General features: G+C 43.7%; 1 protein-coding gene, 2 long non-coding RNA genes and 1 pseudogene across 8 annotated transcripts; 2 read left to right on the top strand and 2 right to left on the bottom strand.

The window, feature by feature from the left end:
- Positions 1 to 823, bottom strand: part of LOC148000879 (polypeptide N-acetylgalactosaminyltransferase 12 pseudogene) — a 3,962-nt pseudogene extending 3,139 nt beyond the window's left edge.
- A 7,673-nt stretch (positions 824 to 8,496) lies between these two features.
- LOC102554774 (disks large homolog 5-like) lies at positions 8,497 to 38,862 on the top strand. 4 transcript variants are annotated; one of them, NM_001433266.1, is given in 5 exon segments: positions 8,497 to 8,687; positions 9,430 to 9,592; positions 10,742 to 10,873; positions 11,538 to 11,714; positions 15,307 to 15,907. In NM_001433266.1, coding segments are annotated over 5 exon segments (708 nt in total). In that variant the 5' UTR covers positions 8,497 to 8,536; the 3' UTR covers positions 15,392 to 15,907.
- A 3,299-nt stretch (positions 38,863 to 42,161) lies between these two features.
- On the top strand, positions 42,162 to 46,644 carry Glrxl1 (glutaredoxin like 1). Of its 3 annotated transcripts, none has more exons than XR_015639107.1 (3): positions 42,162 to 42,295; positions 44,941 to 45,139; positions 45,278 to 46,644. It is a non-coding gene; the product is annotated as a glutaredoxin like 1 (long non-coding RNA). The 3 variants fall into 3 exon arrangements; XR_015639108.1 differs by having other exon boundaries at positions 42,177 to 42,295; positions 44,953 to 45,139; XR_015639109.1 differs by lacking the exons at positions 44,941 to 45,139; positions 45,278 to 46,644 and adding an exon at positions 43,077 to 43,260 and having other exon boundaries at positions 42,212 to 42,295.
- A 7,175-nt stretch (positions 46,645 to 53,819) lies between these two features.
- Positions 53,820 to 57,977, bottom strand: LOC134482087 (uncharacterized). Its single transcript, XR_015638250.1, has 2 exons — positions 57,823 to 57,977; positions 53,820 to 54,828 (listed from the first exon to the last, which is right to left on the bottom strand). It is a non-coding gene; the product is annotated as an uncharacterized LOC134482087 (long non-coding RNA).
- Between the last annotated feature and the right edge of the window lie 13,867 nt (positions 57,978 to 71,844).

Below are 71,844 nucleotides of genomic sequence, written 5' to 3' on the forward strand. Positions count from 1 at the left end.
TGTTTTATTTTGACAATTCAGGAAGAAACTGACCTCAGAAAGAGTGTTTGAGTTTGGCTGCTCTCCTATTACCCCAAGCCCCGTCCCTGGGGAGTAGATTCTCCCAGACCAGAGAGGTTTGGGCTAATGAGGAAGACCAGACATGAGCCCCATACTGCTGTTCCAGTGATAGAAACAATGTATCTAAGAGCTTCCTCCCCAGGACTAGCTTGCAAGCAAGAGGTGAGGATGGGTCAGAGGCCCCAGAGGAAGGGGCTTGCTGCTTTCTTGCCATTCTCCACCTTGGGCCCCAGTCCTCAGCTTCCAGTGGTCTGCAAACCTTCCAGAGAGTTGGGGTACTCTTGTCCATTTCCTGCCTTAGAGATGACCCAGGCAGAAGGTTCTCAGGCTATGTGACTGAAAGTAGGTTCTGTCAGAGATGCTCAATAAAAAGCTAAGAGGATTTCCTCAGGCATGAATGTGATCTGGCCACAAGTCTGGCTGGGCAAACTATTGATTACTAGGACCCAGGCCACCTGTGACAAGGCAGAGCAGTGCCCTGGAAAGGTTTCTGTGTCTCTATGTGGGGATGTCTACTTGTCCCTGTGGAGTGCTGGGTCTGGCTAGACCTGGAGGGCCTGGAGGGAACTGGGTGTTTTCCTATGATTCTGGTCCAGAGCCCTTCTCTGCAAACCACATCCCTCCTGCTCCTTCTCTTGACAAGGCTTCACCTCCTTGGCCCCTCAGGCCATTTCACAATCTTTGGTGCAAGAAAGGACCCCCTCCCCCCATCTTTGTCCCACCTTAACCTCCCTGCTTTGCCCCTACAGCTCCTACCCGTCATTTTCTGGATGCTCAGGCTGCCATGAGAGACATGGCAGGGGCGGAGTGCTGAGGGCAGATGTGAGCAGAGGAGGGTGAACAGGGGAGTTGCTGTGTCCCCTTCATGTTTGTTCTCTGCAAGCCGCTCCTTGGAGCCAGCCAACCAAGTGCAGGACTGGATACCTCAAAGTAGCCTCGAGTGATGCTGCAGATGACCCTCCATGGGGCACAGAGTAGGGGAATCTCTAAGATCTTGGGGTGGGGGTGGGGATACCAGGGCAGGGAAGTGAGGTTGGGAACCCAGCTGTCCTTTCAGGCAGCAGCATCACAAGGGGCTAGGTAAGAGATAATGGACCAGTACCTAAGGTCCCCACACTTGCTTTGCTGGGCTCTTTCTGTTTCCAGGTTTGGAAGCTTTTCACAAGAAGATAGTCCCCAGCGGCAGCACCTACCCCACGAGCATGGGGCAGGATGGCAGGGCAGAATGGCAGGGCAGGTTGAGCCCTAGCAATGTTGGGGTCATAGCAAAGAATCCAGGGATAGAGCACAGGGGAGGGCTCACTGGCCCTCCATCCCCTCTGCTAACATTGGTTTGGGATCCTCTCTCAGTTGTGACACATTTCTACCTCATTTTGCTGTATCTTGTACATCCTGTTTATCTCCTGTCTGATGATGCTCTGTAGTTATGGTCTGTCTGCCTCAGAAGAGACTGTATTTTAAAAGAAAATGTTGTGCAGTACTAAAGATTAAGAAAAAGAAATAGAAACACAGAGAAAGATACAAAGAATCAAGAAAACCAAGAACCGGTTCTTTGAAAACCTCAGTAAGATAGAGAAACCTTTAGACAAACTAATTCAAAGTCACAGCGATTGTATCCAAAGTAACACAATCTGTAATGAAAGGGGAAAAATACCAACAGAAAATGAGGAAACTAAAAAATCATGACTCACCAGAACTGGGAAATCTAGAAAAAATGTGAAATTATACACAGATACCATGTACAAAGTTAAGTCAAGTTCAGTTAAACTATGTAACCAGTTCCATAACATAAACTGTCGTCCTTTTAACCCTCCCAACAAAGTAGCCCTGTCCATAGGAGGCCTCTAAGTCTCTAATCTGGAGGGAGAGTGTACAAAACATTTTTGAGGCTTTACAGACAGATGATTTGGTTCCAATCATAGAACTTCTATATGTCTCCAAACATTTCCATCCATAGGATCATGAAAGAAATGTTAGTGCAAAGTGTGTGTAACCACTCACCGTAGTCATGCAATCCCTGTCCAAGCTAATGAACCCTGCAGCATCCGGCTGGCCCACAAGTCACCTCAGAGAAAGGAGGCTCACACATCTGCTGCATTGCAGGCTCACTGCTGGCTCTGAGTTATGAAAACAGAGTTAAGCAAAGGATAAAAGGCTAGAACTTATATGCGCAGATATAATTTGAAAATAATCTGGATATGATAAAAAAAGAAAAACGGCTTGTAAGTGGACATGCCAGGTGGTACGCAACTTAAATCCCGGCACTCAGGAGACATGAGCAGATGGATCTCTGTGGGTCTGAGGATAGCCCAGTCTACACTGCAGGTTCCAAGAAAGCTAGGGCTACCCGTTGAGACCCTGCCTCAAAAATACATAAATAAATACATACATACATACATACATACCTAATCTATAGGACTGAGGATGGGTCAACCAGTAAAGAATGTGCTTTGCTAGCATTAGGACCGGAGGTGGATTCGCAGAACTCATGTTGAAAACAACAAAAAACAAAATCAAAAACAAAAAGACAAAACCAAGAGAGGCAGTGAGTTCCCTAGGACTTTCTGGCCAGCAGTCTAGACTATGTGGCAAGTAAATTCTAAGCCAGCAGGAGACCATGTAGATGGCATCCCTAACGTGACACTCAAGGTTGTCCTCTCTCCTGCACACAAGTGCACCTGTGTGCGCACACACACACACACACACACACACACACACACACACACACACACACACACACTAATGAAAACAATACTAAAAAGAAGAGAAATTTTCTGAGCCTTTAACAAAATGTTTTGTCTCCTGTAGCAGGCAGGAGAGAGTGTACCAATGGGGAACGCAGGACACAGGACTGCAGCCAGCATCAGCAGGATGAAAAGGAGGCCAACACTGGGAGCTCAGCCCATGCAGCATGAGAGATGGAGGGGGAGGGGAGGGCCAGAGCAGCTTTACCAGTGAGGGGGTGAGGGGTGTGAACCAGCAGAGGAAGACCAGCCCAGGGGAGTTTAGGGAGACATCAACTGGAGCTCCCACTCCCCACCAGGACACTCATAGAGGTTTATCTCTCCTCCCAGGCACCCACCTTGGCTCCTTGGCAGACTCCACAAACTTCTTCCCAGAGAACAACAGGGTTTGATGAGCGATGTTAGGGTTACTCCCTACATCATTATTTTACCATATCATCACTACTACATTTCAGAGAGTGCAGTATAATTTGTTATTGCTCAAATTAATGTAACATAGATGCTAGAGAAAATACAATGAACTGAGCAAGCCTGTGTGGCCCTCTCTGTGCCAGTACCCAGGAGAGTGTTCCTCATCTTATTCCCCTTTTCAGGTAACTTTACATATCTCAGACTGAGGCCATCTCTATATAGGAAAAAACACAATGTTTTGTGCAGAAACCATCAACTGCAGAAGTCATAGTGTAAGTTCTGCTTACTATTTAGAAGAAACCGTGAAGAAGAATTTCGATCACATGGGCAATGGGTACAATTTCCTGAACGAAACACCAATGGATTATGCTCTATGATCAAGAATCAACAAACGGGATCTCATAAAACTGCAGAGTTTCTGTAAGGTAAAGGACACTGTGATTAGGACAAAATGGCAACCAACACATTAGGAAAAGATTCTTTACCAATTTATTTGATACAGGGCTCATATCCAAAATCTATAAAGAACTCAACTAGTTAGACTGCAGAGAGCCAAAGTACCCTATTAAAAATGGGGTACAAAGCTAAACAAAGAATTCCCAGCTGAGGAATATCGAATTCCTGAGAAGCACCTAAAGAAATGCTCAACATCTTTAGTCATCAGGGAAATGCAAATCAAAACAACCCTGAGTTCCACCTCACACCAGTCAGAATGGCTAAGACCAAAAACTCAGATGGCAACAGATGCTGGTGAGGATGTGGAGAAAGAGGACCACCCCTCCATTGTTGGTGGGATTCCAAACTGGTACAAGCATTCTGAAAATCAGTTTGGAGGTTCCTCAGAAAATTGGACATTGCAGTACCTGAGGACCCAGCTATATCACTCCTGGGCATATTCCCAAAAGATGCTCCAACATGCAAGAAGGACACGTGCTCCACTATGTTCACAGCAGCCTTATTTATAATAGCCAGAAGCTGGAAAGAACCCAGATGCCCTTCAACAGAGGAATAGATAAGGGAAATGTGGTACATCTACACAATGGACTACTACTCAGCTATCAAAAACGATGACTTCATGAAACTCATAGGCAAATGGATTGAACTAGAAAATATCATCCTGAGTGAGGTAACCCAATCCCAGGAAAACAAACATGGTATTCACTCACTGATAAGTGGGTATTAGCCCAAAAGCTTAAATTATACAAGCTACAATCCACAGACAACATGAATCTCAAGAAGAACAACCAAAGTGCACATGCTTCACTCTTTCTTAAATGGGGGAACAAAAGCATTCATAGGAGGGGGTATGGAAGCAAAGTTTGGAGCAGAGACTGCCTCACATTGGTATACAGCCCATATATATGACCACCAAAACTAGATAAGATTGATAAAGCTAAGAAGTACATGCTGACAGGAGTCAGATGTAGCTGTCTCCTGAGAGGCACAGCCAGAGCATGTCAAATAGAGGCCAACGCTAGCAGCAAACCATTGAGCTGAAAGCAGGATCCCCGTTGGGGAATTAGAGAAAAGATTCAAAGAGCTGAAGGGGCTTGCAACCCCATAAGAACAACAATGCCAACCAAGAGCTTTCAGGGATTAAGCCACTACCCAAAGACTGTACATGGACTGACCCAGGGCTCCAGCTGCATGTGTAGCAGAGGACAGCCTTGTTGGGCACCAGTGGAAGGAGAAGCCCTTGGTCCTGCCAAGGCTGGACCTTCCAGTTTAGGGGAATATGGGGGGAGGAAGGTGGGCAGACGGGTAGGGAAACCCTTAGAGAAGAATGGAAGGGGGATTCGATAGGGGACTTCTGTTTGGGGATCCAGGAAAGGGAATAACATTTGAAATGCACATAAAAAATATGCAATAAAAGACAAAAGGGAACTTGGCCTGCCTAGTGTACTGTGATTGCTGTAGCACCCTGTGAACCTACCTTTCTTTCAGCATTAACACATTTACCGTGTAAGGTCCGACACTTCAGTGAACATATGAGGACAGAATGACACCCAGCGTCCCGCTACTAAAATAAACCAAATAATAACCCTAACTTACTGAATACGTTTGGCGGTTGGTGTTTTCTGTAAAAAACTCTCTTTTTATCTTGCTATAAACACAAGTGTTGGGCCCTACCCTGGGGTGTTTCCCTTCCCCCTGGCTGAGCCTTTCAGCCTGCTGTGGCCAGAGGTTGTTGATGACCTTGGCAGCTGCTCTTGCCCTGTTTTGGGGTGGGGACTTTCAGGACGTTATTTCCTGGTTCCTGGTGGGGTCTTCCACCTGCTACTTTGAGACGCGTCTAGTACTTTACCACTGCTTTTGCCTCTTGTATGTAAGGAAATCTCAGTAAAGCCTGGACGGCTTTCTCGCAGGCCCACGACCGGTTCTAGTGTGGTAATGATGCAGGGGTCCCAAATGGAGGTTCCACTGGGATTGGAGAGGACAACTCAATGAGATCATGCCAGGAATCTGGCCGGTGAAAAAGGAGGGATATAGAGGGGAAAATAGGCCACAAAAGGCCTCAGTAATCAAGATCCAGAAGGACCACCAGAATTGAAATCATGTGCAACGAAAAATAAAGATTTGGGCTAGTGGTGAGTAAACCTTGTAAAAAGCGACAAGGTAATGATGATAAGATGTTTTTTGTGTATGTGTTCTTTTAGAGTTATGCTAAAAACTAAAGAAGTGATGTCAATTCTCATAGATGCTTTTAGTCTTTGGACCCTGACTAGAGACCGTTTATACCCTAGACAAGAGAGAAAATGGGTTTAAGAGAAAAACAGTCCTTCTGGACTCTCCACAGATGCTTTGGTGAAAGAAGGAAAATGAGCTTAAGCTTTTTTGGAGCTCTCCTGGGGACAGAAGGAGGGAGGCAGACGTCCTGGCTCCTTGCTGGCTCCTATTGGAGAAGTGCTTATCTCTGGTTCTGGGTCCTTTAAGTACGATATCTGGGACCTTTTGGTGGGACACCATCTAGCTCCTTCCCTCTATGTCTGTTGTCTGTCCTTGGTGCACCAAGCTGTCCACGGATGTCAATTTATGTCTGGGTTTTTGCTTCTCGTTGCTTGAATGTTTTGTGTTTCAGGTTTAAGAGAAAAAAAATGGTGAAAACTTTAAATGCTGGTTGATTCCCCCCTTGATTTAGTTTTAAGTCCTTTCAAGAAAGAAACAAATAAATAAAAAGAGTTTCAATTGACCTTTGGAGCCCTGCATCCTAGATAACTGGTTATCTCTGGTGTTAACTGTCATGCATGTCTCTGACTGAATCCGGCCTCAATGGAGGAATGTAGCTAGGAGCATAGGTCTGTCCACTGGGGAAGCTCCCCAGGGGGCTGGCTAAATGTCTACACTAGCTGGCCTTCAAGGTGCCAGCAGCTTCAAAGCTTCTATGGTAATGGAGCTGATGTCTGTTTCTCTTAGAAAAATCTTAGATTGTGATTACTGGATTCAACAGGTAATAAGGTGCTTCTTTTAAAAATGACAGCTACAAAAAGTAAGAATGGTGTTTGATCTAAATACTAAAGTTATGTGTAATCACTTCATTTTTTTCTGTTTGGTTTTAAATATATAATACGCTCTACATTTCTTGGCTATAGGTTACTGGCTTTTAGGTTATTGGGTATGGTTAAAAATTTGTAACATTGGTAACAGAAAGTTGGCTTAAAACTGGAGTCATTCTAGACAACAAGTGCCATGAGCCAACCCAGGGGAACAGGTCTAGATTGGGATACTATTTGAATATAACTCTTATCATGGAAACCGGACTTATAAAAGAATTTAGGGCAATGTCTCTTTGTTGGGGTATTAGAGCCTGCAGCATCGTTCGTTCATATGCAAGGCTTGGCCGTCATACTTTATAGCATGAGGAATGGACTTGGTGTTTTGGAGAGACTGGATTTTGGAGGATAGATAGTTTGGTGGAGGGTGAATGTTGCTTTCCAAAGTTATGGCTGTGCTCAGGTGTTATAAGGGAAACTTAAAGAGTGTGGTTAATGATTGCCAGTGTTACATTGGCTACAGTTTACAGTTCGATCACAGAGAGATGCAGGATTCTAACTCACACATATTTGTAATTAAGGAAAAATCAAATAGGTGGAGATTGTTATGAAGGGTTGATGAGGCTATGGAACTTATAAGAGCATTGCAGCCTGGTTGCTTACTGCAACTGCTATTTCAAGAAATACATATAGAATTATTATAGGGTTAAGAGATTGTTTTTATGCTGTTTCTTGCACTCTTGGGTTGTTGTGAAATATTTCATTTCTTGTGTTTCTTTGGGTTTTGTTTGACTTGCCCATACTTTTGTATGTCTTTTTGAAAGAAAAATGTATTCATTTTTATTTATTTTGGTGAATTGTTCTTTGGATGACTTTTGTCTGTGGTTCCTCTGAATGCAGTTCCCTCGGTGGCCAGATGAGGGCACCAGATACCGAGTTATAAATGATGGTTGAGCACCCTGTAGGTCCTCTGAGTGAAGCCAGCAGGTTGCCCAGGTCAAACTCCAGTTCTAGCTCCTGTGCACCATGATGTGCTACAGCTTCTCTGCTTCCTCCTGCTCTTCCTTGGCCAGCAGCACCTCTGCATTCTGCCCCTCCATGGCTCTCGCTGGGTCTCAGGTCCCTCACTTTTGGGGATTTTAACTTTTAAGAATGGACAGAAAGTTTACAGTTTGATGTTTGTCCTAGATGTGAGCACCTATGTTGCCAGAAAAAGCGAGGTTCCATTGCACAAAATGGGATTGTAAGACAGAGATTTCAGGAAAAAACATGGGTGAATATTTTGAAACCATTCCTCCTCCCAAGGCACAGTCCATGAAACAACATTCTCCAACTTGCATACATTTAAAGGTGTAGGAAAAGAAATATTGGCCTCTAGGGAACAGTGTAAACTGTGGGAATTGGATTATATGTCACACACATGGACCCTGGATCCTGGGTTTATACATTTCAGGAAGAAGAATATTCATCATCCAAGGTCTTTAGATTTTGGCTGTTAACAAAGATGTTCTGTCCATATCCAGGCTTTAACCAACTCTCCCTCTCCCCAGCAACTGAGTTGTAATGAAGCAGTGAGAACTCTGAAGTTGTGGAAGGAGAGTGTGCGAATGGTGTTCCCTGGCTCAAAAGTGATTCTCTGGAAAAGCCACTGCAGAAACTGGTCAATCTGGGTGGAGGTAGTCAGCAAGTAAGCTATGGCATTTCCCAGTAACATCACCGGTAGTGTCTTCCCTGGAAATTCTCTTGTATCCAGGAAACACTAGAATGTTCTGTGATGTCAGCAGTGTTGCGGTGACACCAACTGCCTGAGCCATTTCCCTTCATTTCCTAATGGGTTCCCGAGGAGGCATGTTCTCCAGGATCCTCAGTCTCTTTCGGAGGGACAATCATATCCGTGCAGAGACCAGACCAAGGCAGAGGGAGGCCAGCCTTCTATCACGTTGGAGAACAAGACGAATGGAAAGGTCCTTGAGGAGGTCACGTGAGTACTGGGCAGGGCAAGGGGAGCTTCCTGGAGGAGGTTGGCTTGAGCTGGTCCTTCCAGGAGTAGGACGTATGATTTAGAGCCTCAGTCTTCCTAAATGGCTGACCCAGACACAACAATTTCTGATCATTAGTTTGACAGAGAACCAAGAACTGTTATATGTCAAGGGGCTTTCCTTGGATCTCTTTAATGTCATGGGCAGTGTCAAAGAATACCAGAATGAGCGTCTGTAAGAATAACAAAGTGTCTCTCTCAGGATAGGCTGTGGAAGCACTTCATTCTCAGCTGTGTCCTGTAGATTACGTGGGTAATTGATGCCAAGAGGGATACTCTCCTGGTCATATATCATGGTCTCAGTTACTTTGTACTTGAACACACGTGACTAGGGATTCAAGATGTTAAACAGTTTGGACTCAAGGACTTACCTGCCTCACATCATACATTAGGTTAGAAGGTCCTCGAATTCTTCTTGTTTAGGCCAGCATTAGAATTTCAGTGCAGAAGAATGGCTGTAGGAGGTGTGGTCTATATCTATGATGGCATATGTCACCATATGTCTATGATGGTGGGGAACAGGGACTGAGCTGAGTTCAGCTTAAAGATAGCTTTCTTGCTCTGTCAGGGAGTCACTGTATCTGTAGAACTGTTCATCCTCAGACTTCTGTTTTAGACTAAGCATAGTTTTTCTTGACACTATATCCACATATATGCCTGTTTACTGGTGTTTATCTACCTACAGAGTCTGATCAGAAGGCATCATCCCAACCCTCCACGACACCTGTTGAGGAGGAGAGAATGAAGCGTTTGGAGAACCTCAAAATTGCCCTCCACAAGATGCAAAAGGAGAGAGATGAACTCAGGAGAATCCTGGCAGATTACCCAGGAAAGAATTTAAATGACAGGTAGTCACAGTACAAGTTCTGTTAAATCCACATTTCCTCACATCACAGTAGGCTACAACTCCAGGGTGGGCTCATGGTCAAAATCACTTTCCTGATTGCATCAGAATGTGAAGATCAGATGGGAATGAGATGGTGGCACAGGCTGTTTGATTCCTACAAACGTAAATCATAGCCTGTGGCCTGAGTCACAGTCTGGGAATAAGGGTAGTAGTGTGTGAGCTCTCATTGTGTGGTTTAAGTAGCCTGGACAGTTGTTGGGTTGTGGGAATTTCTAGGTGGTCTGATTATGACCAATCATTGTTGTAATTGACGTGGAGGTGCTTTGGGTTCAATAGGTCCTGTGAAGAGCTGGAGGGACCCAATCCCTCTTGCTGCCTCACGTGTGTGACTGCACTGTCAACAGGGTATCATTGCTTTTCTCTGATTTTATTGATTGTATTTTGAGATAATGCCACACTCTTGTATTTATTTGGCATTCTAATTGTATGAGAGAGAGAGAGAGAGAGAGAGAGAGAGAGAGAGAGAAAGTGTTTTGTGTGAGTTTGTGTGTGTGTATGCATGTGTGAGTGCGTTTGTGTGTATCATTTAAGATCTGGGTATTCTGTGTTCTGATTTGGCCTGAGAATTATCCTGTGTCAATTTTCATGGCATGATAATGATGTGGCTGACAGCCTCACTTTGAACAGTACAACATTTCACATCTGCTCAGGTGGACGCACATAGGAATCTCCTGGTGTGTGCTATAAATTCTTTTCCCTGTAAATACTGTTCATGTTCCTTTGGGTTTTCATGTAGCAATAGATTGTATGATTGAGAATTGTTACCTAAGAACAGGAGAATAGTCTTCATGGGTTTAAGTTGGAGCCTGGATGGTGGCACAGGACCCTCGAATGTTCTTGGCAAGCTAGTCTATTCCTTCAAACCCTGTCAGGGAGCTCAAGCAAATCAGCTCCCTGCTTTTGTTTCCTGGCACTGCTGTCCCTGTGTCCATAATAATAAACTGAATAAATACCAAATGCACACAGTACCAAGGACTAAGGGCGTGGCATGTCCTAGGCTAGAGTAGTTCAGGATTCAGTCTAAATTCATGTAATTCTTGATTCCTTCATTCATAATGTTATTTGATCCTTGGACCACGGCCTGGCACAGGAACAAGTTTGACTCTGAGATGCTCATGATGCAGCACGAGGAAGTGATGACCGACATGAAGAAAATGAGCGAGCAGATCAATACCGCTTTGGTCAAATGTAAAAACCTTACACTGGAAAATGACTGGTACTGGTGAGTAACTTACAAGGTTGTGACCCCAGCACTAGGCACAGCATGTGTCAGCCCATTCTTATCTTTGAAATAAAGTGAGGATCAGGCTTTATAGTGTTTGAAGCATACCAGGAAGCCTGTCTCTAAGGAAGGCTCTAGGATTTTTACCTCTTGTAGATAGTTTGAACAAATGGAAAGAGACTGTGAGATTCATCAGTCATTGTCCTTCCCAAATAGGGATCCTGTACATAAAAAATGTGTGCACAATGATGGAGTCATCAATCAATCCTGATGCTCTGGGGCTCTGATAGGACACACACACACACACACACACACACACACACACACACACACACACACACACACACACAGGACACATAGAAAAATTGGCCTCCAAGGGACATTCTAATAAAATGGACATATAAGCACACATAACGATTAAGTCCACTTCTAGGAAAAACTTGAATCAATGGTGTCAGGTTTTTGAGAAGTGCCCTGAGTCTTCTGGAATGTTGCTCTTTTCTCCATTTGACCTGTCTCTAGGTTATGCTCCATGGCTACTGTGGACGTGGACTATAATCTGGGGCTCTCTTCTGATCAGGACCCTAGAAGGAGGAATGGACTTGGAGAAGTGGGAGGAAGTTGGAGACTGGCTGGGATTCACCATTTTTTCTTTGTGTCTCAGCCGCAGCTTCTGCCTGCTCCTAACTGAGTGTTTTGAGCTGAAGAACAATGCCCAGAGAGCATGGAATGAGTACAAAGGGCTTCTAAGGGATCAGATTGCACTGGAAGAATCCATTAAGGAATCAACAAGGTTCTGTGGGGAAGCCAGTATGAAAATCCGTGTACCAAGCAGCCTCAGGTAGGATGAATGAAGCATCAAGGGCAGGTTTCCCTGATATCTAAGCATAAACCAAGTCAAACCAATTTAACCTTCTCCAACTTATCCAGACACTCTCCTAGGTCTCATCCAGTTGTTCATTTCTTTGCCCGTTTACAAAACTTTCTGTGATTCTAGCTTCATGCAAGAAACTGGAGGATTGACAACCAAATCCTCCTGCTCAACTAGAAAATGCATTTCCTTAAGGGGGATCTGTTGATCACACATTGCACACATACATGCCATTATGCTAGAGGGATGCCATGTGGTAGCCGTCTTTGTAGTGCCCAGAACTGATTAGAGTTCAGTTCAATTGCCAAAAGAATGGATACCATTGTCAATTATGATGGGGCTTGTGGACTTTCTCTCCTTTTCCCCATACATTGAAAATGGTCCCTTCTGCCTTTCCAAATGGTGTTCATAGTGACAGAGCTTGAGAAGCAGTTTGTCAGTCCTGTTCTATGTCAGTGTTTCAGTGTTCTTTCCTGTAGCTTATGTCCTGGAGCTGACTGGATGAACAGGGATGTAAGAAAGACTTCTCTCAGGGTGAGGGTTTGTGTGAGATACGTGAGGGTTTGAGGGAAATTTTTCTCCAACTCTCTCAACCTAGTGTGCCCAAGAAGTGCATTCCCTATACAGGTTTACTCTATAAGGGATGGATAGCAGTGTCTAAGCTCTCACTTGACACATTTCCTTTGTCTAATCTGTATTCAACAACTGTGCTTCCAGAAGGATGGCCTCCTCATTCTTTTCTGCTTCTCACTTATGATTTCAGTTCTCTCTCTCTCTCTCTCTCTCTCTCTCTCTCTCTCTCTCTCTCTCTCTCTCTTTCTCTCTCTCTCCCCCTCCCTCCTTCCCTACGTCCCCCTCTCCATTTCTCTCTGACTCTGTGTGTGTGTGTGTGTGTGTGTGTGTGTGTGTGTGTTTATGTCGTTGGGCACAGATGTGTGAACATGGTTATGGCTATGGTACATATGTTACATTGGGAGTTGCTTGTTTTAAGTGTTTGCGGTATGGGTGCTTACATATAGAAGTGTGTGTATATGTGTGTTGGTGCATATGTGTGTGTGTGTGTGTGACCACAACAAGTTTCTGAACACAGACACATATTTATATATATTGTATTAGTCTATAAGTACACATATAGAAATGTAAAAGAGAGAAGAAGAGGAAACGCAATGTTTCCAATTATTTTTAAACTGTTCTTAATGGGGTTTTGATTACTATTGAAATTATTACAGTGGGAAAACTATTCATCAACATTGACATTATTGGAGAAATCTCAGGAATAGGGTACAGGGATGTGAGGAGAGGCTGCTGTGTGAAATCCATGTACCTGAGTGTGGAAAGTGCTGACTCAGGGCTCTTCTGCCTCCTTTGCTCTCGGTGTGCAGTAACACTGGAAGGTCACGTGCTTGTTGTGTCTTCTCAACATCCTGGTTATGTTAATCGTTACCTGCCACCACTTTCTTTCTAGATCGACCTAAACTTGATTGAATATACATTGGCTTTGGAGTTTGCTCTGGAAATTGTTAATTGAAAGATTAATTTGCTTAGAGTTGAATCTGCAGGCAGAAGATGTCCAGGAGTTATGCTGAGGTGGAATCACATCTTTGCTACAGACAGAAACTTAGGCTCAAAATAGTCCACAGCACTCACCCTGTGTTGGGTTGTGGCACTCTTAACGATTGTTATTCAAAATCATTTGTTCTGAGTGAAAATCATCTGTAAGGAGGGTTTAGAAAGTGATGACCCTCAGACATTGCTGGAGGTGTCAAATGGGTAGCCCTGTGAGAAGCCATGCACAACTCTTGTGAAAGTTCAACCTTTGACACAGCGATTCCAGAACAAGAAGTAGGTGTCAGCAGAGAAACTGTGGCACATTAGTGTTGTAGTGGTTCACCTCAGAGCAGCCATGAAGCAAAATTATCCAGAAGTCCACCAGTCAGAAAGTGAAAAGGTACAATGTTGTCCAGCATTTCCATGGACTGTGGCTGAGTTTGATTATACCTGCCAGCATTTGACTTTGAATCAGTCAGCCTTATCTCACTCGAATTATATCTGATAGCATCCCAGTCCAAGTTTTACCTTGGATTGTGGTTATGGCGATTTCCTAGCTGTTTGTGCTGGTAGTTTGGCTGCCCTGTCAGGTACTGTATCCTAAAGGGACCTCATATTGAAAAATGCAGCTCACTTTGCATGCACTGGGAAACAGTGAGCAGAGGACAGAAGAGGCTCACCTGCCCCCACCCAGTGCTCTGTTGCCTGAAATCAGCCTCCTGTGCACAGCCTTGTGCCCTTGCTAAGCAGTCTTGGCTAACAGGCCTAGATGTCACATTTCTAATTTCTGATTTTCAGGGGAATACACTTTATTGGCTGAGCTGTCTTTAGCCTATGCTCACTGTGTACTTACCCCATTCCAGGTTTTTTTTCTTATGCCACAATAGTAGACTGGGTGATCTCTTCTATTACCATTAACTGGGAAACTAAGCACATTCTGCAAAATACTCTGCTTGTATGTGTGAACAAATATATTTGGGTGAGTTCAAAGGTGTTTATGTCTGTCTGTCTGTCTGTCTGTCTGTCTGTCTCTGTATACATGCCTGTGTCCATGGACAATATAATCTTCTAATGACCAGGATGAGGAGAGAATGTAGGAAAGTCTGTAGGACGCCCTGAATCAGAACAAACTGTTCACTGAGCAAAAGACCTTGGCTGAGAAGATGCAGCATCATTTCGGTGTCACTGAGATGATTTGAAAGCACAGGATGAGAGGACCCAAGTAGATTACCTGTACTTATAAACTGTCTTATTGGGTGTGTGACTTTCCTCATAGTTATCAGCATCTGTCAGGTAGGAGCAGCTCAGAATATTATTCCTGTCCATTTAAAAAGAAATTCCATCCATGAAGTGTATGTGATCCATAGAGATTCTGGCTATTGTGTACTGATCCCTCCAGTCTGAGCTCTCTTGTATTATCTGAGCCCAGTGCCTTTAAGTCTCCCCACAAAGAGTTTTACGATACCCATAAACAAAGGAGTGGTATAGTTTATTTTCTGCATGAGTATCTCCTTTAGAGTTCAATGCCTACCCTTGGCAAGATTTCCATGCAGTATATTCTTGCCAAATATAATATCACTTCAGTGTGCATGTACTTCTTGAGATATTTTTTCTCTGGGTCTTTGCAGATATTGAGGTTGTAAGTGGACCCCAGGCATATTCATGCACTGGAGGAATAATAATAGTCTTCATTTCAGTGATGGCCCGGCCTCCAAGGCCTTCCTATTGTTTTCTAGGTTGTTCACATTCTCCTCAACTGACGTTGAGACATTGCTACATGATTTTAAAATATAATATATATGTATGATTGGAATTATCTGCTGTTCACTGTTCAATTTTTAGCAGTTTTAAAAGCTGGGAAAACATGCAGGCCTGTGGGGTCTCTTACCCTTCTGTCTTGGGCATGAGAAAATGACCTCAGATGAAAGATCATTCTGGATTATCCTGCTGAATTGTGCACTGTGTATGGGAGAAGTGACATGGCAGGTCCTCACCAGGCCTTTTCCACCCCTAGGTCTGAACACTCCAGCAGACGCTTGCCCATGGCCCAGACCAGGACTACAGCTCTCAGAGACAGACCTGTCCACCAGGAGCACTGAGGGTGCAAAGATTGACAACTCCTCCCGCATCTCAGTCCTTGTAACCGTTCCAATCTTGGGCTGAATTTGAAAGACCTTGAGATGTGGCATGGAACACGCCTCACGTTTAACCCTTTGACGACTTGTCCATCAACAACCAACCACCCTGTATGAGGCAGGTCTACATTCCTCTTGAAGAGATTTTTACCATCTTCCCTGCCGTTCTGCTGTGTTTGCAAGGCCAGCAACAGGCTGGAGTTATATGTTGAAAAATCAGCAGGAATTGAATGCTGACTAATTTACTTGTTATATTTGGTTTTTAGTTTGAAGTTTGGTTGTTTTATGCATTTGGTTTTATTTGTTTAAGTTTGAAGTTTTGTTATTCATTTGTTAACTTTAGTGTATGTAATTAATATTAATTAATTAATATTCCTAAGGCTATATACATTGAACTCATTGACTCCCTAATTTAAAATGTTCTTGAATAAATTAATGTTTGTCTATAAATAAAAATGTGACCTTTAACCCTTCACTCACAAGCCGGTTCTGAGTCGTGTGTGGTTCTTCCTCCTGTAACAGCACAAGTGTAAGGCAACAGTGGTTTTCTGCAAGTCTCATGCAGCGTAGGCTTCATCATCAGTTCACAGCCAGCCAGAGCTGTGCAGGAAACTGTGCTCTTGATGTAGACAGTGTGTCATGCTCTGTGGAACCCCCCTTCATGATGAAATATATCCTTGCTTTATCCCTGTGCTCACAAATTTAGCTTCCTTTATAATGACAAACAAAGGAGAAACACAGAAGTATTTCTCTAATACATTAGAGGAAAGAAAACAATTCAGTATGGGAATGTAAAATGTTCAGGACACACAGAGTTTGATGCCTGTGGATTCCTTGAAATATAGCATCAACTATGACTGCACATTTAATGAATTCCACCAATTGTAGAGGAATGAACATTTTTACTATTTTTGTTGTTGGTGTGTTTGTTGTTATTGATAATGATGTTTTACTGAGTTCATTTTGATATATATCATAGCTTCTTTTGGGCAGAGGTCTTACAGTTTTGATTTATTTCTTTTTTTGCAATTTGTAGTGGATATTTTTATCTATATTTCAAATATTCTGTCCCTTTCCAGTTTCATCCCATAAAATCCCTATTCTCTTCCCAGAATGCCTACCTCTATGTGGGTGCTACCCCACATGCCTGTCATCTCCCTCCCACCTCCCCATATTCGTTTTCATGCAATTCTGCCAGGGGCCAGCAGAGGGCAGTGGATTTCACTGGGATGTGATGTGACAGAGAATTGTTAATTGCCCCTTAGGTCCTCTGGGATTCAAATTCTGAAACAGATGAGCCATGTCTCCAGTCCCTGTCCTGGACTTTTGTAATGAATTCTATTATTTACAACTTGTCTGCCAATTCTGTGAGTTCATTGAGAGAGCATTTTCTAATTTGTCATTAATGATTTTTTAATGACTATTTACAGAAATTGTTAAACATTATTTCCCTGTGCACATTCACTAATGGGCTTATATTTGAAACAGATTTGAAAAACTAAAACACTATATTTAAAAAAACGTAATTCAAATGGGCTATATACATAAGCATAATACAGTTGAAGAAACTTAAATGACTTAGAAACTCATATTAAATATTTATTATCCTTGGACACTACAGAAATGCCAATCAAAATTATTCTGAGATATTTTTTCATACCTTTCATAACTTAGTTCAGTAACACATAAGAGAATTCCCTCCTACTGGGTATGGAGCAAGGGGAACATTGAGATTCTCCTGGTGGCAATGCAAATATCTGTAGCAACATTGGAAATCGGTATGCTGTTTCTTCAGGAAGGTGGTAATGGGTAAACCTCAAGATACAACACCAAGGCATATATCCTAATGTTGACTCATCCTAGTATAGACACCCTTTCTCCACCATGTTCAGTGAAGCTCTCTTATAATATTCAGAATTTGGAAATATTCAAGTGGTCCCTTACGAGATGAGTGCATAAAGAAAGCATGGTGCATTTCCAGAGAGGATTGCTGATCAATAACTGCAAAAGGAAAAAGGAAAGCATGTAATTTTCAGGACAATGAAAGGATCTTGTAAAATCATCCTGGAAGTGGTGATCCAGATCAATGAGGACAAATGGGATACATATTCACTGTAATCTGAATGTTAATTGTTGGACCTGTGTAATTGTATGATCAGTTTAGTGTAAGGGTCAAGGGACGTGGGCCAGAGTGTCCCCATTTTCGGTGTTGTTTGCCTTGATCATACAATTGTATTCCTTTCTGAAAGAGAAATGTATTCATTTTTATTTATATTGGTGAATTGTTCTTTGGCTGACTTTAGTCTGAGGTCCCTTGCATGCAGTTCTCTCAGTGGCCAGAAGAGGGCACGAGATATCCTGTTATAGATGATTGTTAAGAGCCCTATAGGTCCTCTGAGTGAGCAGCAGACTTTGCATTGGGTTCTGTTGTTTATGGTTTGCCTCTCCCCAACTGGTTATCTCTGATGTTAACTGTCATGAGTGTCTCTGACTGGATCCAGCCTCATTGGAGGAATATAGAGCTCTATGAGCTGGGCAACAGCTGGTCTCCTGGGAGTCAGGTAGTACTGTCTCTGTTTAGGGTGGGCCTCCTGGGTCTCTGGTTTGAGCAGGCCTCCAGGGTCCCTGGAAGTACAAACCCACAGGCCTCAGAGAATTTTGAGAGAGTCTGTACTGTTATTTTCTAGCTTCCCTTCCCATTTCCTACATCTTCAATAGAGCACAGAGTTGACAACTATGAATTATATTTCCTAGGTGCCTCTCAAACCAAGAGTTTGCATGTGACTAAGTTTTGTTCAGAAACATATGAACAGAGTCCATAGGCAAAATGTCTGCCATTTTCTTCATGATGTTTACCCTCTGTAGTACTGAGGATCAAATTCCCATATTCTTAAAGTTAGTTGATTTATTCAATATCAAGAATGTATGTGTAAGGTATCAATATCCAGTGTTCATAATTGTCTTATTTGGCTCCCAAAAAGCTGCACTTCCAGACCTGAGGGTCCCTGAGGGCTTCGAGTTGCCATTGCCAATGTTTGGACAGTAAGACAGAAGGACAGGGCAAGGGATTGGGAGCGAGTGGAGGATGAAGGGAACCACCATGATCCAGACTTAGAAGGATCAGAGTTAAGAGCTACAGGAGAGAAAGCAGCCTACAATGTAGGTGGAAGGGAATAGGACCCTACTGGGGGAGTGGGTTGTTTCCCAGAAGGCAACAGGCAGCAAAGATAAAACATAGATTTAAAAGGTGTTAATCCTGGGATGCTGGGTGGAAGGGAGGTGTATGGTAGCTGTCAGGAGGATTAGAAATGTCCAGACATTGACCGTGTGTGTGCCTGTGTGCGTGTGTTTCATTCTCAAAATCAGAGAACTCTTTGGCAGGTGCCATGACTGCACTAAGGAGCCAAAGCTGTTTAATTAATTCACTGCTACAGTCTGGTACATTGAGGTACCAGGTGAGGGTCATATTAAACTGGACACGGGGTACACAGCCCAGTCAGCCAATGCACAGTTCATTCAGTTTCATTTCTGTTAAAGACAAAACAGGATAAAAGTTTCCCACTGTTTCTAGTTTCTCCAGAAGCTGTTTCCCTAGCCATAGCATATCTTGGATCTTAGTGACCCAATCCACCTTGCAGAATGAGAAACATGTCAGCTGTCCAACTCTTAGACGTGTTAGAGGTGCTGCTGTCTAATTAAGCTATAAAGAAAGTTACTTTCTCGTGAGAAAATGACCATGAAGTCCACGTCCTCAGGTTTGCAGCTTCCTTGGCAGACAGAGCACCAGGATCCTCTGCTTGAGGACGTTCACCTCCTCTGTATCTCAGTGTGGTGAGAGTGAGCGAACCATCCTAGGGTGCCCTGCCTCTGGAAAACTAGGAACAGTTGCCTCACGGCATTTCTCTACAGTACAGTAAAATAGTGTCACCCCTAATCCCTAGAGAATGGCTAAGCAGACAGAGGGACCTGTGGCCCTCAATAGCCGGAGAAATGCTGCCCTCTGTGGATTGGCTGCCTAATTTTGGGCTATCACAGGCAAGGGAAAAGTCTCAATATTTGCACCAGATCCAGCCTTTTCCAATAGTTTGGCCCTAATTCATTTAAGAACACAATAATTTTAGTATTAGTAATTTATTCCACATTTCATCTACCTAATCCAGACTGTACCTAAATCGGGGAAAATGAAAGGAAGTAAATTCTTAGTCATCTCAGATGTAAGAATCAGGGACTTAGAGAATTATACAACCTTTGTTGTGTGACTAAACCTTCAAGAAGTTCCTCTTAAGCCTTGAGTGTGACCAAGGAAGACTAAGCCAGAAAGCAACATTCTGGTTCACTTTTATACCAGACTCAGGGACAATCATACACAACACACAGTCAGTCAGACATTTTATGGCCTCTCCTGCTCACATGGGAAGCCATGGAGCCAGAAACCCAGATGATAAACTTCAGTGCAAAAACAAGAAGCCAATTACAGTATCAACCACAATAAAGAACCCTGGTGTGGTGGCACACACCTTTGCTGGGGAGACAGAGACTCCATGTCCTCCCTAGCCAGCCAGCCCAGCTGACCTGTCCTATTCCGAGGCAATGAAAACTCCCGTTTTATAAAAATGGTGGACGGCACCTGAAGAGTAACAACCAAGGTTGTCCTCCGGCCCCCATACATGCAAGCTGGATTCTGGATGGTATTTTCTTCTCCTCTGGAAGACACAGGAAACTCTACCATTCAGCTCCTCCAAGGCTTCAGGCATCTGCATGGATGGCACAGCAAGAGGAGAGACAGTGTCAGTGCATCCACTGCTCCACCACAGTCTGCTTTCTCATTAGTAAACAAAAGGCCTCCCAGGAATTCTGAGGCCTGCAAAGAAGGAGGTAGAAACAGCTTTTGAATGACTCAAAAGCGTTTTTAAAAAATCTATTGAGTGGGTTCTCATTTGAAGTTCATAGTACACTCACTTCCTAGTTTGAAAATTGGTATTTGAGGAGCAAATTAAACATCGAAGCTTTTTAAAAATGTATCTTAAGGAAACCAAAAAGGTCCAAATGTTGACTGTTCTACTGTATAGAAGACTGTTAATTAAGAATATGGAAAGCAAGACAGAATCAGAAAAGCCCACATTCTGTAATTCCTATTAAATTCAGCAATTTAGTTACTATGTTGAATTCTAATTAAAATGTTTAGTTGTTGGGACATAAGAAAGTCACATAGGACCAAAAGTAACACTACAGAGATTGCTTTCTTGTGGTTGGTGGTGAGAGAGGGGCTAAGGGATCAGTGAAAGCTCAGACTGGACCAACAAGCTCATCAGGTAAAGGAGATTGCCACCAAGCCTGGTGACTTGAGTGTGATCCCTGGAATCAGGTCCAAAGAAGAGAATTCTTCCCAAAAGTTACACTTTACTACATAGTACACAGTGGTAATCATGTACACAATTGCACACACACACACACACACACACACACACACACACACACACACACAGAGAGAGAGAGAGAGAGAGAGAGAGAGAGAGAGAGAGAGAGAGAGAGAGAGAGAGAGGTGAATAAAAATAATATATTTTGTAAAGGTTCAAACGTCACAATGCCTAAGAATGAATCTTAGCATCCAGTCAGTGTTGCAGAACAGAAGAGAGAAGCAGGCCATTCAGCAGGAGCAGTAGGCCAAGTCTTCAGCAAGCAAGCAAGTTTCTAAGAAGGTGGGTCCTGAGTTAAAAACGATTGGGAACCAGGCTGTGTCCCAACAAATGGACCATCAAAGGATTTTTTGAGAACTCGATGCAGACATTTGCATTTGTACCAGAATTATTGTTAATGTTGGCATTCATTCTACACTCCACCCAGCAGTTACCTAGCAACAGCCAGGTAGGCCTGGCTTGCTATAAAAGAGACTCTTTAGCCTCTCATGTTCCCTGACTCTCTAACCCCTTTGCTTTCCCTGACCCCATCCCCCTTTTCTTCCCCTGCCCCATTGCTCTTCACATGCCTGATGCTCTAGAAAGCCAAAGAAGGCATCAGATCCTGTCAGTTGTGAGTTGACAGGTTCTTGCTAGAATTGAACTTGGATTCTCTGAAAAAAAGTCCAATGCTCTCAACCACTGAGTCTAGCTGCCTGGGTAAGCCAACCCCAAATAGGAGTTGAAGTGTCATTTCCACATCTAGATACCAGGATAAAGAGTCCCACCTCTAAATCCCATCTGTGAGTTCAGACCGTTCTAGGGGCATCTGAAAAGATCTTCCCAGTACAGGCCCAACACCTCTGAGACTTTCTCATGCTCTTCCCACCCCAGCTTTAGTCTCCTTGATGGTGGCCTGGGCCCTTGTAAATGAAAGAAGTAAAAAGTTTTGAGAAGCTGTGGCTTTTTGTTTAGCTTCTGGTTCTTGGTGGCTTTGAGGAAAAGCTGGATTATAGGAAAAAGATTTTGCACATGAATTTGGGATCCTAGAATTCACATCCAACAAACTGGGAGACTGGGCTCAGAGCTGGAGAGGGGAGACTCAGGTGGAACTTGAGAACTGTGCAAAGCTGCATCCCATTTCCCTTTGCAACTGCAAGAGCGGGAGAGACCCATTTCACAGTTGTGCTGTGTTGTGCTGTACTAGGCTTGGTAATGAGGAAGCACAGGGCCTCCCTTTGTAGCCTCAGACTCCAGCCTCTGCTGTCTCAGTTCCCCAAGCATCAGGAGGGCAGGTGTGGGCTGCCACAGCGCTAGCAGGAACAGGAAGATTTCTGTGTTCTGTTCTCTTCTTCATGGGCTGAGGCTGAGCCTGGAGTCTCCATGTCAGTAGCATCCTTCAAGGCTGTTCCTCTGCAGCTCTGAAACCTTTTGTTGTTTTTTTTTTCAATGTAAACCAAGTTTATTTTTCCTTTTAAATAGTGTTCATATAGCACTATAGCTAGGTAAACAATGTGAATTAGTATAAGTCATCTCAAAAGCCAGAGTTTTGTTTTCGTTGTTGTCATTTTTTAATGAGTCGTTAAAAAGATGCAGCCTATTCTAACAGGATAAATATTTTTAACCATTTCACTTTGAGTTAATGATGGCTCACAAATGAGCAACACTCCTCATTGAGGAAAATAAAGAGCTGTTGTCCACAAGGGACAGCTCACTCACCCAAACAAAAAGAGCTGTGTAAAAATCACTAACTGTTCCCATATTAAACCTTGACCCCTGGGGAGATGCCTGGGGAGGTTCACTGTCAGAATATTCAAGTCCTGGGGCTCCCTCTAGAGGAACGACTTGAAAACCTTCAAAACTTCATTTGGAAATAACAATTAAAATCTGATTTTAACTAAGCTATAAAATTTTAAAGCTGAGAGGTAACATTTGAACATTTTTAGTTGGAAACCTCTCCGGAAGGTGTCATGCTCTAAAGCACCCATGAAATGGGCACAGCCAGTGTCCTTGCTACTCTTCTAGTCCTTTCTGTACAGCAACACAGGGACAATCATCTCCAGTTTCTGAACTGCAGTCAGCTGTGAGCAATGCTCCAGTGTGGGACAGCTAGCTCTCCTCCAGTCCTTAGGGATAGCATTATTCACATTTGAATGCCTGCAGCATCGCTCACCTTTGGCCCTTCTTCCTCCCTCCTTCCTGTCCTTCTATTTGTCTTTGCTAGACAAGGTTCTGCCATTAGACTGTCACCCCACATCTGAGTTTTTCACAGGATTAAACCACCAAATCATATAAAGTGACATCCCCTGAGATAACAGCTTGTTTCCATGTTACTTCCTTGTGACTGTTCTCTTGAGAAAGGCTCTCAATGCACAGCCCAGACTTAACACAACCAAGAGACCCTCCTGCCTCTGCTCCCAGTCCACATCGCTTTCATCTGAAATGAGATTCAAAGCTCAAATTTCAACATATCTCCCTAGTACTGGGAACTTTCTCTCTTGAAGATGCTCTGATAATTTAGTGGGCCAGCATTGATTTGAATCAGTTTGACTTTGGGTTGGTAAAAATTTTCACTGACTTCATTTCTTCTTTTTGAGAGTCTCTGAGAACCTGGTTCTTATTTTGTTCTTCAGGGCCCAAGAGTCCAGAGATTAGAAATATTCCAAAGGTGAAGATTCTAGTAAGAAACTTTCCCCCGGGCTGGAGAGATGGCTCAGCAGTTAAGAGCACTGAATGCTCTTCCACAGGTCCTGAGTTCAATTCCCAGCAACCACATGGTGGCTCACAACCATCTGTAATGGGATCTGATACCCTCTTCTGGTGTGTCTGAATTTACAGTGTACTCATATACACTGTAAAAATATATAAAGATTTATGTATTTATAAAATAAATAAATATATCTTTAAAAAAAAAACCTTGTCCCATAAACTCAGGCTTAAAGGAAAGGCTAAGGAATTAGGAGTAAAGACAACGTATTTTTACACTCTGTTCATGGGCAGAATAAAATTCAGTAAGATAGACGGAAAGAAGACACTAAAGAAAACAGAGACCTGCCCATGAGACCTTACAGGTACCTGTTGGTTGGGGTTCTCTGTGAGCTTCTAGCACCAACATCATCTCACCTGGATGTTCTACTAACATCATGCCTGGTTGAGTTACAGTTGTTTAAGATCAGACATAGTACCAGTGTCGTAGTCAATGTTCTATTGCTATGAAGAGACACCATGACCATGACAACTCTTACAAAGGAAAACTTTAAATTGGGACTGGCTTAACATTTTCAGGGGTCCAGTCTTTTATTGTCATGGGGAGCGGGGGAGGGGGGCTTGCAGGAAGTCATGGTACTGGAGAGACAGCTGAGAATTCTACAGTCCAGTCAGCAGGCAGCAGAAAGGGAGCAAAGACATTGGGCCTAGCTTGTCATTGTCATTTTCTCTTTTTGATCAGCAAGAAACAAATAGATTTAGATCTGTGGAGTTTTCCTGTTTCAGGCAAATGTGGTGGTTAGGCCCTATAATTCTAACACCCTGGAGACAGAGGATCAGTCATGGTGAAGACCAACTTCAGCCCATAGTGAGACCCTGTCTGAAAACAAACACACACACACACACACACACACACACACACACACACACACACACACACGAAAACAAGAAAACAAGAGCCTGAGGAAATGGACCACACCTTGATTATATAACCTTCTGGATACCCTGAGGGATTACTGGGGTCAGGCTAGTTGCAAAATAAATATTAACAGTGAACAGCACTGATCAATCAATAGGCCTTGACTGAATATGAAGAGAAAGGGGGTGGAGCATAAGCATTCATTGCTCTCTGTGTTCTCAGGGTGAACTGTGACCTCCAATTGCTTGCGAACATACACCCCTTCATTAAGTTGATTCTCAGGCATGTGTTTTAGGAATGGGGAAGGAATTCATGTGGTAGGACATGTACAAATCAGCGTGAAAAGGCAAGCATGTTAAAAGTAGGAAAAGGATCCAGAGGAAGCTTCTTAAACAAAAAAATCTCCAAATTGCAGTCCTTAAGTATACTGTATGTACAACACCAACATTCACAAGTAAAACACATCCATATTTCAAGGAGAGACATTCTAGTCATGTTGGCACATGTGTGTAATCCCAGCACTTGTGAAGATGAGGCAGGAGGATCTCTGTGAGTTTGGGTCAGCCAGGACTACATAGTCAGTTCAAAGCCAGCTTAGAGTTTGTCTAAAAAGAAATTTTTTTCAGTGAGATAACAAGTCCAGAATAGATAAACAGAAACGTCCAACAATAGAAGTGTTACTGAGGACACAGACTGATAGGAAGCACCCAAAATCCTGGGATGTGGTGTAAGTTGGAAACATTTTTATGCCAATAAAACTAGGTGTGCCCATCCCCTGTGATCCTGAAGTCACAGGCCTGTGTACACTGCATTAGAGGATCTGCCTTCTCAGACCCAAAACCTGCATTTCAAGATGCAGGAAGCAGAGCCACACTGGCTGCAGGGTGAGTCCGCAGGGTGAGTCCGCAGCCATAAGTGTTGTGGATACCCCTCAGTCCTGCAATTCTTGAGGGAATCAGCTATTAATGGTCCAGATTTGGCTCCTTAACCCTTAGTTAAGTTGTTAGTGCGAGCAGGCTACGTAGTCTCTGGGGCCTGGAAAACATTTGACTTTCATTTTTCGAATTAATCTGCTGTGCATGGCTAAAACATCTTCACCCAGGAACTACTAGCCGGTATCTTGGTGACATTAAACATGTACCCTTTCCCTGGAGATTCCCCGGTGTGACCTTAGATTGGTCCCATTTCTAGCTGATAGAATTGGAGGTAGAGCTTAGATTGGCTATGAGCTCCCTGCTTCTGATGTTTTGGATTATCAGGGTTTAATGAGTTTCCTACAAAAAAGACAACATAAGAAAACTTCAGTTTATTGAGGTTGGAAGCCCACTGTGGCTGGCATCATTGCCATGGCATCATTCTGTGAATGGCATATAAAACTGGGCTCTAGCATTCATGTGGTAATTTGTGCTAAACCAAGTTTGCTGAGTGATCAAGACAAGAGAGATGAAGAAGTAGAAAATATTTGGTAACTTAACATACAATTTTATAGTTTTAAGCTTGGAAAGTTGTTATAATCATACCAATACTATTTTAAAATGTTTTATGTGTTCAAATATGTATGGATTAATTAAATGATTAGTGAAACATAAATCTAAAGAAAATAAGAAGACTCAATATAAGAACTGTCTGTTTTGTCTTTAGTGGTTTAGAGACTCTGGGGGTGACCTACATTCTGTAGCCCCGTTTAGCTGGGTGTGGTGACAGTGGGTGCTGAGGACCACAATGTATGGGCTTTCACTGTTGGTTCCAAGCTCTGTGTCAGGATCCTCTCAGTCCACATAAGGTTTCCAGTCTGGAACATTTGGTCAAGCTCAGACATGAGCAAGGGTTCAGCCTTGTGAATAGTCCTCTGGGTCTGTTGCAGTGTCTCCAAGAATGTGATGGGGGAACGGCTAGTAACGTTTACCTAGTAAACATCTCAATATGGGGAGCATCTGACCCTTAGGAGGTTAGCCTAATTTTCATTGGTCTCATGGACACATTCATTTTACCGTTCCTGAGTTTTGCAGCTTCTAGGCACAATGTAATTTTAGATAAACATTTAGGGCCTTTGCCAGATTTAGGGAAAACTTTGGTCATGAAGGTGAGGGCATTGTCAAATCTCAGAGGTAGAGGCAACCCATATACAGAATTTTTTGTCTTCTGAGTATGTGTCTCTTGTTCAATAAGAACTGCCATCTATTTGTCTCCTGTTTCTTTTTGTCACTTGGTTTCCTCCTGTCTTCTTTCTGTCAAGGTGAGGAGTCCCTTCTCTCTAAAAAGGGCCCATGGACACTGGCATTGGCAAATGCATGTCAACTGTTTGCAATATGCATGTCTTTGCCCTTCTCCCAGCAAAATGAATGGGATGAAGCCAGAAGGTCAGCCCTTTGTGCTGAAGTCCATTGGCTGAGGGACTGGGCCTGTACCACACTGCAACCTAGTGTACCTGATTCCATGTTGAAGAAAACTGCTCCATATAAACCTCTCCATGTGTGATATTGGACCGCATCAGTCACTTTTAGGAAGGGCAGAGTGCAGTGCAGTGGAGCCCAGAGTGGAAGCCAGAGGCCCCAGCCAGCCCCAGAGCAGAGCAGAATGCAGTAGCCACAACTGCAGAGGTAGCAGCAATCAGACCTGGGTTCCTGCTTAAGACGGGAGATGAAACTGCTCACATCCACCTTCTACCACAGCTGTGGGTGTTTCTGTATTGTCAGACCCTGCCTGCAGGATCTGAGCTTTGAGCTCCTGTTGATCAGAACTGGAGGGGCCAGAGCCAGAGCAGTTCCTGGAGTTCATTTCCCCTCATGAGGGTTGTTATTGGGCCTCTCCACATCCACGGCTATGTCCCTCCTCTGTTTGGTGGAGTCTGATGACCTGACTTGGCTGCTGTCTTGGAGTGGCTCTATTGGGTTATCATGTGGTAATGGGCTGGCTGGGCTGACGGCTGTCGCTGTTTTTAAGTCAGATATGGGTCTGGCCCAGAAGAGGTGCCTCATAATGGGTTATTTCAATGTCATGCATCCACTTCCTGCGGTTCCCCTCAGGAGGATGATGAAGGTGTAAGTTAATAACAGTTCCTGGCACAAAGTCAATGTATTTATTAGTGTGGTTGTAGCCACAACTGCTCACAAAAAAGCAGGCCAAACAGGATCAAGTCTTTTGGATAGAGAGGCTATCACTAGCCTCCTCCAGGATCACAGTGCCTGAGACATCCATCACAGCCATCCTACTCCATAAAACCCCTTCTGGGCCTGTGTCCATCACCCACAATACTACTCAGGAGCTCCTGCTGCTAGCATCATCATAGCAACAGTAGCACCGGCTTGCAGCCACAGTTGCTGCCAGAAGAGGGCTACAGCATGGATGGGCCAGCATGATCTATGAGCCTATGGGAAGTTGTGAATCATCCCAGGGGCAGCAGTAGCTGTTGTCCTAGGAGGGCTCACTTCCCTTCTTTTTTAGATCTTTGTCTCCAATCCATAGAAGTGACAGAAATATACAGAGAGATAGATACATAGAGAAAATTATTACGGTCTCATTCATACATTCATGCACCTGAAGAGACCATATGGATCCCAGTCATAGATCCTCACCACCTGCATCTCATTGGCCTCCTAAACAGAAGGTGCCTTAACCAGACTTAACTCTAGAGGTGACAAACCAGACAACGTTCAGTTTTGATCCTTTTTTGGACTGGAGGTGTCAGATTCTTTTAAAGCATTGGCCATCAAAGAGATTTCATGAGGAACATCTCAGGTTGTATAACTCTTGGAGTTCTTTCTTTCTAGCTCCAGAGGACTCCAAGACAACCAGTGTTTCAGGGTCTGGACCAGAGATGGCAGTGTGTTACTGGGAGTGGATTTTGAGGTTGCAAAGGCCCCCACCATTCCCAGTTAGCATTTGTTTCTTCTACTTCTTCATCAACACTGGAAGTCTCAGCTGTTCATGCCACATTTTCTTGCTCTAAAACTCTGAAATTGCAAGTCCCCAATTAAATATGTTGTTCTATATGTCACCTGCGTCACCTGTTTAGTCCTTCTCAGTTTTAGCATTCTGGTAATAGAAATAAGAACAAAAACCAAGCTTTCTGATTTTGTAGATTCTTTTCCAGGGCATGGTAAGACCTAGCTACCTTCATTGCGATGATTTTCAAGACTATAGTGATTTCTAAATCTTGCTTTTCTCAAGACTGGATTGGTCACATTGTCAATAACAGATGGGGCCCGCTGATTCTTTTTACTAAGTCAGGTAATTGTGAAGGGCAGGAAAAGGAAGCCCCAAACACCCAACTGCAATTTGCTGTGAACTTAGCTTTGCTGCACCTGGAGGCCATTCTGGGAAGAGAAAGCATCCATTCCAGGAAGTCCAATGAGAGGAGGTGATTGGCTTCATCCAGAGAATAGGTTGAGTAGAGTTAAAATTTGCATTTCTGATAATTCCCAGGTAATGAAGCTACTGGTGCTTGTCCAGGTCACAGTTTCAGAAGTGTTGGTCTAGCATGCCTGACTGGTAAGTGAGGAGGTTATTCAGGTTTTGATATTTATGGAATTTCTACTTTCCTGAACTTCTAGCAGTACATGGCAAGTAGACTTGAGTCTAAATGAAGATCTTGTCCTCATAGTTTGCATGGTGGTTAGTGTTTGTTGATCGTCAACTTGACAGCACCTGGAATCTCCCTGGAGACACAGCTCTAGGCACCCAAGTGGAAGATCATTTGATTATTAGCTCTATTATATAAGGCATTACTAGATGTAGGTTAGCCTCGGGACATGCTGTGCAGAACTATTCTGATTAGACTAATTGAAGTGGGAAGACCCACCCTCTGTGGTTGACTGGGACAGTGGACTGGATAAGAGGGATGAAGTGATCTGAATACCAGCATCTTCCTCTGCTCTCTGCCTGCAGTCAGTACAACAGCTCTCAAGCTCCTGCTGTCTTGACTTTCCACTGTGGTGCATCTTGCAACTATAAAACAAAGTAAACTTCTCTCCCTTAACTGTTGCTTTTGTGCACATATTTAATCCCAGCAACAGAGAAGTGACAAAGCCAATCAACTTTCACTTAAGCTCCTGAATATCCACAGAAATCTCAGCCAGGAGTCATAACCTATTGTCCAGAAAAACTGGAAATTTAGGGGGAAGAGACACTCTTTCACAGTGGTTCTCTTTCACCAGCATTTTATGGGAGCACAGACACTCAGAGACAAAAAGTGGTCAACTGCAATGGAACTTAAAAGACACAGACTCCAATGACATGGTGGATCCCATGAGTCACATGGTAGATCCCATGAGTCACACGGTGGTTCCCATGAGTCAGATGGTAGATCCCATTAGCTCTGCTTCCTAAGCTATTGTGTACTCAACTCCTTTTCCCCTGTTACCTGAATCCAGCTCCATCTTGCCTGAATCTTTCTGCCATGTGTCATGGTATTACCACTTTGATTTCCCATGATTCTGTGCTCTTCCCTTTGTATTCTGATGGCTATGGTGCTTGTTTAAAAACCACCATGCTGTGATGGATTTACTCCTGGTGCTATCCTATAGCCACATAGTTGAATTCAATCAAATACCCTTTGTGGTTTGAATTCTGCTGAGTCTAACACTAGTTTTTGTTTACATTTAGAGGACAAAGCCTTTGACTCCTTTTTATCTTTGAGGGGAGTCTTTCAACTAAGCTTCTCTGCCCCTGCACATAGAGTCTCTATGTCCCCTTTCAAGTACATAAATCATAAAATACCCCTCCCTCCGATTCTGTTGGTTTCAAGGCATGAAAACCAGGGCCAGGCTGTTTACAGATTCATTACTTCCTTACCTTGTCCAGTACAAAGACTGCAGCACTGTATCAGGTGTGACACATGCTCTCATGCACCCTGTTGCCCCTGCCCTCCCTGGTCAGAGTCCACATCCTAGGGTGAGCCCCCAACTCCATCTATCAAACCGCCCCCATTTAAAAGCCCCCAGTTATAAAAAGGCAGGGCCTGCCAGTACTCTAGCTCCTACTGCTGACCCACCCATTACTCCCCAGTGTGAAAACTGCCACTCTTGCAGCGCCTTCTTTGTGAGGTTTGGGTCATGAATCCACACTTGGGACAAGATGAAGCTCCTAAGCCTGCTGTCCTCATTCATGTCTGCCTGCCTCTGCACATTCTGATGCCTCAGACCCAACGCTCACCCTGGTTACCTTTTCCTCCTATTTTCTCAGTTTAGTTCTAGACACTTTTTCAAATGAACTTTCATGTAAAAGGAATACTTATTCTCTCAAATCTTGGAAAACATAAAGAATTATGGACAAGAGCAACTGTGATTCATGCTTTTGATTTATTTTTGCAAGACATTATCTTTGTAGACATATTTATTATTCCCATCTGTAAGTAGTTTCTTTATAAATGTGTGTTTGAATTTGTTTGTTTAGTCCTTATCCTGGTAGTATCTTTCATTTCTTTCTTTTCTTCTACTTAACATAGGGCTACAATTTTTTAAAATGTAATTTTGACAACATCTCTAGTTCTTCTTTTGGGATGGAATTTCAGGTTGGAAATGCTGGCACCCTAGGACTTTTTAGGCTCTTAGTGTATCTGTAGCAAGGCTGCTATCTAGGAAGGATGTAGAAATTGACAAACATCCCAGAGGATCGTGAATATTTACATCTCAATAACCTCCCTGTAAGTCACAGAGTTTTGCTTGGCCGTCCATCATTTAATTCAGCATCTGTATTTCTGTGATTAGGCTGCATGGTTTTCTACATTTCTCAAGGATATGTGTTCCTTCTTCTGTGCACTGTCTTTGAACGTGCTGTCAGTTTTCAGTTGTCCTGTGCACCCCCTTTCAGTGCTTTAAGGAAACACCTGCTCTCTGAGAAGTTCTTCAGACAGGTTTGCTCTGCTGGGGACATCTTAGCACTGCAGGAGCCCATGGCTACTGAGAATCCCATTTGCATTACAACCATTGAGTCTTGTCTCCCTCTAGTGGACAAGGAGCAAAGTGCACCCAGCCAACTGCTGTGCATGAGGTCTTTGCCAGGATTTTAATACTTTACTGATCAACCAGTGAGGATCCCTGCCCAGTGGACTGTAACTTGACATGGCTATCGTCAGAGCAGTTTATCAGCATTTCATGTAAAACAAACAGGAAGTCTAAGCTCTTGGATAAGCCTAGGAAATTTTGTTTAGGTAATATTAAGACCTACTTTGGAAAATCCACACTTGCATAGCTAGAGATTGAAATATTGATGGCAATTATTTGCTCATAGAAACAATATCAGATGCTTTTCTTTTACATAAAAAACATCATTCTTTGAAAACCTTATAAAATTACATTTGTGGATTCATCTGGTGCTTTATTAAATTCTCTAGCAAATACCATAGCACACCTTCTGACAGTAGGACACAAAAGGTACACCTACTCAGACAAGAAGAAAGATTCTTCTTTACATTAAACATAGAAACACAGGTTAAACCAAAACCAAGAACTTTTTTCAACTGTGTCATACTCTCAATTTATTTTTCCTTCATTCCTAGTTTGGCTTTTTGAGTTTTGCCATATTTACGTACATACATACATACATGCATGCATACATACATACATACATACATACATACATACATACATACATACATACATACGTTAAGTTAATACTATCTGTGAGGCTTCAGGCAAACCAGAGTCAGTGTCATCCAGGGAGGGCTTGTAGCCACAAGGGGATTACTACTGGCCATTCACCTCCTCCCACATGAGGTTGGTCCTCTTTTTGGGATGGATGCCCTTAAAGCTCAACAACTGCTACCAGCAAGTGAGAGCCCTTGGCCAGGCAGTGGCTTCCTGCGGGGAAGGCCTGTGTCAGGCTCCTGCAAGCACACTACCACCGCCTCCTCCATGCCTTGGTCAGCAGCTTCCACAGCTGGTTGATGAGATGTTCTGGGTTTTCCCACTCCAGGGCACGCAGCTCGGCCTCCAGCAACGCCCTGGCCTGGCACAGCACCATCGAGAGGTTGCTGTCAGAAGCCAGCAGGTTGCCCAGGTCGAACTCCAGTTCTAGCTCCCTGTGCACCATGATGTGCTACAGCTTCTCTGCTTCCTCTTGCTCTTCCTTGGCCAGCAGCACCTCTGCATTCTGCCCCTCCATGGCTCTCACTTGCCTCACTTTTGGGGATTTTAATTTTTAAGAATGGACAGAAAGTTTACAATTTGATGTTTGCCCTATACCTGAGCACCTATGTTCCCCGAAAAGGGAGTTTTCGTTGCACAAAATGGGATTGTAAGACAGAGATTTCAGGAAAAAACATGGGTGAATATATTGAAACCATGCCCCCTCCCAAGGCGCACCCATGAAACAACATACTCCAACTTGCATACATTTAAAGGTGTAGGAAAAAATATTGGCCTCCTGGGAACAGTAAAAACTCTGGGAATTGGACTATATGTCACATGCCTGGATCCTGGGTTTATACATTTCAGGGAGAAGAATCTCCCTCACCAAGGGTCTTTAGATTTTCTGCTGTTAACAAAGATGTTCTATCCATATCAAGGCTTCAACCAACTCTCCCTCTCCTCAGCAACTGAGTTGTAATGAAGTAGTGAGAACTCTGAAGTTGTGGAAGGAGAGTGTGCGAATGGGTGTTCCCTGACTCAAAAGTGAGTCTCTGGAAAAGCCACTGCAGAACCTGGTCAGTCTGGGTAGAGGTAGTTAGAAAGTAAGCTATGGCATTTCCCAGTAACATCACCGGTAGTGTCTTCCCTGGAAATTCTCTTGTATCCAGGAAACACTAGAATGTTCTGTGATGTCAGCAGTGTTGTGGTGACACCAACTGCCTGAGCCATTTCCCTTCATTTCCTAATGGGTTCCCGAGGAGGCATGTTCTCCAGGATCCTCAGTCTCTTTCAGAGGGACAATCATATCCATGCAGAGACCAGACCAAGGCAGAGGGAGGCCAGCCTTCTATCACGTTGGAGAACAAGACGAATGGAAAGGTCCTGGAGGAGGTCAAGTGAGTACTGGGCAGGGCAAGGGGAGCTTCCTGGAGGAGGTTGGCTTGAGCTGGTCCTTCCAGGAGTAGGACGTATGATTTAGAGCCTCAGTCTTCCTAAATGGCTGACCCAGACTCAACAATTTCTGATCATTAGTTTGACAGAGAACGAAGAAATGTTATATGTCAAGGGGCTTTCCTTGGATATCTTTAATATCATGTGTCAAAGAATACCAGGATGAGCCTGTATAAGAATAACAAAGTGTCTCTCTCAGGATAGGCTGTGGAAGCACTTCCTCTCAGCTGTGTCCTGTAGACTACGTGGGTCATTGATGCCAAGAGGGATACTCTCCTGGTCATATATCAAGATCTCAGTTACTTTGTACTTAAACACACATGACTAGGGATTCAAGATGTTAAGCAGTTTGGACTCACGGACTTACCTGGCTCACATCAGACATTAGCTGAGAAGGTCCTCCAATTCTTCTTGTTTAGGCCAGCTTTAGAATTTCAGTGGCAGAAGAATGGCTTTAGGAGGTGTGGTCTATATCTATGATGGCATATGTCATCATATGGCTATGATGGTGGGGAACAGGGACCTAGCTGAGTTCAGCTTAAAGATAACTTTCTTGTTCTGTCAGGGATTCACTGTATCTGTAGAACTGTTCATCCTCAGACTTCTGTTTTAGAGTAAGCATAGTTTTTCTTGACACTATGTCCACATATATGCCTGTTCACTGGTGTTTATCCACCTACAGAGTTTGATCAGAAGGCATCATCCCAAACCTCCAGGACACCTGTTGAAGAGGAGAGAATGAAGCGTTTGGAGAACCTCAAAACTGATCTCCACAAGATGCAGAAGGAGAGAGATGAACTCAGGAGAATCCTGGCTGATTACCCAGGAAAGAATTTAAATGACAGGTAGTCACAATGCAAGTTCTGTTAAATCCACATTTCCTCACATCACAGTAGGCTACAACTCCAGGGTGGGCTCATGGTCAAAATCACTTTCCTGATTGCATCAGAATGTGGAGATCAGATGGGAATGAGATGGTGGCACAGGCTGTTTTGATTCCTACAAACGTAAATCATAGCCTGTGGCCTGAATTACAGTCTGCGAATGAGGGTAGTAGTGTGTGAGCTCTCAGTGTGTGGTTTAAGTAGCCTGGACAGTTGTTGGGTTGTGGGAATTTCTAGGTGCTCTGATTATGACCAATCATTGTTGTAATTGACGTGGAGGTGCTTTGGGTTCAATAGGTCCTGTGAAGAGCTGGAGGGGCCTAATCCCTCTTGCTGCCTCACAGTGTGTGACTGGACTGACCACAGGGTATCATTGGTTTTCTCTGATTTTATTCATTGTATTTTCATATAATGCCACATCCTTGTATTTATTTGGCATTCTAATTGTATTTGAGAGACACAGAGAGAGAGAGAGACAGAGACAGAGAGAGAGAGACAGAGAGAGAGAAGAGAGTTTTATGTGAGTTTGTGTGTTTATGCATGTGTGAGAGTGTTTGTGTGTATCACTTAAGATCTGGGTATTCTATGTTCTGATTTGGCCTGAGAATTATCCTGTGTCAATTTCCATGGCATGATAATGATGCGGCTGAGAGGCTCACTGTGAGCAGTAGAACATTTCACATCTGCTCAGGTGGATGCACATGGGAATCTACTGCTGTGTGCTATAAATTCTTTTCCCTGTAAATACTGTTCATGTTCCTTTGGGTTTTCATGTAGCAATAGATTCTATGATTGAGAATTGTTACCTAAGAAGAGGAGAATAGTCTTCATGTGTAAAATTTGGAGCCTGGATCGTGGCACAGGGTCCGCGAATGTTCTTTTCAAGCTAGTCTATTTCTTCAAACCCCATCAGGGATCCCAAGGAAATCAACTCCCTCCTTTTGTTTGCTGGCACTGCTGTCTCTGTGTCCATAATAATAAACTTAATAAATATCAAATGGACCCAGTACCAACCAGCAAGGGCGTGGCATGTCCGAGGCTGGGGTAGTTCAGGATTCAGTCTGAATTCATGTAATTCTTGAATCCTTCATTCATAATGTTATTTGTCCTTGGACCATGCCCTACCACAGGAACAACTTTGAGTCCGAGATGCTCATGAGGCAGCACGAGGAAGTGATGACCGACATGAAGAAAATGAGCGAGCAGATCAATAGAGCTTTGGTCAAATGTAAAAACCTTACACTGGAAAATGACTGGTACTGGTGAGTAACTTACAAGGTTGTGACCCAGCACTAGGCACAGCATGTGTCAGCCCATTCTTATCTTTGAAGTAAAGTGAGGATCAGGCTTTATAGTGTTTGAAGCATACCAGGAAGCCTGTCTGTAAGGAAGGCTCTAGGACATACAGGACACAGAAAGATTGGCCTCCAAGGGACATTCTAATAAAATGGACATATAAGCCCACATAACAATTAAGTCCTCTTCTGGGAAAAACTTGAATCAATGGTGTCAGGTTTTTGAGAAGTGCCCTGAGTCTTCTGGAATGTTGCTCTTTTCTCCATTTGACCTGTCTCTAGGTTATCCTCCAGGGCTACTGTGGACGTGGACTATAATCTGGGGCTCTCTTCTGATCAGGACCCTAGAAGGAGTTATGGACTTGGAGAAGTGGGAGGAAGTTGGAGACTGGCTGGGATTCACCATTTTTTCTTTGTGTCTCAGCCACAGCTTCTATCCCCTCCTAACTGAGTTTTTTGAGCTGAAAAACAATGCCCAGAGAGCACGGAATGAGAACAGGGAGCTTCTATGGGATCAGATTGCACTGGAAGAGTCCATTAAGGAAACAACAAGGTTCTGTGGGGAAGCCAGTATGAAAATCCGTGTACCAAGCAGCCTAAGGTAGGATGAATGAAGCATCCAGGGCAGGTTTTCCTGATATCTAACCATCAACCAAGTCAAACCAATTTAACCTTCTCCAACTTATCCAGACACTCTCCTAGGACTCATCCAGTTGTTCATTTCTTTGACCATTTACAAAACTTTCTGTGATTCTAGCTTCATGCAAGAAACTGGAGGATTGACAACAATATCCTCCTGCTCAACTAGAAAATGCATTTCCTTAAGGGGATCTGTTGATCACACATTGCACACTTACATGCCATTATGCTAGAGGGATGCCATGTGGTAGCCGTCTTTGTAGTGCACAGAACTGATTACAGTTCAGTTCAATTGCTAAAAGAATGGCTCTCATTGTCAATCATGATGGGGCTTGTGGACTTTCTCTCCTTTTCCCCGTACATTGAAAATGGTCTCTTCTGCCTTTCCAAATGGTGGTTCATAGTGACAGAGCTTGAGAAGCAGTTTGTCAGTCCTGTTCTATGTCAGTGTTTTAGTGTTCTTTCCTGTGGCTTCTGTCCTGGAGCTGACTGGATGAACAGGGATGTAAGAAAGACTTCTCTCAGGGTGAGGGTTTGTGTGAGATATGTGAGGGTTAGAGGGAAATTTTTCTCCAACTCTCTCAACCTCATGTGCCCAAGAAGTGCATTCCCTGTACAGGTTTACTCTATAAGGGATGGATAGCAGTGTCTACGCTCTCACTTGACACATTTCCTTTGCCTAATCTGTATTCAACAACTGTGCTTCCAGAAGGATGGCCTCCTCATTCTTTTCTGCTTCTTACTTATGATTTCTGTTCTCTCTCTCTCTCTCTCTCTCTCTCTCTCTCTCTCTCTCTCTCTCTCTCTCTCCTTCTCTGCCTCTCTGACTCTGGGTGTGTGTGTGTGTGGTGTGTGTGTGTGTGTATGTGTTTTTTTGTGTGTTTGTGTCTGTGGGAACAGATGTGTTAGCATGTTTATGGCTATGGTGCATACTGTACATTGGGAGTTGCTTGTTTTAAGTGTTTGCGGTATGGGTGCTTATATATAGAAGTGTGTGTATATGTGTGTGTTTGTGAATGTGTGTGTGTGTGTGTTAGAACTCATCAAGTTTCTGAGCACAGACGAATATATTTATATATATTTTATTAGTCTATATGTACATATATAGAAACATGTAAAAGTATATATATGTATATATGTATATATATGTGTGTATATATATATATATATATATATATATATATATAGAGAGAGAGAGAGAGAGAGAGAAGAGTAAACATAATTTTTGCAATTATTTTTAAACTGTTCTTAATGGGGTTTTGATTACTATTGAAATTATTACAGTGGGAAAACTATTCATCAACATTGACATTACTTGGAGAAATCTCAGGAATGGGGTACAGGGATGTGAGGAGAGTCTGCTGTGTGAAATCCATGTACCTGAGTGTGGAAACTGCTGACTCAGGGCTCTTCTGCCTCCTTTGCTCTCGCTGTACAGTAACACTGGAAGGTCACGTGCTTGTTGTGTCTTCTCAACATCCTGGTTATGTTAATCGTTACCTGCCACCACTTTCTTTCCAGATTGGCCTAAACTTGGTTGAATATACATTGGCTTTGGAGTTTGGTCTGGAATTTGTTAATTTAGAGATTAATTTGCTTAGAGTTGAATCTGCAGGCAGAAGATGTCCAGGAGTTATGCTGAGGTGGAATCACATCTTTGCCTCAGACAGAAACTTAGGCTGAAAATAGTCCACAGCACTCAGCCTGTGTTGGGTTGTGGCACTCTTAACGATTGTTATTCATTATAATATATATGGATGATTGGAACTATCTGCTGTTCACTGTTCAATTTTTAGCAGTTTTAAAAGCTGGGAAAATATGCAGGCCTGTGGGGTCTCTTACCCTTCTCTCTTGGGCATGAGAAAATGACCTCAGATGAAAGATCATCCTGGATTATCCTGCTGAATTGTGCGCTACGTATGGGAGAAGTGACATGGCAGGTCCTCACCAGGCCTTTTCCACCCCTAGGTCTGAACACTCCAGCAGACGCTTGCCCATGGCCCAGACCAGGACTACAGCTCTCAGAGACAGACCTGTCCACCAGGAGCACTGAGGGTGCAAAGATTGACAACACCTCCCGCATCTCAGTCCTTGTCACCGTTCCAATCTTCGGCTGAATTTGAAAGACCTTGAGATGTGGCATGGAACACGCCTCACGTTTAACCTTTTGACGACTTGTCCATCAACAACCAACCACCCCGAATGAGGCAGGTCAACATTCCTCTTGAAGGAATTTTTACCATCTTACCTGCCGTTCTGCTGTGTTTGCAAGGCCAGCAACAGGCTGGAGTTACATGTTGAAAAATCAGCAGGAATTGAATGCTGACTAATTTACTTGTTCTATTTGGTTTTTACTTTGAAGTTTGGTTGTTTTATGCATTTGTTTTTATTTGTTTAAGTTTGAAGTTTTGTTATTCATTTGTTAACTTTAGTGTATTTAATTAATATTAATTAATGAATTAATATTCCTAAGGCTATAATAATTGAACTTATTGACTCCCCAATTTAAAATGTTCTTGAATAAATTAATGTTTATCTATAAATAAAAATGTGACCTTTAACCCTTCACTCACAAGACCGTCCTGAGTCATGTGTGGTTCTTCCTCCTGTAACAGCACAAGTGTAAGGCAACAGTGGTTTTCTGCAAGTCTCATGCAGCGTAGGCTTCATCATCAGTTCACAGCCAGCCAGAGCTGCACAGGAAACTGTGCTCTTGATGTAGAGAGTGTGTCATGTCTGAGGAACCCCCTTCATGATGAAAAATATCCTTGCTTCATCCCTGTGCTCACAAATTTAGCTTCCTTTATAATGACATCAAAGGAGAAACACGGACGTATTTCTCTAATACATTAGAGGAAATAAAACCATTCAGTATGGGAATATAAAAAGAGATCAAGACACACAGAGCTCTATGCATCTGCATTCCTTGAAATATAGCATCGATTATGACTACATATTATTGAATTCCAGCAATTTTGGAGGAACGATATTTTTAAAATTTTTTATTAGATATATTTCTTTACTTCCATTTCAAATGTCATTCCCCCTCCTGGTTTCCTGTCCTTAAGCCCCCATTCCCTTCCCTATCCCTTCCCCATATGGGTATTCCCCCTATACATCCCCCTTATTGTCCACCCATATTCCCCTGCACTGGCGGTGGAATATTTTCTTTATTGTTTTTGTTGGTTAGTTTGTTGTTATTCTTTTTTTCTCCCATTTTTATTAAATTGGGCATTTCTTGTTTACATTTCAAATGTTATTCCTTTTCCTGGTTTCCTGTCCATCAGCCCCCTAACTCCTCCCCTTCCTGTTCTATATGGGTGTTCCCCTCCCCATCCAACCGCCATTACTGCCCTCTCCAAAATTCCCTACACTGGGGGTTCAACCTTGGTAGTACCAAGGGCTTCCCGTTCCACTGTTGCCCCAACAATGCTATTTACTGCTACCTACGCAGGGTCAGTCCATGTGTAGTCTTCGGGTAGTGGTTTGGTCCCTGGAAGCTCTGGTTGGTTCTTATGGGGTTGCAAGGCCCTTCAGCTCTTTCAGTCCTTTCCCTAATTCCTCCAAAGGGTGTCCTGTTCTCAGTTCAGTGGTTCACTGCTGGCATTTGACTCTGTATTTGACATGCTTTGGCTGTGTCTTTCAGGAGAGATCTGTATCCGGTTCATGTCAGCATGCACTTTTTATGTTCATCCATTTTATCTAGTTTTGGTGGAGATATATATACATATAAATATATATATCTCACGTGTGGGGCAGGCTCTGAATGGCCGTTCCTTCATTCTCTGCTCTAAAGTTTGCCTCCCTATCCCCTCCTATGGATATTTTTGTTCCCCCTTTAAAGAAGGAGTGAAGCATCCACATTTTGGTCATCCTTCTTGAGTTTCATGTGGTCTGTGCCTTAGATCTTGTGTATTTCGAGTATAAACAAGAGGTGAGGATGCAAAAGAATCAAATGGATAGCTTGAGGCCAGAGGTTGGTGGTGAACACCGGAGGGAAAGGTCATTCTTTCAGAAAGAATTGGCAGGTTTCTGGTAACTCAGCTTTACCAGACTACATGTCTTGGGTCCACAGAACTCACTCAGTTGCCAACACCAAGGTATGATATACCTAATACACTGGACAGTGTAGAAGGAGATGTCAAAGCCAGATGTCACATTTACACCTATGTAAATAAAAAATAGAGATCATTTACCCTGAAAGGATTGCATACTGGTAGCCAATACTATGATAAATTATGGGAACCTGAATTAACTGACACACGGCCTCCTAGAGTAAGGTAAAAGTACCTGCTTGTTTTTATTGATACCTTGTCTGGGTGAGTAGAAGCTCACTACATCTGACTGAAACTGATCATAGAGCAACTAGAAAGCTCTGCTAGAAACTTTCCCCTAATTTTGTCACTTACTAGGAATGCTGTCATAGAATAGCCCAGCTTTCACAGCCAAAGCCTCTGAATAATAGTCAAAGATTTATGCATAGTTTGGAGTCTTTGTTGTGCAGAATTCTGGGCAGGCGGAAATAATGAACAAGACATTGAAGGAAACACTATGAAAACTCCCATTAGAGTCCAGGAAGGGTGGATAGCCTCTTTTCTTATTTTGGGCCTGCTGTACTCCATACAAGGAGGGATTGAACCATATAATATTATGTTTAGAATACACCCCCCCTTGCTTCTAAGTCTTAGAGATCAGCAGTTGGCAGAATTCTTCAACTATTTTATTCTTGAAATCCTGTCCTTCCAGTTCTCCATAAAGTCTATTACTTTGACTATCAGAGAGACCCAGTGAACCTCTAAATCTATCAACAATATCCCCTAATTTGGACCTGGTGGTAGTGAAACTGCATGAGCCAAGTGGGCATCGAAAAGGACAATGAAAACAATTTGCAAAGGACCTACGTGGCGATGTTTTACACTCTTTTAGTTATGAGGTTAGGTGGAATTTTAACATGGATTCCGCACAACTAGGTCAAGAACGTAGAAGCCACAGATGACAATGCCAAATAGACTCCCTCCAGAACTTCTGGACCTATTAAAGTTGAGCTTTCACCTGACCTCAAGCCCTTCCACTCCCTGCCCAACCTCCTGAATCTTACGTTTGGCATGAATACAGGATCATGGTCCAAACTCTAACACCCTCAGGCCTGGCCCTGGGAGCTCAGGAAGGTGGATACTAGAGAAGTGACGTCTAATGGAATTGCAGAAGACCAATCTCTGTCCATGTTGTCCTTTGCTCACTGATATCTGGTTATTTCTTGGAGAAAGTATTTGGACGTTTGTCATGTGAAGTAGGTGCACAACATTTACACTTTTATATTCACTGTGTAACTGGGTTCACTATGTTACCAAGATCATTGCAACAGAGGAATTGCAAAACAGAGACTTTGTGAGTACACATCCATGAATACATATAAAGAAAGCCCCGTTTGAAGGAATGCACAATAAGAAAATGAAATCCAATATCCAATAAATTAAAGGTCTGGAGGGAAATACTGGCCTTTGGGAAACTGGGAAAACGTGGGGAATTGGAATGTATGTCACAGGATTGGATCTGGGAATAAAATTATTATTCAGAAGAATCTTCCTCCCCATGTCCCTTATGTCCCTTGAACTTTTCTTCCCATACCAAGTCCCTGACGAAATCTGCCCTTTCAGAGCATGTAACTACTAACAAAGCAAAGAGAAATCTCTAGCTTTAGAGGGAGGAGATATGGAAAGCGTTCCATTGTGTCACTGGAGAGCCTCCTGGAAATGCTCCTCAGAATCTGGTCACTGTAAGGAAAGCTGGTTAGCAGGTAGGCCATGGCAGTCCCCAGTGACATCATCAGTAGTCCCTTCCCTGAACAATCTCTTGTATCCAGGAGAGCTGTAGCATCTTCTGTGAGGTCACAAGTGTTGTGGTGGCACAAACTGCCTGTCTAATCTTCAATGCCTCCAGATTTCACTAATCAACCTGTTGTCCAGGCTAAGCAGGCTGTCTGGGAGAAAGAGCAAAGAGCATGAAGAGGTGAGAGTTAGGGAGAAGGAAGCTGGACTTCTGTCTTGTTGTAAAAAAGGAAGAAATAAATGGTCCTTGGGAAAGCTCAGTGAGCCCTGGGCAAAGGGTGAGAAGGTTCCTTGAGGAGAGAGCCTTGAGCTGAGCCTTCCAGGTATGGAAATCCAGAGCTGGGAGCCTATAAGAAGCAGCTGGACCTCCCTGCTTGTTATGGTTCCTGGAAGTCAGAGACTTTACATCATTAATTTCTCTATTTCAGAAGCCAGTTGTTGGGAAGGGCCACTGTTTTCCTGAGAGATTATGGTTTTTACTCCTTTTTGCTTAGAAGACAAAGGTCCTCAGGAAGAAGGGAGAGACTAGTGTGGTATCCTCGGCTCAGGGCTGAGTGTTCCCCCTTTGGATTGGTTCAGTTTGTGTCTGACACTAATATCTGGGAGAGAGAAGAACTTTTAGATGAGACCTCATCATCTCTGGCTTTCCACTAGAGTTATTCTGACCACCATTCCCTGACAGTGGTCCTCTTAGATTTCTGAGTCAACATGTGTGGGTGTCATGCAGCTTTCTAGTGCACTGAAGAACTGTTAGTGAACTAGAACCGGGACTGGCTCCTTCCTGACTTCTCTAGGTGTCCTGAGCAGTAAGTGGGGAACTAAATGACCATGTTCTACCCCTACAAGGCATCTCTATCTACAGTTGTGGAGTCTAGAGAGATCTATCCATGATTCTGGGCATCTCCATAGCAAATGAGTGCTGATGGAGTCTGTAGTTTTCATCCTGGCTTCTGTACCTACAGGCTATGGTGTTCTGAAGCCAAGTTCCATCCTGTGCAGCTGTGAATATGCCTGAGGAGGCTGTCTCCTTGGTTTTCTGAAGTATTACTAAGGGAGCCAGATGAAATCAGCACCCGCTGCTCAACAGAGCTCTGGGAATGTTGACATTCTCAGCCTCAGCTACATATTAAACTAGGTCTAAAGATCGCCTGTCAGGTCCGTTCTTAAATATCCTTCAGGGTGCGAGGGTTGGACTGTAATGAAGTAGCATGCAGGAGAGGCGCTGGCCCTCAGCTGCTACATATCAGTGTGTGTGGGAAACACCTGAACTGTTCCTATACAGATCAGAGAGATGAGCTGCGATCACATTCAATAGACTGTGTGCATTCCTGGGCTTTGGCTTTGACCATGCAGGTCTGTTGTCTCATACTTCACTGTTCATGTGGCCAAGTTGTGGGAAAGCCCCACTCCCAATTGTTTCCCATCCTCCGTCCTGGGGTCTTAGATTTTAGCACAACACTTCACATCTTACCTTCTAGATCCACTGTCCTAACTTTACTTCCACATGCAAGTCTCTATTATCCTTCCACTGTGTGTGTGTGTGTGTGTGTGTGTGTGTGTGTGTGTGTGTGTGTATGTGTGTATGGTTAGTTTGCATACAACTTTAGGGAAACCTTGCCACTGAAATCCTCTAGGAGTCTATGTGAGTAATCTGTAAACTGTGGATGGGGAAAAATCCAAATGCTCTCCCACAACGTGGCCTTCTAGAAAGAGTAGCGTAAACTGCAATAAAAGGATATACTTGAAAGTAAAACCTGGAGGAAAGGCCCTGGCATAGCTACATTGTCACTGTGAACTGTGACCTTGCTCTCTTGGCTTCTATGCCCAGACATGAGGGCTCTGAAGCTATGCTGCCTCCTGTGGAGCTGTGAATGAGCTTGTGTCACACGAAGCATGTGAATGGAGTGAGAAGACAGTAGGAGGACATTGTGACACTGCCCTCCCAATGGAGACATGGAAGTGTTGACAATCACAGTGGGTGAGTCTCAAGCTGCACTTTGAGGCCCAGCTAGGCAAGGTTTCACCTGTCAGCTCACTTCCTGCACATCCACCACAGGCCAAGGGCAGACTCAGATGAAGCTCTGTTGAAGACAGGCGCTGTCCCTTGTGAGCTGGGTCTCAGGATTTGCGGAAGACCATTCAGCTTCCTGTGATGTGGGAGGTCTGAGTAGTAAGAGGCAGGCAAAGGGGACAGTTCTGTGTTTGTTTTCTTGGCTACCATAACTACATCTTCCAGGCTAAGGATTTGCTCATGGAAGTCTGCTGTGTCACATGTGTAAAGGCCAAGCTGTCTGAAGTCTCAATAACACAACTGGCTCCAGGCTGCTTTCTCAGTTACTGGGATTTACACACAGTCCTTCCTACCTTGTCCTCTAGATCCACAAATTCTTTTCTGGCTTCATATGGACAAGGCATATTTTCTCACTCTCTCTTTCCAGAGACCAGTAGGAACACATATATTGGATAGCCATGATTATTGTCTAAACTGCCAGGCGTCCATGGAGGGCATTAGTGGATACAGCATCATATCTCAGCATCTCTTACTGTAAGGGTTGGAGCAGAACTCCCCCATCTCATCCTGGGTGACGATGTAGATTAGACCCATTAGATGAAATAAAGAATTGAAAAACTTCCCTGGGGGTGAAGTGGTGAGGAAATCATGTTGCCGTCCCATAAATGCACTGGTATGAGCAAGCTTCAGACAGTCTGGGGGATGCAGCCTGCAGCAGAGACCACAGGCGTTTGGTGGAGAATGATTCAGTTCAAAACTGGGAAGGGAGAAGGATGGTTGATATTGTTCCAGAAGATCTCACTGCCTATAAAAAGAGTTTCTTCCAGATCAGTGAATGATTCTTGTAAAGCAGCTCATGGAATGGACTTCTGAGACCAACTATGAGCCCTCCAGACTGGTGCTTTCCAACCAACAGACAAAAGTATCCACTCTACACGAATGATACATAGATATATACACAGAATACCAGGATGGATACAGTTTCTTCAGTTTCATGAATGAGGTATTCAGCAGGTGAGATGGCTGAAAAAATAAAGGTAATTGTTGCCAACTCCCTACACCTGAGCTCCTTCCCTAGGACCTACATGATTAAAGGAAAGAACAAAGCTCTCACAACTTGTCCTCAGATTTTTATGTAGTTGTCTTTTCCAGGTCTTGGTCCACAGAAGCAACGACATCAGGTTTTCCAATTCCATTTGACATGGGACCAGAACCTTCAACCGAATGTTCCTTCCTGGAAAGCTGCAGCCTGTCAGCGTGGCTCAGTGGTTTGTGAACTGCAAGTTCCCATCTGGGAAGGTGGTCGTGTTCATCAAGCCCACCTGCCCCTATTTGCAGAAAGACCCAAGAAATCCTCAGTCAACTGCCTTTCAAACCTGGTCTTCTGGAGTCTGTGAACATCACAGTCACTAACACACCAATGCGATTCAAGATTATTTACAACAGCTCACTGGATGGAGAACAGTTCCTCAGGTCTTCATAGATAAAAAACGACTGCATAGGCAGACGCAGTGATCTAATATCCATGACACAGCAAGGTGAGCTGATGACCTGACTGAAGGAGATTGGAGCTCTGCAGTTAGGAAAGGGGTGCAGGCAGAGCCCATGCCGAGAGCCATCATCCTGACATTCCGACGGCCAATGCCCCTGAGAGTTGATGTGCATCACAGAGGATGTCAGTATTTTCTGGTGACTGGGCTTTTCAACAAATTGGCTTTTATTCTTCTTTTCCTCAGTGCTAAACCCTGTTGCTATTTGCCTCTAACCATGGGGCTGAGAAGCTTAACAGACAACACTGGCTTGATTTTCCACTCTTCATGTGCTGATATGTCTCTGCCTCTAAGCCCATGTTTCCCATCCTGTTGATCTAAATCCCCATTGGATGTGTTTCTGGTTTCCTGCCATGCTGGTCAGCTGAAGTCATTTTGCAGAAGTCCACTTCCTGAATGGTTATTAAATCAATGGATAATGTGAATTTGTTTATGAGTCACACTCAGGCCTTTCCCTCCCTCCGGCAGGCACCATCCCACTTCTGCATTCACAGCTCTCAGCCAGTGTTCTCAACCTTGCCCTCCCACAACCCACAGAAGTGCACACTTGTATGAGGACGCTGTTTGAAAAATCAGATGAAGAGCTTTAGCATACTTGGTCCTCACTGTAGCCATATTAATATAGACCACAGAGCAAATGGAACATTCCACTCTGTTTGTAAAGGAGATTAAGAAAATCTGAAGAAGTTTTATGTTGATCCTAGTCAGAGTACTAGCAAAGTCAAATATGAAATGCAAAATTGCACAGCTCTCCTTCCAAGAATATCTGTATAAAAACTTGTTTGCAAAACACTGTCCTAAATAATTTCTTCCATTCGCACTTTGACATTTTGCTTTGATGTCTTGTTATGACATTTAATTATCATGGAACTGTAGGTCTCTTCTCTGGTCTCCAGTGACAAGGACACATTCCTAATAATGATGTATCTGTAGATGACTAAAAAAGTAAAATAAAATATGAGGATTAAAGTTCTCGGTTAAAGGTGTGACTTCCTACCTCAAATATCCAGATTAGAAGTTAATTTGACTTTATATTAAGCAGAAATCCCTCACAGATTTCCCCTCTACTTTTGTGGTTTGGTAATGTGGTTTGATGAAGACAATTTAACAACCAAGAATAGCCTTTAGAGTCATATTCTCCTCCTCACTAATATTCTTGAACAAATGGAACACTAAAAGATCAAAAGGAAGGGATGGTTATAATCAAAAGCTACATCTGGGTCAGCTCTAACTCTCTTAGTCAAGGTGACTTTGGATTCGCTCCTTAATGCCCATGGAGTGCTCACATAGGACTCTGTAGAGTGCTGTTTGTACTGCCTCACTTTAAGCTCTAGGCAGACCAAGCTATCAAGCCTGCCCAGGTCTCTTTGGATTGCACATAAAAGACACATACATTAAGATACTTTTGATGAGATGGCTCAGTGGCCAGGTTCTTCTAAGTCTCCAAATAGGATGCCCTCCTTTTTACTCCCAGCTCAGCACCTCTAAATCTGCCTTCAGCTCAGTTGCTTAGGTGCCTTTAGTCATAGCTCAGCACCCCAAATCTGCTCTCAGCTTATTGTGTTTATAACCTCCTGCCTGCTGCACCAAGCCCAGTCTGGGAGGCCATCAATGGCCACTCAACCCTAGATATCAAATGGCTGGTAGTTCTTACTCCCTCTGAAGTATTAAATCCCTTCTCCTCCCTTGTGTCTACTAGCCTGCCTGGAGAAAAACTAGAAGACCTGCCTATGCCACCCAGCTGGTTGGCCAATAGCATCATTATTGAACTATCAAGAATCAGTGTTCACAGGAAGATTCCTGATCTAAGCATCAAAACCACACCCTACAGAACTCAACGCCTGTCTCCGGTTTGGAGTGGGTGATAGAGTAGTTAGAATTGGATAATTGAAATTCAAATAATTATGATAGATATGTTACTAATTGTACCTGGATAAAAGGCTCTAAGAGAGTGGTAAGGGGTAACATTTAAGGCCAAAGGGAAAAAACCCTAATGCAGCAAACACAGTGGACCTACCAGAAAGACTGGGGTCTTTCTGTGCATCTGAATTTGTACTTGAACTTCTTCTGACAACTTCTTGATCACTCCATGCATTCTAAGAATAGAACAAAAAGAAAAATAAAAAAAACAAAATAAAATAAAAACCCACCAAAACAAAACAAAAAGCAAAAGCAAAAGCAAAAGCAAAAGCAAAAAAAAAAAAAAAAAACCAAAAAAAAAAAAAAACCAAAAAACGAAACAAAAAAAAAAACAACAAAAAAACCTTGCTAAAACAGGAGGACTGAGGGAAGATTGCTTGAGGTCTTCATTGTTAACTACAACTACAAGCTACCCAATGGCTTTCAAGGCAAAATTATTTACTATTTTACTTGAAGCTTCTGTCTGGGTCAAAGAAACAGGGTTTGGGCGCAGCACCACCAGGAAACTGGAACAAATAATACTGTGGAGCTCACCACTGATATTACCGTGGTAACTGAGGGCACAGCAGAGAATACTGGTGTTAGACAATGGGTCTTGTGGTGTTCTGGATGCTTGCGATATCTATGACTCTGATATGAGTTAGAGCCATCCTGAAATCATGACTAAATGGACTCCTCCATTTCTTTGGAGCACAAAATCTGTCATCCAATTGACTGACATGATTTTTATTGGGGACCTAGCCTCTGTAGTAAGGCTAAGGCTTCTGATAGAAAATCCTTCACCAAAACACTGGATGGTCCATGGTGGTGCCAGCCAACAACCATGCCCTGCGTCCACCCTGCAGCCTCCAGAAGAGGTTTCAAGAAGTCAAAGTTACCAACATTTTATTTGTGGCTTCAGCTTGTTGTCACTTTTTATTTTAAATAAAGTGTGATTTCTGTAATAATTCCTTCTAATTTCATCCTCACATAAAACTTCACTTTTGACCTCAAATTCTACTCATGAAGTGTCACTTTTATCTGGAGTAGGCTAAGGTTTGTATTTTCCTTTTATAGCTTGCTGTAATAGCTGATTGTAGCTGTCTAAATGATGCATTCTTAAGCAATTGATGCCATCAGAATGGCTTGCAGGCTGTGTCTTTGTCATTTTCTTGATGGCAGTTGATGTATGGGGACTTAGCCCACTGTGGGTGGTACCAGCCCTAGTAAGGTGAGCAGAGGTCATAGAGAAAGGTAGCTGAGCAGATGAGTAAGCAGAGTTCCTCTCTGCTTTCAAGCCCCTGCCTTGGGTTCTTATCTTGGATTCCATTGATGATGAACTGTAACTTATGTGGTGAATAAAACCTTCACTTTCCCACATTGGCATTTTTATGTTTTCCTATAACAATAGGAAACTAACTTGAACATTCAGAATTTCCTTGAGATCTGCTCTGATAGTCCCTCCTCCTGCAGGTATGGAACCTCAGTTTTTAAATCAATAAACACAGTTCCTGGACTCTAATCTGTTCAAATATTCGCTCTGCCAACCGCATTACACTGCTTAGGTAACTATTAAATTTTTTATCTCATGACATTTTTCCTCAGCTTTTTTTTCTTTAAAATTATCTCTCTAAACATGTTAGCTCTTTCTACTTTAAAAGTTGTCCTTTGTCCCATAGTAGAATATTTATAGTCAAATTCATGAGTTTCATAAAAGCGGGTGATTTATTGTAGTAAATGTTTCTAATCACTATTTATTGCATTAATTTTATTAATTCATCCAAAACTGACCTTATTACATTATCTACTTATCCATAAAAATATAAAAGCTTTGATTTATTCAAGTCTTTAAGGTCTTTCAGAATATCAGCTGGAAAGTTCTTATATGTATTCAGGATGGATCGTGGGTGCTTCATATGTCTTCTTACTAATAGTATGCTTTATAAGTGTGCTTATCCAGGGTGTTTTGTTATATATTTTAAGACTATTTTGAGTAGAATATTTCCCTGATTTCTTTCCCATGGTTTGTTTTTGGTATACAGGAAAGATAATGAGTTTTGTGTGTTATTTTGCATTCTACTACTTTTATGAATGTATTTTCAGCTTAAAGAAAAAATTTTAGAGACAAATTGTCTCTATTTAGCATCACCTCTAGCTAATTCATGGTGGTCTTTGCATTTTAAATATTTTAATTCACATTACTCTTTTATATTTTCAGATTATTATGAGGGGAATTTTTCCCAGATTTTCTCACGGTATGATTTGGATTGGCCTAAAGGAAGGCTAAGAAATTTTGTGTGCTCACATTGTATTGTGCTTTTATGAATGTATTTATCAGTCTTAAGAGACGGTGATACATTTTTAGAGTTTTTAAAATAGTATCAGGTCATCTGCAAATGAGAACGTTTTGACTTCTTCATTTTCCATTTGGGTTACCCAAGTTCACCACCCACCACTGATGCTTATTGTTATTTATTCCACTTTTCCTCTGGGTGTCTCTCTTGTCTCTTTTCATTGTTGTTACTCCCTCTCCCCCCGACTTGTTCATCCGTCCCTGCCTCTAACTAGGTCCCTCCATCCCTCTGCCTCCCATAATTATGTTGTTCCCCCTTCTAAGTGTGTTTCAAGCATCCACAGTTTGGCTTTCTGACATGTTACCCTTCATGTGATCAATGAATTGTATAGTGGGTCTTCTGAACTTTTGGGCTAACATCCATTTGTCACTAAATACATCCCATGTTATGTCCCTTTCCATCTCTGTTACTTCACTGTTTTCCAGTTCCATCCCTTTGCCTACAAAGTTCCTGGTATATTCATTTTTGATACCCGAGTACTGTTCCTCTGTTTAAATAGAGCGCACTTTCTATACTCGTTCCTCAGTTGAGTTGAGGTCTATCGCGGTTGTTCCCAGCATTTGACTAATATAAGTAAGGCTGCTGTGAACATATTCAACCACACATCTTTGTCATATGTGGATCAGGTTTGAGTATATGTGCTGAAGTGAGTGGTAAAGCTGGGTCTTCAGGTGAAGCTATTTGCAATGTTCCCTGATCCTCCACATTGATATCCAGAGTGGCTATACAGCTAGTAATCACACCAGCTATGGAGGAGCGTTCCCCTTCCTCTACATCCCGGCCCACTCTGCTGCTGCCTCAGTTTTTAATCTTAGCCATTCTGATTGGTGTAATGAAGAATCTCAGGTTCGTTTTGATAACTAAGGATGTCGAACATTTCTTGATGTGTTTCCCAAGCATTGAGATACCTCAGTTGAGAATTCTTGGTTTAGCTCTCTATCCCAGTTTAAAAGTCGGGTTATTTGGTGTCTGGGAGTTTACCTTTTGGAGTACTTTGTATATTTTGAATTTTGGCACTCTCTCAGATATAGGGTTGGTAAAACTCTTTTCTGAATCTGTAGCTTTCTGTTTTGTCCTATTGGCAGTGTCCTTTGCTTTAAAGAAAGCTTTCAGATTGTTGAGATTTCATTCATTTACTGTTGATCTCAGAGCCCAACCCTTTGGTATTCTGTTCTCACAACTTTCTCCTGTGCACATGTGTTCTAGGAGCTTTGGGACACTTTCCCTTCTATTAGCTTCTGCATGTTTGGTTTTATGTGGGTTTCCTTGATTCGCATGGACTTGAACTTTGTACAAAGAGATAGAAATGGATCAATTGGCACTCAACTACATGCAGACCACCAGTTAGGGTAGCATCATTTCTTAAACTGCTTACTGTTATGTTCAAAATCCTCAGTCATCAGGGAAATGCAAATCAAAACAACCCTGATGTTCCACCTCCCACCAGTCAGAATAACTAAGATCAAAAACTCAGGTGTCAGCAGATGTTGGAGAGAATGCAGAGAAAGAGCAACACTCCTCCACTGTTGGTAGGATTGCAAACTGGACAACCTCTCTGGAAATCAGTCTGGAGTTTCCTCCAAAATTGAACATTGCACTGGTGAAGACCTAGCTATACATCTCCTGGGCATATACCCAAAAGATGCTCCAACATACAACAAAGACATATGCTCCGCTATGTTCATAGCAGCCGTATTCATAACAGCCAGAAGCTGGGAAAAACCCAGATGTCCTTCAACAGAGGAATGGATACAGAAAATGTGGTACATTTACACAGTGGAGTACTAAACAGCTATTAAGAACAATGACTTCATGGAAATCTTACAGCAATGGAAGGAACTAGAAAATATCATCCTGAGTGAGGTAACCCAATCACGAGAAAACACACATTGTATGCACTCACTGATAAGTGGACATTAGCCCAAAATCTCAGATTACCCAAGATCCAATCCACAGACCACATGAAGCTCAAGAAGGATGACCAAAGTGTGGAAGCTTCAGTCCTTCTCAGAAGAGGGGAGAAAAATATTCACAAGAGGAAGTATGGAGACAAAGTTTGGAGCAGAGACTGAAGGAAAGGCTACCCAGAGACTGCCCTAACTGGGGATCCAGTCTATATACATCCATGAAACCCAGACAATATTGCTGATGCCAAGAAGTGCAAGCTGACAGGAGCCTGATATAGCTGTCTTCTGAAAGGCACTGCCAGAGCATGACAAATACAGAGGCGGATGTTTGGAGTCAACCATTGAACTGAGAACAATGGAGGAGGCAGAGAAAGGACTGAAGGAGCTGAAGGGGTTTGCAACCCCATAACAACAATAATACAAACCAACTACAGCTCCAAGAGACTAAACCACCATCAAATGGTACACATGGACAGACCCAGGGCTCCAGCAGCATATGTAGAAAAGGATTGGCTTGTTGGGCATCAATGAGAGAAGAAGCCCTTGGTCCTGTGAAGGCTACATGCCCCAGTGTAGGAGAATGTCAGGGCAGGGTGACAGGAAGGGTTGGGTGGGTGGGAGAATACCCTCAGAGAAACAGGGTGAGGGGGATGGGGTAGGAGGATATGGGTGTGAAACAGAGAAAGACTATAACATTTGAATGTAACTAAAAACAAATAAAGAATAAAAAAATTAAAATAACCTTGATCTAATATTTGGCACTAATTGATTAAAGTCAAGGCTCCCGTACTAGAATTCCCTGTTTCTCTTATTTAATATCATATCTAAACACTGGCCAAACTACTGTTGAGGCCTGCTTACAGAGCCTGGTGGCAAACCTGGAGGAGATCCCTAACCCTTACAGCATTGAATAATCAATCTGGGTGGGTTCCCTGTGGGCCCAAGAGCCAGTTTCTTGGCCTATGTCTGTGGTGAAGAGAACCTGTAAGAACTTTTCGGAGGAGTTGGTGTCATGTCCTAAAGACAGTTTATTCTACATTATGCCATCTTGTGGCTGGTCCCTCAGGGGAAGAGAGGCCTCAACATGAGCCTACCAGAGGCATCCCCTTTCTTTATATAAAATAAATCTTTTTCATCTTGAAATCTCGGAGACCACATTTACTCAGAGAGGGAGCAAGCATTTCTCTTGGCAAGAAGGATATTCATTTACTGAACAAAAGATGTGATCAGGAGTCAATTGCAAGCTCTGTTAATGGATACATATGACCACTTTGGCCTCTCCTGTCATGGAACCTGGATGCCAGACTGCACTGTGTCTGCACTAGTCAGAAGGAGAGGGTAAGAGGGGGATAAGCCAGTATGAAATGTAAAACCTGGAGCTGGTCCTGAGAGAAAAAGAAACTCAACATGTGACTACTGAGAATTGAACTCAGGACATCTGGAAGAGCAGTCAGTGTTCTTAACCACTGAGCCATCTCTCCAGCCCCAAAGCTAACACTGTCAACAAGGATGGAGCTAACCGCTAGGCTGGACTCAGATTTTGTTCCAGTTGACAAAGAAGTGTTAGCAAGGAGGAGGAGGGAAAACTTCTGAAACTCTATATCCTCTACTGCTGACACCTTGGGGGAGCTCCTGTGGCCATTTAACATCAAAAGCAGGCCACTCTAAGTTACATTAAGTGATCTTTAGTCCTAACAACCTGTCCCATGTCAAAAAATTTTGTCAGTTCAAGTCCAAGAACACAGAAAACAAAAGAACAACTAACACAAAGTGCCCTCTTTCGCAGCTGAAGTACACAGACCAGCCTGTCCATGCCACGGACAGGACAACTCAGGCTATCTGCTCCAGCCACTGGCCAGATCAAAGTCCTGTTACTGAGGCTGTCCGAGCCCTCCTTAAGCTTGCACTGAAAAGCTCTCAGGGAGAACTTTCCCTCGGGATGGAGATCCTCTAACTCCAAAGACCAGACCGAGACACCACAGGATGCAATCAGCAAGAGGATTTGGTTTATTGTCGGGATACACAGGCACAGGCACCTGCGGGCACTTCAGTCACTCGGGGGACTGGCGCGCCCCACGGAACCAAGGATGGGCTTTTATAGGATTTTGGGGAGCAGAAGCAAGCATACAGAAGCAGATGCATGGTTACAGGGATATAATTGGTGGATTCTAATATGACAAGGGTTTAGCCCGGGGGCAAGTTTCCTAGCTACCTTCCTGAAACATAACGGCTGACTCGGCCCCCCAAGGGTTCAGCCCGGGGGCAAGTTTCTTAGCTACCTTCTTGGAACATAACGACTGACTCGGCCCCCCACCAGGGTGTGGGACCTCTCCCGGGGCTTTTTTTTTCATTGTCAGGTGCTCAACCGAAGTCGTCCTGTTGCCAGGCCTTCAACCAAACACATCCTGCTTGGCAGCCGCTGTGTACTCAGTGTTCTAACCTTTCCCTGAACCAGTCATCTTAAGTACAGCCTTCCAAAATGGCGTTACTGCTGCTAAGCTGGGGTCTTTCATTCCCCCATTTTTTTTTTGTTAACTTTGAGTGAAATCTTTCACTCGACTTGGTCAAGAAATTTCTGTCTGGTGGGGGCTTATTCCCCCACTGACTCTAGGCCACAAAAGGGCTAGGAGGAGCCACGTAGGAGTTTTAACTTTAAGGGGTTTGGAGTGCGCTGAACTCTCCATGTCTGGGGTGTAGTGTTGTGATTAGTCAATTCCTCAGACCGGACTGCCTTGACGTGTGGTGCGTGGATCTAAGCCGAGACTCCGTCTACCTTTAGGGCGGTCGGGGTAGTCAGGAGGACGGTGTAGGGTCCTTTCCACCGTGGCTCCAGATTCTTGGTCTGGTGTCTGTGCACCCACACGGTGTCTCCAATCTGGAACGGGTGTGGCACCACCGGATGCTCAAGCTTGTCCTGGTAAGCAGCGGCCAAAGGTCTCCAGACGTCTCTCTGCACAATCTGTAGGGCCTGTAAATGGGCCCTCAGAGAAGGGCTGTCAGCAAAATCAGCAATGTTTGAATCAAAGAAATGGACAAATGGGGGTGGTGCTCCATATATTATTTTAAAAGGAGTTAGACCATGGGGGCCCGGGGTATTCCGGGCCCGATATAGAACTAGGGGAAGGAGGGCCACCCAATCCTTTGAGCCAGTTGCAAGCGTAAGTTTGGATAAAGTCTCCTTAATTGTTCTATTTATGTGTTTTACCTGACCTGAACTCTGGGCACAATGTAATTTTTAATTAATCCCCAACAATTTGGCCACCAACTGACTTACTTGGGAGACGAAAGCGGGCCCGTTGTCCGACCCCAACGCTTGAGGCATGTCATACCTGGGAAAGATTTCCTCGAGGAGCTTCTTGGTGACCATTTTTGTAGTCTCGTGTTTCGTGGGGAAGGCTTTGACCCATCCTGAGAAGGTGTCTACAAACACTAGGAGATACTTGTATCCATATATACCTGGTTTAATTTCAGTAAAATCAATTTCTCAATGGATGTCGGGACGGTGTCCCCTAGGACGAACTCCTTGTCTAATCATGGTCCTTTCCGGGTTAACCTGAGCGCACGCTTTGTAACTCTCAGTCACCTTTTGTATCGCTTTGTCCCGATTCAAAAAAAAAAAACACAGATTTATCTCTTCCCGATCTAGTAAGGTTTTTATCTTCTTAAACCCCAAATGGGTTAATTTATGTAAAAAGGAGATCAATTCAAAAGTCATTTTCATTGGCATGACTGTCTTTTCTTTGTAGACCCACTGTTTTAGTTGAGGGTGGTAGATGGCCCCCATTTTTTTAGGAGCTCTATGTCCTCATGGGCATAAACCCAACTGGTTTGTCCCACTGGTGGGGGCGTGGGTTGGTCTGGGCTATTTAAGGGCAAGATTTGTTTGCTCATGGCCGCTTTTCGCGCCGTGGCATCGGCCAGCCGGTTTCTTCGTGCCTCTGGGTTGTGCCCTTTCTGGTGTCCTGGACAATGTACTCAGTCTTTTGGGCAAGAATAGGGCTTCTAAGAGGGCCAGAATTTTAGCCATATCTTTACCCTCAGATGTGAGCAGCCCCGCCTCCGGTAGATCTCCCCGTGGATGTGTGCCGTGGCAAAGGCATAACGGCTGTCTGTATATATATTTAGCCTCTTACCTTTTGTCATCTTGAACGCCTGAGTCAAGGCGATGAGTTCAGCCCGTTGTGCGGAGGTACCAGCAGGCAGGGCTTTCGCCCAAATCACTTTGTCCTCCGTAGTGACCGCAGCTCCAGCCTTTCGCTCTCCCTCTGCCAAGAAGCTGTTGTCATCCGTGTACCATGTGTGGTCAGCATTCTAAAGAGGCTGGTCCGATAGGTCCGGCCTGGTTCCATGTACTTCTGCGAGGATTTGTAGGCAGTCATGCTGTTTTGCCTCCTCTGGTAGAGGAAGCAAGGTGGCAGGATTGAGGGCGACTACGGGCCCAAACTGAACCCGTTCTGCATCCAGTAACAAGGCTTGGTGTGAGAATTAGAGAGCCAGCGGTCTGGGGGCTGTTTTACCAAGGCCTCCACTGCGTGGGGTGCTAGGATGGTGAGTGGCTGTCCCAAAGTCAATTTTCCAGCGTCCTTGATCAGGACAGCAATAGTAGCCACCATCTTTAGGCACGGTGGCCAGCCGGAGGCCACAGGGTCCAATTTCTTAGACAGGTAGGCCACAGGGCGTTTTCAGAGTCCCAACCTTTGTGTTAGGACCCCTTTAGCATACCCCTGTTTCTCATCGATGAACAGTTACTGAGCAAATTGTAAGGGTTTGGAACAGTCGGATGAATATCTTCTATCCTCTTGTTGACCTTTCTCAAGTCTTGTACTGGCCTATAATCTCCAGTGCCGGGTTTCTTAACAGGCAGAAGAGGCGTATTTCAAGGCGACCGGCAGGGGATTAGGATGTCTTGATCTAGAAGCCTCGTAATGTGAGGCCTTATACCTTGATAAGCTTCATGTGACAGGGGGTATTGTTTTATGGAGACTGGAGTTGTAATTAAGGGGGGCTGTTGGAGCGCCAACCCCATCCCACCAGTCTCTGCCCAAGCCAGTGTCCTGTCCCGGTTTATAGGGTTAGAACTTGAAGGGGAGTTCCGTGGGGGCCAGTTATTTGGGCCCCTCCTTCCTCAAAATGAATTTGTGCTTTTAGTTTGGTGAGCAGATCACGGCCCAGCAGAGGGTACGGGCAGTCCGGAACATGTAAGAAGGAATGGGTCACCTTACCGGTAGCCAGCTGAACCCGGCGGTCTGTAGTCCATCGGTATTGTTTCTCACCAGTAGCTCTTTGTACCCAGGCCGTCCGGTCGCTGAGTTGTCCTGAAGCTTGGGTGAGGACTGAATGCTGGGCTCCTGTGTCTACCAGGAAAGTAACCGGCTGCCCCCCAACTTTAAGCGTTACCCTGGGCTCAGGGGGGGCTCCTGGCCCTGACCTCCCTAATCTTTATCTAGAGCCAAGAGGGAGGTTCGTGGTCGAGGCTTTCGGGGTCCGCCAGGCTTCTTGGGGCACTCTCTGGCCCAGTGCCCTTTCTCTTTGTAATAGGCACATTGATCTTTATCCAGCTTCAGCCCCTTTCGAGCTCCCCCCCTATCTCCCTTCCTTTCTTGGCCCTGAACTACGGCGTCCAAGATTCGACTCAATTCTTTGTTTTTTTTTTTTTATCTCTCTCTTATTAAAAATCTTTTCAGCTTCTTTAAGTAAATCCTGTAATGTATAGCCCTGTAAATTTTCTAACCTCTGTAACTTAGTCCTGATATCTGGAGCAGCCTGCCAGATGAAGGACATAGAGACACTCGTCATTTGTCCTGGGTCATCTGGGTCATAGGGAGTGTACATACGGTAGGCCTCCTTAAGTCTCTCTAGAAAGGCGGAGGGAGTTTCCCCTGCTTCCTGTAATACCTGTTTTACCTGAGCCAAATTAGTAGGGCGTCGTATAGCCCCTCGGAGACCCGCTAGAAGCAACTGGCGATAAAGGCATAGGTGTCCCTTACCTTCAGCTGTATTAAAATCCCAGTTTGGTCCTCAGGCAGCTGGGTGGGACGCCCATCATCTCCCAGAACATGCTTTTTGGCCTCTAGGAACACTCTTTGTTTTTTTTTTTTTTTTCCTGAGGTTAAGAGGGCCTGTAAGAGCTGTTGGCAGTCATCCCAAGTAGGCTGGTGGGTAAGTAAAACAGATTCTATTAGGTCAGTGAGTGCCACCGGATCTTTGGAGAAAGAAGGGTTGTGTTGTTTCCAATTGTAAATGTCAGCTGCTGAAAACGGCCAGTATTGGGTCTGGCCACCGGTTCCCTGTCTAAGTGGGAAATCCTGGGAGGTTGTATCTGGCATCACCTCGCGCTTATTGCGCAATCTCCCTGCGACAGGGGAGAAACCCTTATCAGACTGTGGCCCGGCAACTGATCTGGCCGGCGGCTCTGCCTCCTCTGTTTTAGCCGGGCCTGTCAGAGAGAAGATCTATGAGAGGGGAGTTTGGGTCTGCCGGGAGGACAGGTTTTTTTAGAAGGCTCTGATTTCACAAAGGTAGAGAGAGGAAGACGTGGCAGGCGGACCGGGCGGGGCCGAGGGGACAGGCTGGGGGTTGAGGGGAGGCCAATTCGGGTCCACGAAGGGTTCCGCCCAGGGGGGGGGGGTTTAAGGCGAGACTCTCTCAAGTGATAATATAAGAAACCTGGTCAGGATGTCCGTGGACGACCCAATCTTTAACCTGTAAAATAATGATCTTATTAAATGTGTCATTCACTGGCCATCCCGCTCCGAAAGTGGGCCACTCGGATGTGCAGAGAGTCTGCCATTTTCCTTTTTTTTTTTTTTTTAACCTCGACGGACTGGTTGTGTGCCCGGTCGTGGACGTCTTCCCAATGATCAAGAGTGAGACTTAGGGGCATTGTTAGGGACTGTCCCATGTTAGTTCTAAGGAAGATTAGGACACAGAGAAAACAAACAACACCAACAGTCAAACAAACAACAGACAGGCGTGCTGCACGGCGTTGGTACCAAACTGAAAGCAAAAAGTCAGATGGAGGTGGCAAAGGTCCGGGGCCCTCTGAAAGCCAAAAATACAGACAGAGGTGCCGTTAGTCCAGATCTTTCTCCTCTCCCAGATTGGGCCCCGAAAAGTCGGGCCCCAACACCCTTGGAACGTCTTCCAGGGCTGCGGGGCGAGAAGTCCGAGCTCGTCAGCTCCTTCTTCGTCCCACCCAAATTCCAAACAACCTGGCTGAGCGCTCACAGAACAGACCTGGCTGAGCGCTCACAGAACAGACAGAATAAGGCAGAACGAGACAGAATCAGAAGGCTGGCTTACCTCCCAGTGGGTGGTCGGTGGTCCCTGGGTGGAGGATCTCCTTTCCCGGCCCATGCACCAAATGAAAAGCTCTCAGGGAGAACTTTCCCTCGGGATGGAGATCCTCTAACTCCAAAGACCAGACTGAGACACCACAGGATGCAATCAGCAAGAGGATTTGGTTTATTGTCGGGATACACAGGCACAGGCACCTGCGGGCGCTTCAGTCACTCGGGGGACTGGCGCGCCCCACGGAACCAAGGATGGGCTTTTATAGGATTTTGGGGAGCAGAAGCAAGCATACAGAAGCAGATGCATGGTTACAGGGATATAATTGGTGGATTCTAATATGGCAAGGGTTTAGCCCGGGGGCAAGTTTCCTAGCTACCTTCCTGAAACATAACGGCTGACTCGGCCCCCCCAAGGGTTCAGCCCGGGGGCAAGTTTCTTAGCTACCTTCTTGGAACATAACGACTGACTCGGCCCCCCACCAGGGTGTGGGACCTCTCCCGGGGCTTTTTTTTTCATTGTCAGGTGCTCAACCGAAGTCGTCCTGTTGCCAGGCCTTCAACCAAACACATCCTGCTTGGCAGCCGCTGTGTACTCAGTGTTCTAACCTTTCCCTGAACCAGTCATCTTAAGTACAGCCTTGCAAAATGGCGTTACTGCTGCTAAGCTGGGGTCTTTCAGCACATATGAATCTGACCAAAAGCAGAACATAAAGAAGCTAGATAGAGGAGACGTAGACAACTGTTGTACATTGCTCAAGCTGTCACTTCCCTGATTCACCACTCTCCTGTGGGTCCCCCACAAGAGGTGAGTTTACTGGCCAATACACAAAATGTGAGGTACGAATTGAACTACTACCTGGACCTCATGAAATGTGAGTCACAGAGGAGGAAATCTATGCAAAAGCAAGAGTTTAGTCATTCCAAACTATCGGGATCATCCCATTTCAAAGACAGAAGTCCCTGAGCAGTCTCTAACAGAAAGTTATATACTTGCAATTAGGGTAGAATTCAAACAATTGGGTCAGAATTTGGACAAAGGTAACTAGATAGGGTACTATCAGTGGGGAGAAGCAATCTCCAAATTGACTTTCAGTCAGTGGACTGTTCTGGGACTTTCTGAGGGAGTCAGATGGGGAGTCACTGGTGGCTTTTTCAACAGTCTGGTTTGCAGCTGTTCCAGGAACTATACTAGCTCTACTCCTCCTGGAAGGCAGGGGTTCTTCTGTGCTCAGAAGTTGGTGGTGGAATTTTCCCACTGGCCTCAGATTGGCCCCAACTCTGTCTCTTTCATGGGAACTTTGGATTTGGAAAGCTGTGGAAATGCTTTACATAGGCCTTAATGGGCTATCCGAGAACAAATATGGAGGACTTTGTTCCTGAAAGTGGTTTAAATTGTGTGAATCTGTCCCAAGCATTCTGTGAAGAATTTCAATATTTGCCTAGAGACTCTTTGGGGAGGTTTTATGGTAAAGAATGTGGCTACCTTTTGCACTTGTCTGAATAATCTGCCTGAGACCTAGGTGAAGAGAATCAGATAAATTGAATTGAAAAAGGAAGTCTCAGAAACAGCCTTCATAGACTATGTTTTCTGGTTAAGTCTCATGAAGAGTGTTTAGAATGAGCTTAGCAAGCTGAGAAAGAAAAAATATAAACTACATGTCTCAGGTATTAAAGCCTATCAGGAAGTGAAATAGAGGTGAATCCTGTATTCAAGGAGATAACAAGTAAAGAGAGTGGGACTGTATCCAGCTAAATTTAAATCCAGGCCTGATGGTACACACCATTAATCCTAGACGATAAAGCCAAGCAGATCACCGAGGTCAAGGACACCCTGAGACAGAACAAGTTCTAGGTGAAGGGAAGTTTCAATAGAGAAATGGTAGTCCACAGCTTTGATCTCATGAGACAGGCATGAAGATCTGAGTTCAAGGTCAATCTACACAGCAAAATCCAGGACAGGCAAGCTGAGGCAGGGAAGGAGTTGGAAAAGAGTAAGCTACTGATAGTGTAATAGAACAAGGTGAGCAATTCCAGCATCTCCGAGCAGCAGAAGTCAGCAGCTTTGCCCACACAGCCCTGCCTTTAGAGTACAGAATAGAAGGGACTACTGGACAATTGGTGCTGGTTCACTGGAGCTAAGAAATTAGTGGTGATTAAAATGAGACCAGCATCAAAGTGGTAAAATCTTACGGGGAGTGCTTTTTGAGAGCACAAAGAAGCTGGGTTATAGAAAGAGCCAAGGTTGTACCTGGTGCTACAGCTCTCCTTGGTAAAATCTAACAGTCACCCAGTTGGTACTGGTTTTGAAGACAGGAAAGGGTCATGAAGAGTAGGTGAGGCTTGACACTGTGAGGTGCCATGGAAGGCCATTAGTGAAGGTGATGACTCCATTTTTCTTGATGGCCCAGGACTTAAGAGGTCATGCAAAAAATTTGGGACTGGGCACCATGAAAAGAGCCTATGTAAGGCTCTTGGTGAAGCCTAGTTGCAGTGAAAGACCCCAGTTCATTGGAAATTACAACGCCACTGGATGATCACCAAGAACAGAAGCATCAGTAGTATGGATCAACCTGAGGTTAGACTGCTACAGAGGGCAGAGCTGGAGACGTGACCCCAACTCTTCGGAGGAGCCCAGATCATGTGTGGGTCCCAGATACTGAAGGAAGAAGCTGTAACATTGAAGTTGCCTTGGAAACATACAGATGTTTGAGATGGCAGAGCCATGGACTCTCTACTGAGGAAAGCTGCTAACAAGGAGTGCAACCAGCACAGCAGAAAACTTTTCTTGCAATCAACAAAGATCAAAAGGGAGTTGGAGATCTGAAGACCACTTTGACATCAGACATGGAGATACAGAGTTCAAAGTTTACCCAGCTGGGTTCCTGTCTAGCATGGGTGTTACAGCTAAGTGCTTGGATCAATCTCAGATGAGACGTTCAACTTTACACTGAACATTTTTAAGACTGCTATGAAATATGGGAATTCTGGAAGTTGACCTAATGGATTTTGCATTGTGCTATGTTTAGATGTGGCCCCCATAGTCTCATATGTTTGAACAAGCCTCTGGAAGCCTCAGAGTGGAATGAGAAGGTTTGTATATGCTTGGCCCAGGGAGTGGTACTATTATAAGGTATGGCTCCTTTGGAGTAGGTATTTCCTTGTTGGGTCAGGTGTTTCTCTGTGGGTCTCGGCTTTAAGACCCTCATCAGAGCTGCCTGAAACTGAGTATTCTGCTAGCAAACATCAGATGAAGATGTAGAACTCTCAGCTCCTACGGCACCATATCTGCTTAGATGCTGCCAGGCTCCCACCTTGATGATAAAGAACTGAAAATCTGAACCTTTAAGCCAGCTCCAATTAAATGCTGTCCTTTATAACATTTGTCTTAGTCATGCTATCTGTTCAGAGCAGTGAAACCCTAACTAAAAACTTCACATAGATGCCTGGAAGTCTAGATAATTAGCATGCATGCCCCATAAATGTGTCCCTACATATCTCAAGAAACACTTTGTTCAGGTATGATCCATGGTAACTAACAAAGAACACAATGAAGTACAAAAGTCCATGGAAGGGGCTGGAGAGATGGCTCATCATTTGAGAATTTCTTTCTCAAAAGACCTGCAGGGCACCTAACAATCCTCTGTCACTTAAGTTCCAGGTGAAACACAATGACCTCTTCTGGCCTTTGGGGAATAGCATGCACAGACCTACAGAAGGCAAAACACTCATCAATATAAAATAAATCATCAACAACAATAAACAAAAGCAAAAGTACCCAAAGGAAGGAAAATCAAAGGAGAAAACTCATAGGGCACCTTTGCTTGGATATTTTGTCCAGCTTTTAAAGAAATCTAGAACCTGAATTGTAAACCATGTAGTCTGCTTGAGTTGAAATCCCAAATTGGAACATAGTACATTGTCAAGAACAAAAGTCATCATCCTAATCAAGAAGAACAAGAAAACAACCAACCATAAAAGCCCTATCCCTTGAAAGGTCTTGCTATTTATTATCTCTTCTGTGCAGTTACAATTGATATTATGTTTGAAGGAAACCAAAAGCAAGCAATCCTGTTCATGACTGCTTCTATACTCCCTATAATATGGTTTTATTTCCTGGGATATACTACAGAAAACCTGATGAATATTCCATTAATATGTTCAACACTCTCATCCACAAAAGAGTATATTTTAGCGGTAGCTAAATATTTGATAAGGATACAGCATTGATAATTTTTTGTCATGAAGTTGGTGTTCAGAGTTGGACACACAATCTACACTGAAAGTACAATTTTCTTTGTATCTCAGTCTGACTGGGAAGTAATTATGATGCCCAATCCCTGTGAGAATGCAGAGATCCATCTCTGCCTGAGAGCTGTGGGATTTCAGATGGTTATATCACACGTCAATAAAGAAGGTTCTTAAGAGTGATGAGTTCGAGATCACTGTTTAATTCTCACGGATACATTCAATTTACTCATAAGTAACAGGACACAAGGATTCAGTATCTGCAGTGTAGATGGTCTTGCTGGCCTCATCTCAGAACCTCTTTCCCTCCTCACAGGATGCTTGCAGTTCAGTCTACTCCACCAGTTTTCTGTTCTCATTCATCAAAATCCTTACATTCTTCTTCAATTCGTTGCATTCATTCAGGAGGTGGAAGTTTCTGATGCTGAATCAAAAACAAATAATGGTAAATCCCAGGCAGTTTCTATTTGCCTGCCACTCCTGCAAGTACAATCATCCCTTCAAGGGCCCTCATCCCCAGGCATCTCCAGACTCGAGCCACAGTTTACATGTTAGCACCAATTAGAGGCAGGTCAAATCCTGAGTCCGCACTCCATGGGAATCAAAGTACTTCAGAAACTCCTGACACTAGAGGGTGTATGCACATCAAAGAAGAGGAAATGGTGCGTATGGGTGCTTATGTATCCATGGTATTCTAAAGCCATTGGCAGGTAGAGGGCCAATCCCCTCTGAGGGCTGATAGAAGACCCAGCAGCTTTACAGTCTTTCCATGTGTTTCTCATGGATCAAAGATCTTTCTTCAAAGTCATAGCTGGACAGAAATATTCCCTGCCTAGTGCTGGGGTCTCCTTTCTGTCAGTGACTCACCGGTAGGAATTGTTCTCTTGTTTGAGCTCCTTGTACTTCTCCATGGCATCACTTATCCAGTTGGTCATCTTATGCATATCCATCGTTCTCATCTCATGTTGGGATTTAAGCATTGGCAATTCAATGTTCAGCCTGTGTTAGAACATGGCCCAAGGAGCAAATAACTGTCTGAACTCATGATTTCAGAATTAGGTGAAGTGTAAATAAAAAATAGCCAGTAAAAAATTCAAATTCAAGGAATGGGGGCTAGGGAAGAAAGTGGAAAACTCAAAGACCACAGCAAAAACACAACAGTGAGACTCAAACCATAACTCTTCCATAGAAAATATTTCTCTGCCAATCAGCACACATTTGTTTTGAAATAAGGACTTCTTAAAAGGCTGGTGAGATACGGTCCTACAAAGACCCTCTGTATAGGAGCAGGGAGAGTCTGAGGGCTGCATGTTTAGGAATAACAAGTGTCAAGAATTTATTCCCACAGTGACCTTTTCTAGGTCACAATAAACCATCCTTGGATAGTTAAAAAGAAAATAAAGTTCAAAGCAGGAAAATAATAAATAAATAAATAAATAAATAAATAAATAAATAAGTGAAATCAGAGTGTTCTCTGGACTACCTAAGCCCAGTATATACCACAAAATTGCTCCTTCCTATTGGTGCTGGTTAAACTCATTATCCTGGGCATTGGATGGCAGAGCCAGGGGACCAAATGGAGGGAGCAGACCTTCAAGATCTGGCCAGGTAAGCATGAAGGAATTGAATAGTTGTGTAAGAAGTATAAGATGTGTCCTCCAGTCTGTGCCACAGCCTTGGGTCCAATAGAAAGATGTGATGACAATTCTCTTGTTTTGAAAGCAGGGATTCTCAATCCTTGGTTCCCATTGTTACATGATTCCCAGAGGCCATAACTACTTTTTACAGGGAAGAGGATTTATAACACCTCCTCCCCTTGGGAGATTCCTATGTGCGAACAAGGTAAACAGAAGGAGCAAAGTGCTCTGTTGATCAATGACGGCCTCCACGGACTCACCACTATCATGACCTGCAAACTGTTCATCAAACAAATCCTCAGACCCAATCAAAGGTCCCAGACTCCCTGATCCTGAGCAAAACACTCACAAATACTTTCTCATACATACATACATACCAACCCATATACAAACATAATTAGAATACCAACTTTATCATGGAGGGCCATAGAATCAGTGTATAACGACCTAAATCAGAGTAAAAGAGTGATGACATTCAGGAATTTCATTCACACACTTAGATGCAGCAAGTGTGACCAGGTCCTTCCAGCTGTTGAAAAAAACCAATCCAACTCCAGGGAGCTCAGGGTCGAGTACAAGAGAGGTTGACCCTAAACACACAGCACCTAGTTTATCTCACAGGCCACCACCTGCCAAGGCTCCTTAAAATCCAGGATGAGAGGTGAAACACTTTCTTGATGTGAGCAAATCTTGGCTTAGCAGAGAGAGCACAAGACAGTCAATAGATTACAGGGCATAATGACTACCTATCATTCAAACCATCATTGACATAAAGGTCCAGGATTTGAGAAAGTACATCCCGCTCGAATTTACACTTCTGGATTTCAAATTTTAGTTCCTTCAATTTCCTTATACGCTTTTCATGGTTACTGATGAAATTTTCTGAAGATGCCTTCCTACCGAACCCTGTAGATAGATAAACACAAGTGAATGTACATATTTGATAGCCCATGGGTAGAAAAGACCATTCTGAGTCTCAAAAAGGAGGTTGAGGAAGAGGAAAGGCTGGAGAGTTTTTGAATCCCTGAAAGAGGAGAAAAATCTATCTTTAATCTGGACTTTTAAGCTATTTCCCTCTTTCCAACTTCGATTGCCACTCATATGCCACACTCACTATTACAGGATCACTTATCCTGAAAGAATATACCTCAGGCATAAAGATTTGGGACATTGTCAGCAGATATCAGATGTGGAGCAGGTAAGTCCTGGAGTTCACAGCACCATCAAACCCTAATCGTGTGTTTAAGCCCAAAGTGTCTGAGACCTCAATATATGACTAGGGGGTGCATCCTTCCTTGTTCTTGTCATCACAGACTTATGGAACCTACAGTAATCTAGAGAATGAAGTGCTTCAGCACCCAACCATGAACAGGCACATTGTTGTTCTCATAGGGCTTCCTCCTGGTATTCCTTGGCAGTAGAAATTAAAATCTCATAGAAAAGAAACTGCAGGCCTGCCAATTCCTGGCTCTATGTCAAATTAATCATCAGGACTCTTGATTCTGCAATTGACAAATTCCAAGGCTCCTATTTGTAAGGCCGACTCCTGAAAGGCACAGCTCAAACATACCTCCTGGAGGAAGTTCCCCAACTCTACCCAGTACTCACTGTGCCTTCCCCAGAATGATTTCATTCTTCCGTACTTACAAGACAGAAGGCCAGCTTTCTTCTGCCTCGGTCTGGTCTCTTCTTGGTCTCTCCTCTCCTTCTGAACGAGCTGGAGCAGCTGGTGAAACATGCCTGTTTGTGAACCCAAAAGGCACTGAAGGAATTCCACAGGCAGTTGGTGTCACCACAACACTGGTGACATCACAGAAGATTCTAGTGCTCTCTTAGGTACAAGAGATTGTCCAAGGAAGAGATTACTGATGATGTCACTGGGAAGTTCTATGGCCTACCTGCTATCCAGCTCACCCAAAAGCAACCAATTTCTATGGGGCCCTTTTCTGCAGCCTCTCCTGTGACCCAGGGAATATCCTTTGGCAACTTCTCCTCCAAAGTTAGATATTTCTCTCTGCTCCATCGGATGTCATCAATGCTCTTGATGGGGAGAGTTAGTTACAACCCTGAATTGGATAAGAGATTTTTGTTAGTACCCAAATCTCTAGGGACCATAAATGAGGGAGATTTCTCTCAATAATAAATCTACACCTGAGACAATGCATATACATACAGTCCAATTCCCAAAGTTTCCCTGTTTCCTAGAGGCCAATATATTTCTTCTATACTTTTAATTTTACAAAACCTGAATAATATTTGCTTACTGTGCATTCCTTGATAGCCAGCACTATTTCCACATCCACGTCAATGTATTTCACAAAGTAAATGGTTTATAATCCTGCTTTGTGCAATAAAAACTCCCTTTTCTTGGGAATATAGGGGATCAACTACAGGGCAAATATAAAATCATAAATTTCTGTCCCTTCTTTTACATATTAAGTTGGACATCATCCCTTTCTCAAATATAGCCAGACAATTAAATTGGTCATCAGTGAGTAAATATCAACCTGGACTGCGTGTTACTATATTGTAGCCCGATAGCCATCACTTCTCCAATATCTGTCTTCCTTAATTTCCAAGTCCAGGCATGAGGATATTGGGGGTTGCCCCTTGATACTTTACTCCTAGCAAACATAAGAATCAGCAGGATGGGCAGGGAGTCAAATGGCCTGAGGTCAGGTTAAACCTCAATTTTAGTGGGTCCATAAGTTCAGGGGAAAGTCCATTTGGCATTGTCATCTGTGGCTTCTGTGTTCTTATCCTAGGTGTGCTCAATCTGTGCTATAACGCCTGCTAACTTCACAGATGTAAGACTCAAAAACATGTATGGCTTTTCTGGGAAGAGCTCTGCCTTTGACTACCACCTGGAGTTGTAAAACATCGCTATGCAAAAATCAAAAAAGAGGGGTGGAGATGGTGGACGCCTTAGAAGTTTAGGTTCATTTCTCCCAAATGAGGCACATATTTTTCCAATGTAATTTTTCCTTTGTTCTTTCACTCATGGAGGCTGGCTTCTTTCCTGGCCTGAAGTATACTGGAGTCCAAACTTTTGGATTACTGAAGCATCTTTTTTTGAGATGACAGGCCCACCAGGGGGCCTGCAGCATACAGGCTCCGATCACCAAGGAAGTTGTTGTTACAGAATCATGGCGGCAGCAGCTCACGATCTCTCACAGTCTTCTCTGCTGCAATTGCTAAAAGAATAATAGGGTTGGTTGTTTGTTAATATTTTATTGGAAATACCTACAATGCTGGTCAGAGTTGATACATGCCTTTAATCCCAGCACCCATAATTTTTTTTCTCTTTTTCTCTTCTTTTTTTGCAATTGTTGTTAGAATTCCTGTTGTTTTCTTTGGTAATTCCCTCTATTTGCTCTGTACCTAGAATGTTACCCACACTCTTCATGGCCCTATTCTTCATGGTAAAGATTTTACTCTTACCACCCACACCACACATGATCACATTATTTACTTTCAAATAAGAAAAACAGGCATGAAGAAGAGAGTTAACTTGCATGGTCTCAGGTAATCAACACATCATGAGTGCAGGATGTCATCCTAGGGTTTTGGATTACCCAAGCTTCTGCTTTTGAGATTGAGAGGACTCTGAAGAAGCCTCTAGTTGGGTAGCAGAGAATCTGTAATGGCTGACATAATGGCTGCCCGCAATGGTGAAGGCTGGCCCTTCAGTGCCTCTGCAGCCTGAGGAATAGGTCTGCCAAGAGCACAAGGGCACTTGACCAGAGCTGGTAAGGGACTGCCTTCTGGATGTTCCATGAGACCTGGATGAACAGAGGCCTCCAGAGTCCTGATAAAGGGAAGGAGAATCACATAGATGTGCTGGAAACAATCGATCTTTGGGCTGTAAGTCCTCCATTTCATTTATCTTTGCTGTGTACATAGTATTTGTAAATGACAAAGGCATCCTTCTTTATCATGTCTAGTCACTCTATTTGTTAAAGTGTTTGCTAGTGTAAAGATAGTAGAGTTAGTACAACAATACACTGTGTCCCATTTTGTTAAAGAACTTTATTTTTTATTTATACATATTTTACTTATTCACATTGCATGCTGCTCACTGCCCCCCGACACCCGGTTACTCTCTCCCACAATCCTTCCCCACCTCTCCTAGTATATTCTTCTCTGGACGTATGAGGGCCAGCTCTCTCAATACATCCCTTCTTCCACCAAAGCCAATTTATTCTGTCCTGGGGCAGGTGCTGAGGATGCTGGTAATGGATGCCTTGGGCTTTCTTCATGCTCCAATTTGCTGGCTTTAAGAAGTTCATGCAGAACTGTCTGTGAACTTGGTACTTCATATAGACAGTACACAAGCAGCACTGATTTTGATAATGTTCTTGAGAGTATATTTCAACAAACTTACCCCCACTAATATCCTAACAATGACAAAGGTAATGGGACACTATACATCTATTCCAGGGTTCCATCTCTGAGAGAAGCAGAATAGAAGCCCACAAAGCTGGCAAAGTGAGTGCACACAGGGGACCTAAGAGTACACAGCTGCTTTCCTAGAGTGTATGCTTCAGGCTTATGATATCTATACACCCACAGATCCATATGCACTGAACACCAGGCTAGTGCTCAACATTCATTGCTTTTGGCACTCAGTTTGCACAAATATTAGGAATCCCAAAAGTCAGAGAAATTTGGAGGTATGAATAAGTCCCAGGGGCTGTCGTAAGCTCAAAAAGTCTGTGACAACAAAGAACTGATTGAGAATCAGAGAGACAAGATGCTCACCAAGACCATACTCATATCCCATTAAGAAAATATGAATAATAAGCCATTGGGTGAAAATATAAAGTAGGAGGACATAGCCCTAGAAGGTCTATCCGTTGCCCTCAGGGAAGCAGCCCTTCTCTCAGCCATTCCAGGCCCTCGGCCACACAATCAGAGACTTCCCCCAACAACTCACTGACCTTTCTCAAAGACCTATCTGGGCCTCTCCCTGTAGAATAGGACATGCAGTGTCCTTGAGGATCCGCCAAGAGGTCTTCTCCACACAGGCTCCTTGTGGCCAAAGAAAAATGTTCCTGCAGAATCTACCATGGCAGCAGGAGTTTCAACCAGGCTGCTCTTAGATCCAGCTCACTGGATGGAGGCCTGAGGCCTTGGGGTGTCTTGGAAAGGAAGAAGCACACACTACCTCACAGCTCCCTCTGCTGGCGACTGCTAGAACTGTGATAGGACATGTGTGTGTTTATGAGAAGCATCTACAAAGCTGATCAAAGTCGGCACACGCCTTAATCCCAGGATTCAAAATTTATTTTAATCGTTGATGTTCTTGTTTTTTGTTTGGTTTTTGTTTTTAACCCCCCCCCAGCTAATTGCTCTATACCTAGAATATTAAGCATATGCTCTGGAGGGACCTATTCATGTTAGGCAATGGTTTTTTTCTTACTAACCACTCCGCAGATGATCCCATTATTTACTTTCAAATAAGAAAACAGCCATAGAGAAGTGAGTTAACCAGTATGCTCTCACAGAAGAAACACATCACGACTATGGAATGGCGCCCCAATCTTTTGCATTTATTATGCCTCTTAAAATTCTTTTTATTCTTTATTTGTTTTTAGTTACATTCAAATGTTATAGCCTTTCTCTGTTTCACACCCAAATCCCCCCTACCCCATCCCCCTCACCCTGTTTCTCTGAGGATGTTCTCCTACCCACCCAACCCTTCCTGCCACCCTGCCCTGACATTCTCCTACACTGGGGCATGTAGCCTTCACAGGACCAAGGGCTTCTTCTCTCATTGATACCCAACAAGCCAATCCTTTTCTACATATGCTGCTGGAGTCCTGGGTCTGTCCATATGTACCATTTGAATAGTGGTTTAGTCTCTTCGAGCTGTAGTTGGTTGGTATTATTGTTGTTATGGGGTTGCAAACCCCTTCAGCTCCTTCAATCCTTTCCCTGCCTCCTCCATTGTTCTCAGTTCAATGGTTGACTCCAAACATTTGCCTCTGTATTTGTCATGCTCTGGCAGTGCCTTTCAGGAGACAGCTATATCAGGCTCCTGTCAGCTTGCACTTCTTAGCATCAGCAATATTGTCTGGGTTTGGTGGATGTATATAGACTGGATCCCCAGTTAGGGCAGTCTCTGGGTAGCCTTTCCTTCAGTCTCTGCTCCAAACTTTATCTCCATACTTCCTCTTGTGAATATTTTTGTTCCCCCTTTTGAGAAGGACTGAAGCTTCCACACTTTGGTCATCCTTCTTGAGCTTCATGTGGTCTGTGGATTGGATCTTGGGTAATCTGAGATTTTGAGCTAATGTCCACTTATCAGTGAGTGCATACGATGTGTGTTTTCTTGTGAATGGGTTACCTCACTCAGGATGATATTTTCTAGTTCCTTCCATTGCTGTAAGATTTCCATGAAGTCATTGTTCTTAATAGCTGTGTAGTACTCCACAGTGTAAACGTACCACATTTTCTGTGTCCATTCCTCCTTTGAAGGGCATCTGGGTTTTCCCCAGGTTCTGGCTGTTATGAATACGGCTGCTATGAACATAGTGGAGCATATGTCTTTCTGTATGTTGGAGCATCTTTTGGATGGATATAGCTGGGTTCTCAGGCAGTGCAATGTTCAATTTTGGAGGAAACTCCAGACCGATTTCCAGAGAGGTTGTCCAGTTGCAATCCTACCAACAATGGAGGAGTGTTGCTCTTTCTGTGCATTCTCGCCAGCATCTGCTGACACCTGAGTTTTTGATCTTAGTTATTCTGACTGGTGGGAGGTGGAATCTCAGGGTTGTTTTGATTTGCATTTCCCTGATGACCAAGGATTTTGAACATAACAGAAAGCATTTTA

The sequence above is a fragment of the Rattus norvegicus genome, chromosome 15 (assembly GCF_021556685.1).
Source record: "Rattus norvegicus strain SHRSP/BbbUtx chromosome 15, alternate assembly SHRSP_T2T, whole genome shotgun sequence".
Lineage (NCBI taxonomy): Eukaryota > Metazoa > Chordata > Mammalia > Rodentia > Muridae > Rattus > Rattus norvegicus.

Bases quoted from the DNA above. Each gene is read 5' to 3' on its own strand.
- LOC102554774 (XM_087584780.1), top strand. From the start codon at position 8,555: ATGTTCTCCAGGATCCTCAGTCTCTTTCGGAGGGACAATCATATCCGT. The intron at 8,688-9,429 runs GTGAGTACTGGG...ATCTACCTACAG, and splicing joins AAGGTCCTTGAGGAGGTCAC to AGTCTGATCAGAAGGCATCA. The intron at 36,249-38,254 runs GTAGGATGAATG...TTCCACCCCTAG, and splicing joins CGTGTACCAAGCAGCCTAAG to GTCTGAACACTCCAGCAGAC.